The sequence below is a fragment of the Littorina saxatilis genome, linkage group LG17 (assembly GCF_037325665.1).
Source record: "Littorina saxatilis isolate snail1 linkage group LG17, US_GU_Lsax_2.0, whole genome shotgun sequence".
Taxonomy (NCBI): Eukaryota; Metazoa; Mollusca; class Gastropoda; order Littorinimorpha; family Littorinidae; genus Littorina; species Littorina saxatilis.
In genome coordinates, this window is record NC_090261.1 from 15,089,230 (window position 1) to 15,161,020 (window position 71,791).

Here is a 71,791-nt window from a genome sequence, read left to right on the forward strand (position 1 = left end):
AGTGAACTTCATACAGTTACGCGTGCGAGGTTCATGTTTCCATCTTCAACATCAACGGCACAGGAATTAAGAAACGCCATTTAACCTATATGTCAGACCTTCAGACCTTCACTAGGCAGGGCCGGACTACCGGGGGGGTTATGGGGGTTGCGCAACCCCCCCCCCCTAGCCTAAACATGTACCTTACTTATTTTTATTTTTTTTATTATTGCTTATTTTATGCCGTTTCATGCAAGGAGCGACCATTTTCCTATCTCAGAATATGACCTACCCGTCAGCTTCAGGGGGCTTCGCCCCCTGACCCCCACAACGAGGGGGGGGGGGGGGTTGGTTCTAGGGTTTCCGGACCCCCCCCCCCCCCCCAGCCAAAAAATAAAAATATTGAATGAGGTATGCATTTCTTTATTTTACATTGAGTTTCAATTTTTGGGGTATTAATCAGTGACAAAATCTGCTGCCTGAAACTGGTAATGATCATCCTCAGAATGCACCAGATTGCACCATTTTGCATCCTTTTTTTCAAAATTTTCCGGGGGGGGCATGCCCCCGGACCCCCCAAGCAAGCTAGGCGCTTCGCGTCGTCGGCTCGGCGCTTCGCGCCTTCACACCCATATCTTCACAATATACTTTTGAAAAAAACCAGTCATAAAATGAACTGATCTGCCCCTGCCGCCAGGGGGGACATCCCCCTGGGCCACCACTGGCAACCCCCCCCCCCCCTCCTCTTCGCCTAGTCCGGCCCTGCTAGGAACACAATGAAGTATCAGTGTATGAACCGACAAACGGCCAACAACTTCACTTGACGCCGGAAAACAAAAGTTTCTGGCTGTGCCATTATTTCCCCATCACCAAGGCCAAGGCCACGTCCAACAACAGGATCACTCTTTGCAATAAAAATCTGTTACAATTGACTTTAATCGTCCACCCCTCTCTGCGTGTCCCTAATTGCCCCTCTGACTCACCCCCCCCTCCTCTCGCCCTTTCTACCCAGCTATAAGATCGTTCTTTGCATAACAATTCATTAACAATTGACCCCTCTCTGTCTCCCTTCCCTCTGCCACCCCCCCCCTCTCCCTCTCTCTCTCTCTCTCTCTCTCTCTCTTTCATTAAAAACATTTACCAACAGCCTTCTCGGCGAAGTTTCGAGGAAATCGAAACTAGGCCAAATAAAAATGTCCACAAAACAAAAACAAGCCCAAAATAGGTCCAGACGTCTTTTCTTGGGGGAATCATATAACACGAGTGTGTAAAGAGCAATCGAAACAAATCTATATATGGTTACAAGTGTTTATTGACACTGATTGGTTTACTAAATCCACTCGATTAATTCGCAAGCCGGAGCGCACTCGCAGTTGGAGTTGAAAAAGGTAGGGTGAGGGGGTTGATTGGGGGGGGGGGGGGGGGGGAGGAGGTAGTGACCCGAGGGGCGGGGGGGGGGGGGGGGTCAGTGGGGGTGACACGGCAAGAAGTCATATTGTTCTCTATTTCCACATTGACAAGAAGCCTTAGGTCTACTCATTACAAATTTTTCCTGTTAAAGTGAGCTTAACTTGAGACCAAAAAATCGACAAACAAGCAAGCTTTTGTTGCCTGTTTAGTTGGTTCATTGTTGAACTGGCTATGTGGCAAGGCTTTATTGCCGCTAAGGTTGGTTGGTTGGTTGATTGGTAGTGTTGGTTTTTTTTTACTGATGATACGTATGGATGTAAACATGCTTGGATTATTTGCCTCATATGTTGATCAGATTCGACAAGTTGAGTTCAGGCCAAGTTATTTCACGTTGCCGTTTGAAACTTACAACTGGTAAACCGAGGATTTTATGACCGTTTCTATTTTTGTCTCTCTCAGACGATCACGTGACGATAAGATAAAATAGATCAACTCGATTAACTTGCCGTAAACTGCGCACCTGCATGCATGACTCAACCAGTTTTACTTCAGTGGTGTCGTAAACAAAGTGTTTCCATGAATAATATTGAAGAGATTTACTTGACATTATCAAGGTCGTCTGTAAATCGTTTTAGTAATTTGGTTGACACATTTTGGGATTTTTGTAATGAATAAAAGTGAGTCGATTTCCTTGCTACAATGTTTGCAGAGCAAGTTTCTTCCATTTTCTTTCCGTATCGTGCTATTCCCTCTCTCTCTCTCCCTCTCTGTAATTGTATGCTTATGTTATGTGTTTGTTGCATGTAAAGGTTGTGACCAACAGGGAAGAGATCACGTTACAGTCATATGGCTTCACAAAATCATGCTTGGATGGATCGATATGTAAGGTGGGTTTAAAAAAAACAATTCAGTATTTTTTTCATGGCTCTCCAAGAATGCTCTTTGTGTCCAGTTTTCTGGTATATAAGAAAAGTTAAAAATAGATCCCTGTCTATACTCTAAAACATCCACCTCCACGTAATATCAATTTATAATAGATTAACGCAGGTAAATCCATTATTCGGCCAAGCTCAATTCTCAGAAACAAATTACTTAACTAGTCAACAGGTTTCATGTGGAAAATATCCACACGCAAAAAGAACAAGTCGCGTAAGGCGAAATTACTACATTTAGTCAAGATGTGGAACTCACAGAATGAAATTGAACGTAGTCCGCCGCTAGTGCAAAAGGCAGTGAAAGTGACGAGCCTATTTGGCGCGGTAGCGATTGCGCTGTGCTTCATAGCACGCTTTACTGTACCTCTCTTCGTTTTAACTTTCTGAGCGTGTTTTTAATCCAAACATATCATATCTATATGTTTTTGGAATCAGGAACCGACAAGGAATAAGATGAAAGTGTTTTTAAATTGATTTCGAAAATTTAATTTTGATCATAATTTTTAATTTTTTTTAATTTTCAGAGCTTGTTTTTAATCCAAATATAACATATTTATATGTTTTTTGAATCAGAAAATGATGAAGAATAAGATGAACGGAAATTTGGATCGTTTTATAATTTTTAAATTTTTTTTTTACAATTTTCAGATTTTTAATGACCAAAGTCATTGATTAATTTTTAAGCCACCAAGCTGAAATGCAATACCGAAGTCCGGCCTTCGTCGAAGATTGCTTGGCCAAAATTTCAATCAATTTGATTGAAAAATGAGGGTGTGACAGTGCCGCCTCAACTTTTACAAAAAGCCGGATATGACGTCATCAAAGACATTTATCGAAAAAAAGAAAAAAATGTCCGGGGATATCATACCCAGGAACTCTCATGTCAAATTTCATAAAGATCGGTCCAGTAATTTACTCTGAATCGCTCTACACACACACACCCAGACACACAGACACAGACACAGACACACACACACACACACAGACACACATACACCACGACCCTCGTCTCGATTCCCCCTCTATGTTAAAACATTTAGTCAAAACTTGACTAAATGTAAAAAAGCTGAATGGTGTTGTGAAATTAGCATTTAGACGTCTCTTTAATGAAACAGAGATTTGATCTGGTATTTTTGTTGACACTTGCCGGGCGTCCTTCTCAGTATTTGTCTGTCAAAATACGATACCTTGTTGTGCGCATGACTTCTTCATATACTTTTGCATTCCAACTTGGCACTTTAAAGGCATATGTACTCGATGACTATACACGCTAATTGCTTTACCAACAGCTGGAGACATGCTAAATTAAGTTCCCTGCAAAATATTGTGGTCTAGGACCCCTTCAATGTTGAGATATGTTAATTTTCATTTTGATCTGGATCGTCCTATTTATAGATTTGGCAACACATGTAACGTTGATGCAAGGGAGCTAACACCGCGGCTTTGTTGACATCCTCACCTTTTCAGAGGCTAGAACAAGCTGTAATGCATGTATTATGGTCCGCGCATGGTGACATATCGTCATTATATGGTCTTATGGTGCGTTTGACATCGATTATGGGCAAACTACACTTTGTAAACACGGGAGCGCGTACATATGCCTTTAATATATCGCTTAGAGAAAAATACAAACATTCAACTGTCTCATATGGTGTTGCATTACATTTCTGTCTGGAAAAGAGGTACATAACGATGGAGTCGGGGACTTCAACGTCCCTCGGCGTCAACTGATTCCACGGTGTGTGTGACAGTGTGTGTGACAGTGTGTGTGTGTGTGTGTGTGTGAGAGAGAGAGAGCAGAGAGAGAGAGAGAGAGAGAGAGAGAGAGAGAGAGAGAGAGAGAGAGAGAGAGAGAGAGAGAGAGAGAGAGAGAGAGAGAGTACATTATTTTATTTCAGCGGGCCTAGAAGCTGGCAAGCGACGTGAGTTGTGATCATGTCAGTGGCTGCCGACCACAGAAAGTAGTGGGAAATATCTGGTTTGATATCGAACGAAGTGCTAAAACGATATGACATGAAACAGTTAAATGATCGTAAGTGAGACAACTATCTTGAGATAGTGAGTGCAGTCAAACATGCATCAAAATGGGAACCCAAAAAAGAAGCACTTAGCTTGAAATTGTAGTAAAATGATTGTGTGGAGTTCAAAGAACTCTCGTCTGCAAAGATCATAGGAGGTAATGCTCAAACCAAAACGTGAACAAAACTGACTGGGCCAAGACGTTGGACTTGTTCTTGGATTGAAAGCTTACAAACAGGTGAACGATAGGTATTATCAACGTAATTTGTATCTAGTAAAACGTTTTTCACTCAACAGTTGAACTTTTCTGGACAATATATTGCTCGTCACACTAAATGAATTTACTAGGGGAAAGGCTCCTAATATGGACCGGCTCCTAATATGGACCACCTCCTGTTCTGACAAACTAACGGCGCTAGAGCGCTCAAAACAATTTCATTCGCTTTATTCACCCTCTCTGGATAAGTTGCACATGTCAAAACAGTTGCAGAAACACAAACCTGAAAACCGTTACGCTTTTTCGCTTTTTTTTCACTTTTGGCAGCGTTCACTCTAAATTTGCCGCCTAAAACGGACTCGTTTCTGTCCACAGCCAAAGCTTTCATAACACAAAAATGGCTATATATGACAGCTAAGGCAATATTTGTTACATTTTAACAGTGAGTACCCCGAGTTTCTACTGCAAACAAAAAATAATAGCAAAACCTCAAAGTATGTGTGAGTCCCCTAATATGGACCACCTTTAACAAATCGAAGAAAATAAACATTAATTCATTAAGAAGCTTGCTGAAAATAACCTATAACTAGCCCTCGAGATCTCAAAAAAAATATAACAAATAGTCTTTTGTTTGTGGAAGTTGATAATTTCACTTATTTTCACTCTGTTTTTGATAAGCTTCTTCAGTTTCCTGGTGTGCTTCAAATAATGCTCTCATCAACCCGAAACAGATCAATCTAAAGCATATTTGAATTAGTCTGACTTGCACACTAAGTTGTATCATGTTATTTTGAAGTATAGGGGGCTTTTTACAGTGATTCGTGAAGGCCGCTTCACTGGTCCATATTGGGCGCCCAGGCTCCTAATATGGACCATTTGTGATTTTTTTCTGTATTTAATTTTTGCTGAAGGTCTATCAAAGCTATTTCACTCTAATTAGGCCTAACGGTTAAACTAAGAGAGAAGGACTACCAACCACAAAATGAAACTTCTTCGCAAGAAAACAAGCTAGTTATCAGCAATAAACAACAAGTCGCGTAAGGCGAAATTACTACATTTAGTCAAGCTGTGGAACTCACAGAATGAAACTGAACGTAGTCCGCCGCTAGTGCAAAAGGCAGTGAAAGTGACGAGCCTGTTTGGCGCGGTAGCGGTTGCGCTGTGCTTCATAGCACGCTTTACTGTACCTCTCTTCGTTTTAACTTTCTGAGCGTGTTTTTAATCCAAACATATCATATCTATATGTTTTTGGAATCAGGAACCGACAAGGAATAAGATGAAATAGTTTTTAAAACGATTTCGAAAATTTAATTTTAATCATAATTTTTATATTTTTAATTTTCAGAGCTTGTTTTTAATCCAAATATAACATATTTATATGTTTTTGGAATCAGAAAATGATGAAGAATAAGATGAACGTAAATGTGGATCGTTTTCAAAAAAATAATTTTTTTTACAATTTTCAGATTTTTAATGACCAAAGTCATTAATTAATTTTTAAGCCACCAAGCTGAAATGCAATACCGAAGTCCGGCCTTTGTCGAAGATTGCTTGGCCAAAATTTCAATCAATTTGATTGAAAAATGAGGGTGTGACAGTGCCGCCTCAACTTTTACAAAAAGCCGGATATGACGTCATCAAAGACATTTATCGAAAAAAAGAAAAAAATGTCCGGGGATATCATTCCCAGGAACTCTCATGTCAAATTTCATAAAGATCGGTCCAGTAGTTTAGTCTGAATCGCTCTACACATACACACAGACGCACACACGCACACACACACACATACACCACGACCCTCGTCTCGATTCCCCCTCTATGTTAAAACATTTAGTCAAAACTTGAGTAAATGTAAAAAGTGGTCCATATTAGGGGCCCTTCCCCTAACTTATTTTTTTCTCATTTATTTATTTATCTATCTGTTCAGTTATAAATATGGGTGCGTCTCAGAATCTCGTCCTCTGTTTGTGACATTATCACCAAAAGTAAAATCTTCCCAGAAAATGTTGATAATACTATTTACACACTTCTCAGGGTGTACCTTTTCAGTTTAAACAAGAAAAAATATAACTTTGCCTTAAGTTTGCCATATATTGAACATTATTTGGACCATGTGTGCAAAATCACCCGTGTAACATGGAAACAATAAAAGACAAAAAAAAACTGCATTTATAAGGCTGAAAACGACTTTTATTCAGTTATTATAGTTGAATCACAAGCCATTATAGAGTTCAATATGAAATGACTACATGCAAACAACAAAATAATGTTTTTTTCAAAGTTCCATGCATTCGTCAAAATTTCAATACAAAAATGAAAATTAATTAATGATATCCTGATCAGAACATGTTGATACATGGCATTCATTCAGTCTTATTGACATTTAACCTTCACAATAGCATATATACAAAGATTTGTTGCTCTAAGACAAAATGTTAGAAAGTTATCCCAAAAGAATGCAAAATGGTCACCGATGTAACATGGAAACATCACTTTTGTAACAAAGAAACGGTTATGCTTTTTCCCACAAACTTTACTAAATGAAGCTGATTTTGCAACCAGATTCTTCTTATGTAAAATGCCAAACACTAAAACAGGAACAGAAAGAAAAAAAGCTGGACAAAATCAAGCAAACTTTGCCCCAAAAAAGAGAAACATTAATGAAAAGTTCATCACCGACGTAACTCGGAAACGAACAACCAGACATGTATTATAAGGTTTGACATGAAGAATGCAAATGTTCAAAAGTGGTTCATTCAATTGTTAAGACAATAAACCAAAGGCATTGGTTACATATAGAACAGTTGCCACTTGCAGTTAATTAATTTATTTTAAAAGAAATAATGCCCCCTGGCATTGAAGGTGGGGTCACGAATCATGGTTGCATCAGATGTAGGGACTAAGGAAATATCATCGATCCCTGGAAAGCAATAGTAGTTCCCCTCCGGTTTCCTTCGAAGGAACGTTACCACCAGTTCATCAGGTCGAATCTCTTGCACCTGAAACATGCAAGTACCTGCGATTTCAATTAAAGATTGATGCAATATGTGTACTAGTTTCACTAACATGAATTTGTTTAATGTCTATCAAGATTGTGATGCATCCACATTCACTGGCTAAAAACAAAATAAAGTTCAGACTTACCATTCCATTAAACATACAACTTTTACAATTAAAGAAAACATTGACACTTACCGTTCCTTTAAATGGATTTCGGAAATTTAATTTTGATCATAATTTTTTATATTTTTAATTTTCAGAGCTTGTTTTTAATCCAAATATAACATATTTATATGTTTTTGGAATCAGGAAATGATGTAAAATAAGATGAACGTAAATGTGGATCGTTTTATATGAAAAAAAAAAATTATTACAATTTTCAGATTTTTAATGGCCAAAGTCATTAATTAATTTTTAAGCCACCAAGCTGAAATGCAATACCGAAGTCCGGCCTTCGTCGAAGATTGCTTTACACAAATTTCAATCAATTTGATTGAAAAATGAGGGTGTGACAGTGCCGCCTCAACTTTTACAAAAAGCCGGATATGACGTCATCAAAAGTATTTGTCGAAAAAAAGAAAAAAACGTCCGGGGATATCATACCCAGGAACTCTCATGTCAAATTTCATAAAGATCGGTCAAGTAGTTTAGTCTGAATCGCTCTACACACACACACGCACAGACAAACAGACACACACACACACACATACACCACGACCCTCGTTTCGATTCCCCCTCTATGTTAAAACATTTAGTCAAGTTTTGACTACGTGAAATCGAAAGAAAAACTATTATTAACAAATGTTTAGCCTAATTTTTCACTTCATAGAATATCATAGCAGCAAAAACTCACCTTTTCTTAAGAACCTTGGGTGTTGATCACTGTCGTAACAAAATTACAGACTTCGGAAACATTCTCGAAATCTTTCTTCGCTGCTGGAAGCTGAACTATTTCTCTCTGTAACTGCGCATGCGTAGTCACCCGCACCTCTAAGTCACTACGCGCAAAATAGTTCTAATCTTTCTTCAAAACTCTGAACATTATTTGCAAAACCGTTCACCATCGTAACGGAATTTTGAAGAAGCATGTCATATTGCGCAACTTTCAACTTAGTTTGCAGATGCAATTTTGAGAAAATAATACTTAAATAACATTTAGCTTAGCGATTTTCTATGCCCTTTCATGTCAAGATCGTGTTGAAGATGAATATGCAAATTCTAAAGTTCAAATTTAGGACTTGTTGCTGTTGCACGCGTGTGGAAACATATGTTACGACAGTGATGGCAAACTTTCAAGCGATTAATTTCGTTTAAAAAAACAATTCTGTGGACAAAATAACATTTCAACTGTCAAGTACACTTAAACCAAACACACATAACAAAAATAGCAGTCCTTGGACATTCTAAACGATTCTTGTAGTGAGGTACAAAACTAGTTGATGGTTCATGTCACAGATCAGACCTCCATTTTTCACGCATTTAATCATTTCTTTCGCAAAACAACCTTCATAATAATCATGCAAAATACTCAGTTTTGTTTGTACTATTTCTTTATTCATTTTACTTCTCAAACATACCAATATCATGATTTAAAATTCAGTATGTTTCAATTGTGGGCTAATTTGATTATGGCACACACAAAAGGATCAGTTTCTGAGACGCACCCATATATCAATTTATCTATGTTTTTATCTGTTTCCTTATTATTTTTATTAATTTACATTTTCATTGATTTACGTATTCATATCACTGTGTATCTTTCTATTTATGTTTCCATTTATTTCTCTGTGTATGTTTTTCTCTGTGACTTTACTTCAGTCTCTTTTTATTGACCAAAACGGGCGCAACGACCGCTGGTGGATAAGCCGCCTGCAGGTCGTGGGTTCGAATCCCGACCGCACCTGGTGGGATAAGGGTGGAGAAATAAAAGTTACACATTTTTCTCACTCTATAAAACGTCCGGGTCTTCTTTATACGGACGTCCCGCTCTCGTCTGCTCTTCCCATCCAGCTGCAAAGCTTGTTGTACTCAGTACTAGTTCGAGCCGGCGTTTTCATGGCCCAAGGGACACAACCTCTTTAAATGGTAAAGCCTCAAGAAAGAAAACTCCATGTTTCGAAAATAAAGAACCTTCTTTAAACTAAAAAGTTGTGATGCTTAACTGTGACTGTTTTTACTAGATTCAGTTTTGGGGCAGAATTGTCCATGTAAAACTTCACCTTTTGCTTGAAGGCAGATCTTACTTTTAGTTGTTACAGTTTGTTTTTTCCTTCAAAGACCTCGCGTCATGCACCTATTTAAAATCCTTTATAAAAGAAAAAGTCACACAATTTAACCGTCAAAACCTTAAGGAACCACCCCCACGATTTTATTCATTTGAATTATCGAAGTCGCAACTGTCCATTTCGGCAAATAAGATAGGATTCAGTTATCTCTTCTTTTAATTTCGATATAGTTCTTATAACAAAAGAACTGCCCAAATTGAACCTATCCATATCGGCAAATGGTTGACTTTCGTGATCTCTTTCCTTTCTTTCTGTACCTTCACTGTTCCGTTCCTGCAAAGCAGCTGCCACAAACAACAGTGAACATTCACAGGCACAAAATACAGCCACAAAACTAGTGTCATTACTGTTTCACACGGCAGAGAGTTTCTACACCTACAGTCTTCTTAACGATCTTGCTCAATAAAGGCTTGAACATAAGCGTTTGTATGTTCGTCGAGTTCTTTATTTATTCTTCAATTGGTTATTTGCTACACACACACACACACACACACACACACACGCACACACACACACGCACACACACGCACACACACGCACGCACAAACGTATACACGCGTGCTCGCACGCACGCACACACACACACACACACGCACACACGTATGCACACGTGCTCGCACGCACGCACACAAATACACACACACACAGTCAAACAGACACACGCACACCCACGCGCGCTCGCGCGCACACACACACACACACACACACACACACACGCACGCACGCACATACACACACACACACACACACACACACACACACACACACATACACACACACACACAGAATCATGCTTTCAACGAATGAAAACAAAGTATTTGGCAACCATGCTCTGCAAATAAAAGTACGTTTAAAACAACAGAAATCCGGCGACGCTGCCTTGGACAAATTCGATTTTGCAGAAACCAATGTAATGCGCCCTTATCGATTCACAGCAAGCACGTAATCCCTGTATGCTTATCATTAAAAAAAATCTATCACAGGCAAGCTATGGGGCGAAATAAATTTTTTTTATGCCACTTGAAATACAGGAACAGTTCCAGAAGAAACCACGGCACAAGGCAAGGTCTTCCTAATGGCGGACAGTTTAACCTTTATTATAGCTCTTATTCAGCAGCTACAGTGGAATGACATTATCCTTGTCTCGGAAGGTTCGTACTTCTTGTTCTTGTTCTTCTTCTTCTGCGTTCCCAGCCATTATACTAAAACTTTAATTCGGTCTGTAGTCGAAGAGTCGTACAACACGGTCGTGTTCCAACAATTATTTTTCCCCAGTAATTTCACCGTGTGTGAAATAACCAAACGCAGATTAATGAAAAATAATGAGTTACCGTTCTTCTTGTCCTTTTTTCTTTGGTTGTTTTCTTGGATGGTTAGCCATCTCATTTTCATTGATTTGCGGTTGTGTTGTCTTTTTGGTTTCTTTTTTTCTCTCCCCGATATATTGTTTGACCGTCTCATCTTGTCTGATCTGTAGAATGGCCGGTAGTAAGACTACCTCAATTCGAAATAAGTTAGTTGGATGGCTGCTCCTCATGTTGGTTGGCTGGCTGTATGGTTGTTTGGTTGCAGAGTTGGTTGACTGACAGCTTTCAACTTCGGAGCCTTCTTTTCTTGTCTTCAAGTCACATCAAGCAATATGAACATATTTAGCCAATGTGTAGGCCTTAACGTCACAACTGAACAAAAAAGTCTTCACCGAGACTGACCAACAAAAAAAAAATTACTAAAAAACCCAGATATGTTATGAAAAAAAGAAATCACAACCGCCGAACGCTGAAACTAAAGAAGAAGAAAGAGAGAAAAATTCACATGTAAAGTTTCATGAAGATCTGTCACGTAGTTTTCTGGGAATCGCTCTGTGTGCACACACACACACACACACAATCACCCTCTTCTCAATCCTCAGTCCACCGCAATAGCTTTTGTCCACAAAAAAAGTAAAAACAGCAACCTTCCTTTGTAGACGAAAGCCTCCAGCCAGTGGCAGACGCCCTCAGTGACACAGGCGTGCAGCACGTGCAGGTACAAGGCAGCCAGGTCACATCGGGAGACTGGGTGCGTGAGATGGTGACAACTGAAGGTTTGACAGTCTACCATTTCTTGATGGTCTGTTCACTTCCATGTGTCGCCGCTGCCCTCAACTCTGTAAGCAAGTTACCTACGGCTCTTGCCTGTGGTTAGGCGCACATGAGTGCCAATAGATGAATTCCGGAAGTAACTCTGTCGGGTTTTTGTTGGTTGTGAAAGAGTGAATACCCTTACTTTTTGTGAGACAAACAATCCACAGGCCAGTCACCAGCTCGGGATGTGTCTGAAACACGTGGTCAAGAAGCACGTGTGGATGGTTTGTCTCACTAAAAACACGGGCATTTAATCTTTCACAACCCATACAGACTTATTTCTGAACATCGTCTGCAGTATTTGGTTTTTGCTATTTGTTGTCGTTTTATCTATTCATCTAAATCATAATCGTAAGCATGAAAATCAACAACAAGCCTATAGGGCTTATAGAGTAACCTTCGAAATTGAGTTACAACTAGTGATAAATAAACCAGTTTTACGGCAGTGAAGACTACAGATTTGAAATTTGAAGCTTCCACATATTATTTTTTTTCTGAGTTCGTGGGCTGCCGCTCCCTTGCACACACATTTTTACGAGTGAACTTCTATAGTTATGACAAGATATTGTTTTAAATTTACAAGTAAGACAGCCATCTTCGTTTTCGAGAATGTACCATTCATTTATAGTCCCACGCATGTGCTTTTACTACATTCTAAGCTGAAGTGTTACACTTTTGAACAACCTTTTTTGTATTACCAGTTTTGAACACAGTGTGATAAAATAAACAAGTCGCGTAAGGCGAAATTACTACATTTAGTCAAGCTGTGGAACTCACAGAATGAAACTGAACGCACTGCATTTTTTCACAATGACCGTAGTCCGCCGCTTGTGCAAAACGGAGTGAAACTGACGAGCCTGTTCAGCGCGGTAGTGGTTTCGCTGTGCTGCATAGCACGCTTTTCTGTACCTCTCTTCGTTTTAACTTTCTGAGCGTGTTTTTAATCCAAACATATCATATCTATATGTTTTTGGAATCAGGAACCGACAAGGAATAAGATGAAATTGTTTTAAAATCGATTTCGAAAATTTAATTTTGATCATAATTTTTATATTTTTAATTTTCAGAGCTTGTTTTTAATCCAAATATAACATATTTATATGTTTTCGGAATCAGGAATGATGTAGAATAAGATGAACGTAAAATAATTTGGATCGTTTTATATATAAAAAAATTATTACAATTTTCAGATTTTTAATGACCAAAGTCATTCATTAATTTTTAAGCCACCAAGCTGAAATGCAATACCGAAGTCCGGCCTTCGTCGAAGATTGCTTTACAAAAATTTCAATCAATTTGATTGAAAAATGAGGGTGTGACAGTGCCGCCTCAACTTTTACAAAAAGCCGGATATGACGTCATCAAAGGTATTTATCGAAAAAATGAAAAAAACCGTCCGGGGATATCATTCCCAGGAACTCTCATGTCAAATTTCATAAAGATCGGTCCAGTAGTTTGGTCTGAATCGCTCTACACACACACACACGCACAGACAGACAGACAGACACACACACATACACCACGACCCTCGTCTCGATTCCCCCTCTATGTTAAAACATTTAGTCAAAACTTGACTAAATGTAAAAACCACAAATCTACTGCAAAAGTAGCAAATAATTACGGTAAACATATTAGTGTTCCATTGAACATTAGAGTAGACCATGTGTGTTACGTTTTTCAATAGAATTGTGTATTCAATCTTTCTTTCTTTCTTTATTTATTTGGTGTTTAACGTCGTTTTCAACCACGAAGGTTATATCGCGACGAGGGAAAGGGGGGGAGATGGGATAGGGGAAAGGGGGGGAGATGGGATAGAGCCACTTGTTAAGTGTTTCTTGTTCACAAAAGCACTAATCAAAAAATTGCTCCAGGGGCTTGCAACGTAGTACAATATATGACCTTACTGGGAGAATGCAAGTTTCCAGTACAAAGGACTAAACATTTCTTACATACTGCTTGACTAAAATCTTTACAAACATTGACTATATTCTATACAAGAACCACTTAACAAGGGTAAAAAGTGAAGAATTTTATGGGTGAGAAAAGGAAAGTAAAAGGACTTTGGGGAGGCAGAAATAGAGAAGAAACAAGAAAAAGATCCTAATTAGGTTCACGGCGGCATCGAGAGTGATGCGACCTTCTCCCAGAAGTTAGTAGAGAAGGCTCCCCCATCCACCACCCGGGGGACGCGCCTCTACGCCAATTAGGGGGCGCGAGGTGTGTATTCAATCAAACTGTGTTCAAAAACAGTAAGTTACAGAAAGGTTGCTCAAAAGTGGAACACTTCCGTTTAGAGTGTATGTGTTGTAATGCCACTGCATTATACCTGTAATGTCTTGACAAAACGCAGGCGAGCGAAGTGGAAAGAAAGCTTGGGACGCTGTCTGATGTGGGCATGACGTCACAGTGGCTGTTGCTGACAACCGGAAGTGATGACCTACTGAACCATCTTGACGTCACCAACATCACAATGGACAACGTGTCTGTGCTTCAAATGAAGGACCGTGTAAGTAAATAAAAAAGAAAAACATATAAACTCTGGTGTAACAATTGTAAGAGAATATAGATGATGCAATTACAAGAAAATCCCTGCAATGCGAGAAGCGGTTTTTAATCTTTCGACAATCTTGGAATCATTTTCGTGGAGCAAACAGACATCAAAGCAAAAATGCTTGTGCGGGTAGCTGTCCAGGTCTGAGGAAAAATTAATAGTACTAATTAGATAGGCTTAAGTGGCAAGGTGACTCGAATAAGGTCTGTACGAATACACTTCGTGTGTGTGTGTGTGTGTGTGTGTGTGTGTGTGTGTGTGTGTGTGTGTGTGTGTGTGTTACCAGATACATGGAGACACGTACTGCAGAAGACATCAATGCCAGTTAGAAGCAAACGGGCATACTCTGCTCTGGCAGCAAAACCGTCGTCGAACGTGGTCTTCGGTGGGACGAGTCTGCTTTCACCACACAAGTCTAAGACACCCTAGTCATGAAGACTTCACAAATCACTCCGCAGGTCAACATGCGGACAACGAAGTATACAGAAGCAACCTCGGGCACCGCCTGTTCCCGAACGTCAGACGAGGTTTCAACGGCAGGCGTATATCCGTTATTACAATGGAGGTATGTTGAAAAGAAACATATATAATATTCCGCGAGTATATTCTTCTATTTATATATCGGATATGGTGGGAAGGCGAGAACAATACAAGATTTTTTAAAACTAATTAAACGTTCTAATAACATACCGTTCTTGGGTTTTTTATTCTCAAGTTTAAGACATTTTAAGTGATTGAAAATTAAAGAAAAGCAAGGGTACGCGCGCATGTAACACTTGTACAGCTACTACCATTAAAACATTGTTTAGTCTAACGTCGTGGATTTATGCACAAATAGAGCAAAAACAATCGTTGTTTTGACACAATTCACTTGTCTAATTGTGAAATGACAGTGAAACTCCCCTTTAAGACTACCGTTTTAAGACCAACTCCCTTGTCTAATTGTGAAATGACAGTGAAACTCCCCTTTAAGACTACTGTTTTAAGACCAACTCCCTTGTCTAATTGTGAAATGACAGTGAAACTCCCCTTTAAGACTACCGTTTTAAGACCAACTCCCTTGTCTAATTGTGAAATGACAGTGAAACTCCCCTTCAAGACTACCGTTTTAAGACCAACTCCCTTGTCTAATTGTGAAATGACAGTGAAACTCCCCTTTAAGACTACCGTTTTAATACCAACTCCCTTGGAAGACCCTAGTTCTTATTTTATATTTTCTTTTTCTAGCATCTGTAAATTCACCACCATTTGAGGCTTCCTCTATTTTACGAGGGTCAACTGAAAAGTACCAATCCCGACTAGAAAGGAGTTGACTTACGAGACTAGAGAAGGTTTACATTTCAACATTGTCCCTCCAGACCTTCACACACTTGTTCCACATGTACCTCGGAGCCTTATGGATCGCCGTTGCTGCCGAATATTTTGGAAGACCTGATTTTCTCAGATTTGTCGATGTCTTCAAAGGGGGTTCCACTGTATTACTGTTTCCTTTAGTGGCTGTCGTATGCGATGTCCCGTACAGTGGCGGGAAACAAGGAGTGGTACGGCGTCCTACCGGACCTTCTGCACGTTCTCAGCGAACAACTCAACTTCACGTGAGTAGACCGATATAATTATGTTCGTGTAGTTAGTGAGATCCTTCAACGATACATGCACAGCCTGGCGGTGACCTTACGATTGACTTTCTTCTGCTGATGAAGTCACCGAGACAGACTTCTTTAGCCAAATTCGTTGTCAGTTCCTGGGAGATGTGACACAATGTTACGTGACGTGATGCTTTGCATTTAGACGTCTTCTCTACCTTTTCTTACTTATGACGTCAGATATGTCACTTTGGAATACAGGGTCAAGAAGAGAAGTCTTGGTTTGTTCAGTCGACGTCGTTTATCTTTAATACGCTGGTAGAGTACTGTACTACCATTTCTTCACGACCATTCCAACCCCTATCCCCAGCCTTTCACCCCCCCCCATCCCCCCTCCCCCCCCCATCCCCCCTCTCACCCCTCCCCCTCGATTGTTTTTCAATTCAATTCAGTTCAATTTAACACAACTTGTATGTCTGAATGTGGTACGTACAGACACTGTTTGCCACTGTTGCAATTCTAAAAATGTATTTAAACCCATTGTGTGGGTTCTGTTGCTAAGATACGATATAAAAGAACCAGCACACCTAGAATGGGGAGCCGGGACGCTGGAAGAAGCGGCCAATGGTTACCATGGCTACCTCGTCAGAAAGGTAGGTACTTGCTAATTATGTTCCAGGACTTTTGTACAGTTATGCATTAAAACCCATTCTTAGCTTGTATCGATCAGAAACGAGTACATTACTTAGGCCAAAAAAAAAATAGGTGTGGTTAAGGTAACATAGCCAAAACAATAGGGTAGGAAGGTAGGCAATCACTTTTTTTCTAATGTGTACAAATTAAACCTACTTGACAGGGAAATAAGTGTGCGACTCGAGCGCTGTCGCTTTCATTGCGTTTTCTGCACTCGTTTTTGTTGTTGTTGTTTTTTTTTTTGACAAATGTAAAAAAAAGTTATAGGGTCGGCCCCTAAAAATAGGGTAGGTCGGGTTACCGTAACCACACCTATTTTTTTAGGCCTTACAATGGCGGAGAAAGGTTATGTACTTTAAATGGCAACGGTACAACACGTTTCATGATATACAAGGTGGGCCATAAAAAGTGTCCACATTTAATTTGTTAATATTTTTCCTGTAAAGTGATATTTTCTTTTCTGTTTCAGATAGAATTTGAGACAAGCATCTTAGAATTCTTTTAAAGCCTGAATGGATCGCATTCCAGTACAGGAAAGGACCAAAATCGTTGAACTTTACTTTGCTACCAATTGTTTGGTTCTCGCCCAGCGCGCTTTTCGGAGAGAGTTCCCTGGCACACACTGTCCATGTGCGAGAACTGTGATGAAGCGCCTCGTGGATAAATTCAGGGTTATGTCCTTTATTGTTATCTGCGAGACTACCAGTGTTCCTGAATTTATCCACGAGGCGCTTCACAGTTCTCGCACATGGACAGTGTGTGCCAGGGAACTCTCTCCGAAAAGCGCGCTGGGCGAGAACCACAGAATTGGTAGCAAAGTAAAGTTCAACGATTTTGGTCCTTTCCTGTACTGGAATGCGATCCATTCAGGCTTTAAAAGAATTCTAAGATGCTTGTCTCAAATTCTATCTGAAACAGAAAAGAAAATATCACTTTACAGGAAAAATATTAACAAATTAAATGTGGACACTTTTTATGGCCCACCCTGTAGGTGAAGCTTTTTGAAGTCCTCAAAAATAAAACGTTTGTTTCCGATGACAAGGAATTTATTAAAATGTTTGTTTAGTTACAGTGCCACATAGGCCCTATGTGGCTTTTTATTGGCCGGAAATCGTAAGAGATGTGTCCCCTGGATGTTGGAGAAGAGTAACTTCCCTTGTAAAGTCTGCAAAATCGAGTTTTGTCTATTTCAATTAATTTCTTTTTTGAAAAGGAGGAAAAACTCGGTCGGTCGGGGAATCGGAAATATTGATTTTGTTCTTGGCCTAATAACACAGGAGAAGCCCTTCCAATGATAAATCTCATTGGCATTTCACAAAGATTCTTTGTTTGAGTGTTTACTGAAAACGGTTCTTTTCAGGGTGGGGTCTACCCCAGAGAAATAAACTGTAAAAGTGATTTTTTAAAGTGAAATATTCTGTAAGTTCAAGGAGTGTTAATTAGCCAATAAATAGAACAAATTAGGGCTTTACGCACTAATTTCTAAGATAACGACTGAAACTTGATTATGAGAACACATTTTTACTACTGAATAAATTACTGATACTTTACTGGTGATATGTAAGCAAAAGAGTAATCAAATGATCCCACCTGAAGAAGACTGATACGGGAACGAAATAGAACACGAAACACTGTTTATATATTTAGAGCGCTTATACTTCCCTTTGTTTTTCCAAAACAAACCACATGAGTACCCTCCACGTGCTAACAGTTTTAACCGACTGTGGTACCTCCACTACCAATATCCCTCCCGTTTCAACTAAAAACATGGAATAAGTCTACATCTGAAAAAGTAAGTAACAGTGATATGACATTTTTGAACGATGATTTTTATGTAAGCTCAATGATTGCTTTGGAGAAAAATAAAATTTAAAGTAAAGGGCGTTGAGCGCGTATTCATAAAATTATATTTGAACGTGAATATGGGGTATCAGAATTTTGCACATTAATCACCACTGAGTAAATTACTGATATTGAAGAAGAAAAAAAGGCTATTTTGAGCCTAAACACACGATTATGATAATGTTGTTATTAATTATGCATGTTGCATGCTGAACATTTTTCTTTGAGACACCTCAATTAGACGCCATGGCCATCCCTGAAAGCCCATTTGCTAATATTTGCTTAATTAAAATCCGCGAAATAACGCGTGGATAAACTACTTGAGGAGAATGTATTGATGCCATTACATGAGATCTTGTTTGCTCAGTGTTTTCCCTCTGTTTTGCATCTACAAATTGACAGAAGATTAATGTCTTCAAAACGCCCAAAATCTTCTACTTGTGCAAATACGCGCGCGCACACTGACACACACACACACACTAACACATTCGCCCGCACGCGAACACACACAGACGCACACACACACTCGCACGCACACACACACACACGCACACACACTCTAACGCACACGTACACACACACGCACGCACACACACACACGCACACGCACATACACACACACACACACACGCACACACACACGCACACACACACACATTTCTGCTCTGCTCAAACGCATCCCCCTGCACACTGACGCACACAGTAACTGTCGATTTCCAAACTATACCCGTGCACGAGAGAGAGACGATGTTTTACAGGCGGTCCTTTTAAAGTACAGTCAAACCTGACCTTGCGACCGCCTCTGAAAAGCGACCACCTGTCCACAAAATTACCGAGACGAAATTTTGTTCTGCCTATTTTACTTTTCTATAGCGATCACCTATCTACAACGACCACTTTTTATCGGTCCCTAGGGTGGTCGTTGTTGACAGGTTTGACTGTATCTGGAGCGCCTGGGACTCGCGCTATAGAAAAGCTGTTTATTATTAGTTATTATTACAATTATTATTATTATTATCATTATCTAATGTCATAATCTGACAATGCATACACCGAATTCTACCTCTGTTGCCAGGAAGCTGACATGGGACTAGGCCCCAGCGTGATGCTACCCGAGCGATGGCCAGCCATGGATTTCTCGACGCATTTGGTCCGTACATCATACGTGCTCATCTACCGCAAGCCCGCTTTCTCTCGCACTCCCTTCAGTTTCACTGGCGCCCTGCACACGTGGGTGTATGTGGCAATCTTAGGGGCGTTAGTGGTGGTGTCATGTGCTCTGTGGGTGCTGGAGATTGTGGACAAGCCTCCGTGCAAGGACAAGAAGAAGGAGCAGGAGGGTAGCACAGGGGGGGTCACGGTGTACACGTGCAGAGATACGCGGCGTTGGAAGCGCTGGGTTGGCACTCTGGATAACGTGTTGGAAGTGGTTGTCAGCGCTTTGCTTTGTCGTCGTAAGTACAAACAAAGAAACAAACCAACAAACAAAGAAACAAACCAACAAACAAAGAAACAAACCAACAAACAAGAGAACAATAAACAAAATAAAAACCACCATAGAGCGAACGAACAAACATGCTTATGTCTTACTAATAAACTGTACGATCCAACTTGCTTGACACCGCATAATGCAATTATTAGCACTAGTTTGCGGACCGGCACGGTTGGCCTAGTGGTAAGGCGTCCGCCCCGTGAGTCGGGAGGTCGTGGGTTCGAACCCCGGCCGGGTCATACCTAAGACTTTAAAATTGGCAATCTAGTGGCTGCCGCTACGCCTGGCGTCTGGCAGTATGGGGTTAGTGCTAGGACTGGTTGGTCCGGTGTCAGAATAATGTGACTGGGTGAGACATGAAGCCTGTGCTGCGACCTCTGTCTTGTGTGTGGCGCACGTTAAATGTCAAAGCAGCACCGCCCTGATATGGCCCTTCGTGGTCGGCTGGGCGTTAAGCAAACAAACAAACAAACAAACTAGTAGCAGAACAGCTATATTTTGGCAACTAAAGGTCTCTCTGGCTCGCCGAGGACAAAAATAGTTCCAAGTATTGTTTACAGGACATGATTTCTTCCTATTCTTGGTCATAACTTTTATGTCAATAGACAATGTTCAGCGTTGTGGAAGAATTGCGCCCCGGTTGACAAACAATAATACGTGGTCGACCAATTAAAACCACGATCGCAGCAAATAACTGACTCTGATGAGTACGTGATGCAGTCTGCGCACGATTTGATATGCCTTTTGCTTTCGAAAATCTGCACATCTCTTCCACAACGCTTGAAAATCCTGAGTTATTTCCAGACTGAAAATGTCTATTTACATGAAAGTGAGGGTGAAAATCGCTTGTTCATTGGCAATGCTTGTTATTCTCTCAGGTGCCAGGAGATTGGTTTCGTATAACTCTCACTTAACTCTATTACACATGCTGTATGCATTTAGAGCGCTTACTGCCCTTTGTTAATCTAAGCTGAGGTTCACGACAAAGTTGCCACCCAAACGGGAGCCATCCGCAGTGTTTGATTGGCTGAAACTGAGATGTGTTGTGATTTCAACGAATCAGAACCCGCTGTTTGTTCTCTCTCTGGAAACAACTTTCGGTTCGTGCACCTCAACCCAGATTTCCATCTACATCACTTTTTTTCAGCATCTGAGATCGTCCTGAGTTCACCAAGGAGCCACATGCTGCTGTTCAGCTGGATGCTGCTGTCGCTGGTGGTAGCAGCTGCCTATGGCGGCACCCTCACCGCCTCCCTCACCGTCAACAGGCAACCACAGCCTTTCGGCAGCCTGCAGGACTTGCTCAGCAGCGACCATAGCTACACGTGGGGCACTGTCGGCAATGCTGCTTTCTTGGTGTCGCTCCAGGTTGGTACAGCGGAAACCCCATTTTAAAGGTCTTCAAACATCGAATAAAATCAGGTCTTTAAAAGGAGGTAGTCGGCAATACTGCTTTTTTAGTTTTCACTCAAAGTTGGTAGCCTACAGCGGAAAAATCCCTTTTAAAGGCCTTCAAACATCTAAGAAAACCAGGTCTTTAAAAGAAGGTAGGACCGGCACGGTTGGCCTAGTGGTAATTAAGGCGTCCGCCCCGTGATCGGGAGGTCGTGGGTTCGAACCCCGGCCGGGTCATACCTAAGACTTTAAAATTGGCAATCTAGTGGCTGCTCCGCCTGGCGTCTGGCATTATGGGGTTAGTGCTAGGACTGGTTGGTCCGGTGTCAGAATAATGTGACTGGGTGAGACATGAAGCCTGTGCTGCGACTTGTGTCTTGTGTGTGGCGCACGTTATATGTCAAAGCAGCACCGCCCTGATATGGCCCTTCGTGGTCGGCTGGGCGTTAAAACAAACAAACAAACAAACAAACAAACAAAAGGAGGTAGTCGGCTATGCTGCTTTCTTAGTTTCACTCAAGGTTGGTACAGCGGAAACCACCCTTTGAAAACCTTCAAAACTCTAAGAAAATCAGGTCTTTAAAAAGAAGAAGTCGGCCGCAATGCTGCTTTCTCAGTTTCACTCAAGGTTAGCACAGCTAAACAAAAAAAATCTTCTAATAACATCCGACGGCGATTGACCCCATCAATCGACTTCGCTATTATTTCGAAATCTATTTTTGTTGTTGGTCAATCGGTATCCCAACTCTTGAAAGACCATCACAAATGTAAGAAAATCAAATGTCTCTTCCTCGCAGAACAGCAACGACTCCGTATTGCGAGATCTCTGGCGCGGAATCCAACGGTTTTCAACCGAAGATGGTGACGTCATCAGTCAAAACCTAACGGTGCTGACGCAGAAAGTGCGCTCAGAGGACTTCGTGCTGCTGGACTCAGCCATGGTGGCCAGAGAGTACTTTGGCGGGGAGTGTGATATCGCTGTGGTGGACGCAGGCTTGGGGGGCTTATTGCCCAGTCTCACGTTCCCCGAAGGGTCGGCTTTAACTGGCCCTGTCTCTGACGTGTGAGTAAAACTTTTTCTTCTTCTTCTTTGTTCATGGGCTGCAACTCCCACGTTCACTCATGTTTTTGCATGGGTGGTTTTTTTACGTGTATGAAAGTTTTTTAACGCCATTCAGGCAGCCATGCGCCGCTTTAAGGGAGCGTGTGAGGATATAACATTTATGTTGCCATGTTGATAGACATGTGGGGGGTAATTCGGGGCACTTGATTGAATAGAGCAACATCGCCCTGTTCAAGCCATGGGGTCACAGACGAATACAACTACTAATAACTACACGTGGTTCCGCTTACATCGTCGTAAAGAAAGAACACGCATATAAAACTAAATCAAAAACAATCTATATATGTCTGTCTGTCTGTCTGTTTGTTCGCGGTGCACGGCCAAAGTTCTCGGTGGATCTTTTTCAAATTTGGACACCGTATTCAGCTACACCCCGGACACAACCTCATCGATGAGATATTTCAACACGTGCTCTCAGCGCGCAGCGCTGTGCGCGCTGAACCGATTTTTTTGTTTTTTTTGTTTTGTTTTGTCGGGATCCACTACCAGTAACTCTTCCTTATCTTCTCCAGTGTTTTCAGCCGCGATTATCTCCCTTCCTCCGTGTGGTGTCAATCCATATTCCCGTTACTACGTTACTATTTTTAGAAGGTCACTGCACGTTACTATTTTTAGAAGGTCTCCAGTGTTTTGCGCGTTTATCTCCTTTCCTTCGGCTCTACTTCTTCCCGGCGAAGCCGATACCCGGAGAAGCGGGTAATCATCTAGTAATACAATATTTGCGGTACAAGAGCTGTTAACGTACACTGTTACCCAGAAAAGCCGGCACTGAAACAACAAAGGGTGGACGCAGGCTTGGGGGGCAAGCTTCGGTTTCCAGCAAGCTTTGTAAGTTTACTTCGACTCCCCCTCCCCATCATCCAAATTGCAAAAGGCTGATAACCTGTAAGTCTTGGCAGTACGTGCAGCATGCATGAATCAGTTTGGAAACGGAAGGACTGGCTGCAAGGGGTTGTTTGTCTGTGTGTCTGTTTGCGTGATTGTCTGTCAGACTGTGTCTGTTTGCGTGATTGTCTGTCAGACTGTGTCTGTTTGCGTGATTGTCTGTCAGACTGTCTTTCTCCTTGTCTGTTTAATTAGTGTGTGTGTGGCTGTAAAAGGTGCCATTTTACTGTGTATGTTGTGTGTGTGTATGTGTGCCGTGTGTGTGCGCACGTGCATGCGCGACGAAGAGAGAGAGAGAGCGTGTGTGCCGGTGTGTGTGTGTGTGCGTGTGTGTGTATGTGTGTGTGTATTAGCGAGAGGGAGAGGGAGAGAGGGAGAGAGTGCGTATAGTGTGTGCGCTATGTGTGTGTGTGTCACTGTGTGTAGTGCAACCATGCATCTCTCAGTCTCTCTCTCTTACTAACCCCTCCCCCCTCTCTCTCACTCTATCTAAGTCTTTACTTGTTTTTCCCGTTTTCAGAATATTACGCCTACACGCGGCCGGTGTCCTAAGCCATTGGATAGAGAAGTGGTTTTCCCTGGCAGTGTGTCACACGGACCCCCAGGGACCCCCTGTCATCTCCCTATTGCACCTGCAAGGCGTGCTGATCATACTGCCCCTGGGGATGGGGCTAGCACTGACAGTGTTGATGATAGAGATTGTGGGTCGAAGACTGAAGAATGTGTGATGGCCGGTGGTAGTTAGAGATCTTGTGGCAGAGAAAAGGTACTATTGTCTACTGTTTTGCCTTGCGGTTTTTAAGGTTGGCGTGCCTTTGTCTCTGTGCGTTTGTATGTGTGCGCCGGTTTGTGTGTGTGTGTGTGTGTGTGTCCTTCTCCCTATCTCTTTCTTAGTGTGTCGTGTGTGTGTGTCTATATATCTCCCTCCCTCTTTGTGTGTGTGTCTTTCTCTCTCTCCCGTCTCTTCACTGTGACCCCTCTCTCACAGTCTGTTTTGGTATCCGTGGGACAGGCAGTCTTTGGTGGGACATTTTAATGGCATATAATTTGCTTGTCAGAGTGGCCAAGTACGTGTGCAATCTCTGTACGCACTACTTCAGGTTCAAGTCAACTTGTACCAGTGCAGTATACTGTGACTAGGCTGTATGATATTGTAGTTATCCGCATCTTGCAGCATGAAAATAGTATGAACATACATGTAGTACTTTGAATGCAATAAAAAGAATTTGATTCAAAGCCCGGCGGCAGAACGTTGATATTCACTGAGAGCGAGAGAGACTGAGACTGAGAGAGAGACTGAGACTGAGAGAGAGAGAGTGTGTGTGTCACGGTCAGTGTGTGTGTGTGTCAGTATGTGTGTCAGTGTGTGTGCGTGTGGTGTGTGTGTGCGTGTGATAGTTCAACCGTATATCAGTCCTCAAGACATCCAACCTCAAAAAGTAGACCGTCCGCGAAACACTGCTACCACCGCGGCATTGTTTTATTCCCACTGTCAGAAATCCGCGCCGGCACACCTGCTCAGTTTCTCCAACACAGAACACATCCCGTGTTCTATTTTTTTCACGCCTACTGTGTTCCAAGTCTGGCTGAGCCCGGGGAATGTGTGTTGGCTTCAACCGTGTCAAAATGATGTAAGTGTCCTATATTATGTCTATGGTGTCAGGCTTTCTTTCGCATTTTTTTTTCTTTCTCTTCAGTCGCGATCCCTTGCTGATGTGTCACTATAACCGGACTGAAAATTATGCTCCGTAAAGTGAAGGAGGTGCTGAAGATGCTCACGACAGGCAACCCACCTCTGCTGATTGTTCACTTGAAGAAGTCCGCGATAATTATCATAACATTGACCCAGCAACTGAGTGCCCGACTTGAATCAGTTCAGTGACCCGAAGAGTTGTAATCAACAGGCGCTTGGAATTGTCAGCCTGACGCGTTCAGTGCACGAACACAGTGTTACAGTATTGCCTGGCAAACCAGTACTATCTGGATAGCAGTGAACAAGTAAGGACTTCTCCCTGAACGAAACTTCTTTTGCCTTTGCGAGCAGTTTTAAAGCGTCCCGTACACAGGTCTAACATTGTAGCCGTCGCGAGATGCTCAAGCAATGATGCTATAAAAAAATTTAAAAAGTAAAAAAAAAAAGTTATGAGCGAAGCCAGTCCTCTCACGGCGAAAACACACACACGCATCGCCCCTGTACTGGCTGGTAGCGTGTAGTCTTTCACCCACACTGACACAGTTGTTAATATATCGCTATCCAGCTTTTCTTTTCGGGTTGACTCACTCTCTCTCCATCCCCCCTCCATCTCTCTCTTTCTTTCTCTCTCTCTTCCTCCCTCTTTCTCTCTCTTCCTCCCTCTTTCTCTCTCTCTGTCTCTCGCTCGCTCGCTCTCTCTCTCTCTCCTCTCTCTCAGTCTCTTATGTGAGCGCGCGTGTCAACTGCAGACATCATGTTTATTTGAAGAAAATGCCGCAATTTCCTGCTGCTTCAAAGCTCAGACACTCATGACAAAAGCACTAAAAGTCTCTCACTTTTAAACTGTCTGTTTAAAATCAGTTTTTTAACAGAAACAAAAAATCCACATTGATACAAGAATGGAAAATGGTGAAAAATCTGAGTCAAGCGGATAGGAAACCGGTGATAAATTATGTAAACTATGTAATACGACTGTAATGCAGTTTGATGTCAAGTACATCTAACACAAATTAAGTAAACATTTACTGCAAGAACATCTGATACCTGGCAAATGCTTGTCACTTGTGTCTGTAATACGACAATGGCCAGTAGAAGAAAAATCAACCGGACAGAATTAACAGAACGAAACTAACGAAAAAACGACTATGTAACACGGTCTTTAGTATTAAGCAGGATGCTATAAGTCGGTCAAGGTTATGAGTCAGAGCCACAGCTAGTACCGTCCTTACTCAAATAAGGCCGGGCTCGCCAGTTATTATTACGCTTTCAAGTTTCTCTTTGTGGGAAGCTTCTCTCTCTCTCTTTATCTGTACTCTGTGTGTGTGTGTGTGTGTGTGTGTGTGTGCGCGTGTGTTGGGGGTGGGGGCTGGTGGAGGGGGGGGGGGGGGGCGGTGGCCCGAGTTGGTTGTGTGTGTCTGTGTATATATGTGTCACGGTCTAAGACTGTGTTACGGCATCTGTTAAGCCGTGATTTGTAAAAATGTAAAACAATTTTACAAATCACGTCGAACCTAAAACCGCGATTTGTAAAAATGTAATTTTTTTTCTTCATGTCTTTCTTGTCCAATCGCTGAGAAATTCGGTTCGCTTCCTCCCAGTGGAAAGCTAGCAGCAACAGAGTCGTGCTACCCCAAAGTCAAGGGATCCATTAGATTTTTTTCCTTTCTTTCCTTTATTGTCCTATCGCTGGGAAATTCGGATCGCTTCCTCCCAGTGGAAAGCTAGCAGCAACAGAGTCGCGCTACCGCAAAGTCAAGGGATCCATAAGATTTTTTTTCTTTCTTTCCTTTATTGTCCTATCGCTGGGAAATTCGGATCGCTTCCTCCCAGTGGAAAGCTAGCAGCAACAGAGTCGCGCTACCGCAAAGTCAAGGGATCCATTAGATATTTTGTTTCTTTCTTTTCTTTATTGTCCCATCGCTTGGAATTCGGATCGCTTCCTCCCAGTGGAAAGCTAGCAGCAAGAGAGTCGCGCTACCCCAAAGTCAAGGGATCTATTAGATTTTTGTTTTTCATTTCTTTCTTGTCCCATCGCAGGGAAATTCGGGTCGCTTCCTCCCAATGGAAAGCTAGCAGCAACAGAGTCGCGCTACCCCCAAATCAAAGGATCGATTAGATTTTTTTCTTCTCATTTCTTTACTAGATTGTCCCATCGCTGGGAAATTCAGATCGCTTCCTCCCAGTGGAAAGTTAGCAGCAACAGAGTCGCGCTACCCCAAAGTCAAGGGATCCATTAGCTTTTTTCTTTCTTTCTTTCTTTCTTTTCTTTATTGTCCCATCGCTTGGAATTTTCGGATTGCTTCCTCCCAGTAGAAAGCTAGCAGCAACAGAAAAGAAATTCGAATAGATCCCTTGACTTTTGGGTAGCGCGACTCTATCGCTGCTAGCTTTCCAATTGGAGGAAGTGACCCGAATTTCCCAGCGATGAGACAATCTAGTATATTAATGAAAAAAAAAATCTAATAGCTCCCTTGACTTGGGGATAGTGCGAGTCTGTTGCTGCTAGCGTTGGGACAATCTAGTAAGGAAAAAAAAATCCCAAAAAATCTAATAGATCCCTTGACTTAAGGGTAGCGCGACTCTGCTGCTACTAGATTTTCATTGGGAAGAAGCGACCCGAATCTTCCAGCGATGAGACAATCTAGAAATCTAATAGATCCCTTAACTTGGGATGTGAAGCTAATGGGATGGGCGCGAAATGGGATAACGGCGATCCGGGATTGCGCCAAAATGGGATGTGGAGCTAATGGTACATGACATGGTGGTAAAATGACACTTGGCCTGAGAAATGTCGCCAAAATGGGGTGGGGGCGAATTGGGATAACGGCGAAACGGGACTAATAGATCCCTTGACTTTGGGGTAGTGCGATTCTGTCACTGCTAGCTTTCCACTGGGAGGAAGCGACCGGAATTCCCCAACGATGAGACATCCTAGTAATGAAAAAAAAAAAATGAAAAAAAAACCCCTTAAAATTAACAGAGTCGCGCTACCCCAAAAGTCAAGGGATTTCGTTTTTGTCCCTTGACTTTGGAGATGACAAGAAAATATCGGGCGCAAAAACGCGATTTGTAAAAATGTTTACAAATCACGGGGCGCGCCCCGTGATTTGTAAACATTTTTACAAATCACGGGTTAACAGCATCTCTGTCGGCCGTTTCAGCGTGTTAGGACAGGTACAATAAATTAAACGAAAAGCGTGCAATATCTTGACAGCTCTAATCATGAACCCCCGAATCGTTTACCCGGGCAGGCTGGTACTTAACCTGGTTACAAGGTTGATGGGTTTATGTTAACACTGAGGAAGTAGTGCGATTTCTCAACTACAGATTCTTTATTGTGCTAAGTTGATAAATGGCGAAAAACAAGAAAGGTAGTTTGTTGGAACGTTGAGTTATTGACAAAACAATACGTTACAAACACGAATTTGAAATAAATTTGAAATAAAGCATGCGGTTTACCAGGAGGATGTGGATACAACGAACTATAGCTAAAGCTAAGTTCTTGTTTACTTTTATTGTTTGTCTGTGCACTTAAAAGACCTTTGGGTAAGTATATTCGTGATTGTAACGTATTGTTTTGTCAATAACAAACGTTCCAACTAACTACCTTTCTTGTTTTTTGATTCTGAATTTTGGAACGTTGGCAGTCACTTTTATTTTTTAGAATTTGATAAATGGCGAGTTGGTGACCACTGCCGAAGTCAATAGGATGAATGAAATCAAGATTTCTGTTGTGATGAACGATGCAAAAGTTAACCAACTAGTCAGTTCGAGTCTGTAACACACACACACACACACACACACACACACACACTGACACACACACACACACACACACATCCATTCACGATACAAACCACTCTTAGTGCAGCTCAACATTTAATGCAAATAAGAAATGAAAGAGTACAAGTCTGACATAGGAACCCCGATCATATAAATGTGTTTTTGAATTCAAATGAGAGAGAGAGAGAGAGAGAGAGACGGAGAGAGAGACGGAGAGAGAGAGAGAGAGAGAGAGAGAGAGAGAGAGAGAGAGAGGATCACCAAAAGAGCATAGTTAAATTTGTGAAGCGGCGCTATATAAGCTATCTTTATTATTATTATTATTAAAACAAGTTCAACATAATATCATTTTTCATTATGCACTGTCTTCGTGGCTGTCGTCTTCTTCCTCCTCGCAGTAGTGATGGTATGATAAAGGACTTGCAGCGTACTCGTCACGTGTAACCAATAGTAAGTTACCGTCTTCAGAAATGTGACCTAGCTTTCTCTACCACTCTCTCACAAAGGTTGTCATGTATACAAGTCTGTAAGACATAAACACCGTCGCAATGACATGGGCTTTGAACAAATCAAAAATTTGCATTAGCCTAGCCTGTTGTCAAGTTTTCCAAAAACATTTCCATTAATATTTACAAAACCAACGTTCTGGCCCAAACAGTGAAGGAGATGAAAAAATATCCCACCACAGGAGTGATCTACAAGCCAGGGGAATGTCACCACTGCATTCCGCATTTCTTTCTTCGTCAAAATCAGACATGATGTCTAGCCAAATATCTTTTCAGTTCAGTAATGTACTTGTTAACCTTTCTTTTTCTGACAGCAGAACACAGTTGCTCGACATTTATGTTAGCGTGAACCTCATTAGCTTCAACTGGACTAGACGGGCCGTTGTAAGGACAAGTCTGCTGATTTTGTATTATCGTGTTTGGCGGACAATCATGATTGCATATATTATCCCCATCAAGATGTCCACACAGTTCACAGAGAATGTGTCTCGGCCGTAGTGTGACGTAGTGCATTTCAGATATGTGTCCAAGATGTACATCAAAAAGCGATATGCCACTGGATGCTTCAATAATAAACGGTTCAGAATTATGCACACTCGAAACAACACAGATGCTAATTTGATACACATTTGCTGCGGCTAAAAGGGCTATGTTATCACCCCAAACGCCATCCTCGTTCAAGCTATTGAGGTATGCTTCCCAAGATACATAGTTTGATACAAAATCAGGCAAATACACTGTATCCCTGCCTTCCCCTAAAATTGGGTTTTGAGACAAAAATTTCACTATCTCTGTTCTAATTTCTCTGTGGTTTTTTTTTACCCCGTTCTTTTCCAGTTGTTGTTGTAAAGCAAGAAACATACAGTTACCATTTCCGGAGTTGTCGCTATCTAATTCTAGTCCATGCAGCTGAGCGTTGTCTAGCAACAATTCGATTCCTGTTCGTTCTGATCTGGTGACTAACTCGACTCTTTCCAGACTTCTTAAGTGATTTAGAACAAATTTGTTTTTCTCTCTTGACGTTTCAGGAGCAAATCTTTTTTCTCGCTTTTCAAGTTCTTCTTTTGCTGTCAGAGATGTGATTTTGTCCACGCTAACTTTAATTATTTCTCCTTTCCTTACCCCACTAATGAGCATGACGATGTACATGTGATGCTGCCTATCTCTAACTAACGCTTGGTGCACCCTGGGTTTTGCCAGCGAAAGGCCACCTCTTTGCACTCTTTTGTCACGCCCATCACACCGGACAAGAACAATTTCACCTATTTCGTAATTGTTTGGACAGTGTTTCTTTTGGTGTCTTTCAACCATTCTCTTTTGTTGTTTCGTGTCAGTTTCAGAGGCGAAACAGCGAATATCAGAAACGTCTCGCTTTCTTTTTGCATGTTCGCATTCATTGATTTCCAAAGATATATTTTTGTGAGTTACTTCATGCACGTTATGGTCTTCCTCAATATCTTCATAAAGACCACCCGCATACGCTCGTGCTATAAAGTTTGATTTTACACCAAAAAGGCATTCATACGGCGACATTTGTATTGACTGATGTCGCGCTATGTTGTACGCTTTTGCAATGTGTGGAAGTGCTTCTGTACAGTTTTTGCCTGAAATTGATGTTTGTGTCAGCAAGCCTTGCACTAGTGACCTAACTTTGTTTTTCCATGTTTTATGCGACCTTTCAATTTTTCCCTGTAACTCTGGGTGATGGGGTCTACTACGAATAATGTTGATGTTCCACTCCTTGCAAAGTTTCAAAACCTCTCCGCGAAATTCACTTTCTTGATCACTTTGCAGAATTGCAGGGGGGCCAAATTCAAGATAAATTTCTTCCACCTTTTTCGCAACTGTGTCTGCTCTTCTGTCTGGAATACTGCGCATCCACAGGAACCTGCTGAAACAGTCTAAAATGGACAAAACATAGCAACCCTTTCCTCTCTGTTGAAGGCCTAAGCTCTCAAAGCTCACTAGATCAATCTGGTGCCTTTCCATCACCCGAGTAGCAACAACAGGTCGCAATGGAGCCTTGTTACTAAAGACAGGGTTTATCTTAAATTGGTGCCTTTCCATCACCCGAGTAGCAACAACAGGTCGCAATGGAGCCTTGTTACTAAAGACGGGGTTTATCTTAAATTGAGTCTCTGATCTTCTAAGATGTTCCAGAATCCGTAGCTTACTTATACCAAAGTACTTCGTCCTAATCATGTCCCAGAGTTTGTCGGATCCGTCGCCCAAGGAAAGTACCCTATAAAACGAAATGCAGTCATCAATCTCTCCGGGAGGAAGAAGTATCAAACCATCCCTGGTCAGACGTTCAATGTGTTCTCCTCTGTACGGGTCTGCTACTCTCTCGCACCGAATGTTGTATCTCTTCACCTGAAAAAATACAAGTAGTCTACGTGATCAATCAGGCATATTTAGTTAAAAACGTCAGTTTGCACAGCTAGCTATGAATGCTACACTTAAAATTAAACATCCTATTAGCTGATACATTTTCTAGGTAACAAATAACTATAACAGTGAAGGTAAAATCTTTTCTATTGTTCTTTACATTCGATCAACACAATGTTCAACTGGAAGGCTGCTTGGTCGCTTCTTCGTAGTCGAACAATTTGGATTTTGTAATAACATAATTATCACTTTGCGTTCGGTCAGGCAGAACCGGTCAAAATCAGTCTGCAGTTGGGTTGTTAAACAAAATTAACATCAACATTTACACTTGTTTCTTTCAAAATAAGTATCATGCACGGAAGAAACCGCGCAAAACAGAAAGACCATTATACCTTTCGGTAGAGCAATCCATCTTGTTTTGTCCTGGCACGGTCAGACACTGGCCTCTTCAATATGGCGATGAGAGTTGTGTATGTTTCATCGGTCAGATTAGGTGACCGATTTCGTTTGGCATTCTGTAAATATATCTTCACATTGTTATTTCAAAAACGACCACCTCGTCTGTATCCGACTTAATCAGGCAATACATAAAATATAAGGTATATAATATCTCACTATTCTTAACATTTACTGAGTAATAAGCCGTGCAGCACTAGCAAACTCTTTCAGTTCCTGAACGATACATTAACAACCTAAAAAAGTTTCAAAAAGCAAACATTGTTAAATTTAACTGAGTTGAAAACAAAAGCCTACTGATGCATGGTGTTCGTGACTGTATTCATTAGAATGACTACGGTACGGCATTTTTCATCAGTCTAGGGGACAAAAAGGAAAAACGGAACTAGATCACTACAATGCAACACATTCAATGAATGATAGTTTGCCACAATTATTGCATATATGTGTATACCGGCTTACATTCTTCTCGTCCTCTTTGTCTGCTGCAAGTCCTCTTTCGCCACAAAACGCTACAAGCAGGGCACAGATGAAAAATAGCGACACGTGCATTTTGCAGCCGAGCTTCATGACGCGCGCGTAAAATGGAAATCCCCGGGAGTTCCCATTGCTTGATTATATAATAAAAAACGCTCGCGCTGGACCCGAGTACTCTTCAGACTGGCTCGCTCCCCCAGTATGAAAGTTTTTGTCTTGTGCACGTTTAAGACCAAGTGATTGCTCTGTGTGAATTACAGGCATTCCCTTTGCTATATAAGTACATTGCATGCGAGCCGAGGATGTGCGTGGTGACTGGCCTTTCTCTTTTATTTGATCACAGTGAAAAATATACTGCTGACCCTCTTCATAAGAAACATATGTAAACAAAGGAAACCATAAGAAAAAATACAAATTAATATGATAAGAATCAAAACACAAAATCGCGACCTCTAAACCACCGCAGTCGCGACCGAGGAACCAACGCTTGGTAGAAAATGGGGTACACAAAAAATCAAATTATTCAAACACACAACGCGCAAAGCCTGGCAAATCGTCTCGCATGCGAGACGCATGCTTTTTATGAGCTATATTTCTCGTCACTGTGTGACGCGTTCGGCTGTTCTATCAGCTCAATGGCTGCGTGTTCGCCCCGCCGGTGTGAACTCCTCCTACGGCCAAGTCGTTTTTGTGGTTTATTTCGCATTTAGGTCCCAGGTAACATTATGAAGTTTTAATACGATCAATCGGACCTATTATCAAGTTAGTGTATCAACTTTTGAACGAACTGCGCCCAGTAGTTTCCCAGCAATAAGCTGTTAAGTCGAGACAGACAGACAGACAGACACACAATTAAAGTCTGCTGAGCCCAAGTACTAGCGTACTCGGGGAAAATGAAAATGTAACGAAACGCGAAAATGTGGCAGTTTGTCGGTAGGCTTGATATTTATCACTCGTATCATAGGAGTATTTGAAGTGTCTTCCACAAGCAGCGAAAGTGCCGAAATGGCTATTTTGACCAGACAGTACTGGCCAGCCTGTTACAGTATTACCTGGCAAACCAGTACTATCTGGATACATAGCAGTGAACAAGTAAGGACTTCTCCCTGAACGAAACTTCTTTTGCCTTTGCGAGCAGTTTTAAAGCGTCCCGTACACAGGTCTAACATTGTAGCCGTCGCGAGATGCTCAAGCAATGATGCTATAAAGACTCTTTTAGATGCGCACACCCCAAAAAAAAAACCCGTCACGTTGATAGTCGTCGTCGGCTTCTGTGGCGCACCCGCCAACCACCAACCCAGGCGGGTTATCCAGATCCAGATAAAAAATTTAAAAAAAGTTATGAGCGAAGCTCTCACGGCGAAAACACACACACGCACCGCCCATGTACTGGCTGGTAGCGTGTAGTCTTTCACCCACACTGACACAGTTGTTAAGTCAATATCGCTATCCGGCTTTTCTTCAGTTTCGGGTTGACTCACTCTCTCTCCACCCCCCTCCATCTCTCTCTTTCTTTCTCACTCTCTCTTCCTCCCTCTTTATCTCTCTGTCTCTCGCTCGCTCTGTCTCTCTCTTCCTCCCTCTCTCTCTTTATATCTCTCTCTCTTCCTCCCTCTTTATCTCTGTCTCTCGCTCGCTCTCTCTCTTTATATCTCTCTCTTTTCCTCCTTCTTTCTCTCTCTCTCTGTCTCGCTCGCTCTGTCTCTCGCTCTCTCTCAGTCTCTCTCTCTCAGTCTCTTATGTGAGCGCGCGTGTCAACTGCAGACATCATGTTTATTTGAAGAAAATGCCGCAATTTCCTGCTGCATCAAAGCTCAGACACTCATGACAAAAGCACTAAAAGTCTCTCACTTTTAAACTGTCTGTTTAAAATCAGTTTTTTAACAGAAACAAAAAATCCACATTGATACAAGAATGGAAAATGGTGAAAAATCTAAGTCAAGCGGATAGGAAACCGGTGATAAATTATGCAAACTATGTAATACGACTGTAATGCAGTTTGATGTCAAGTACATCTAACACAAATTAAGTAAACATTTACTGCAAGAACATCTGATACCTGGCAAATGCTTGTCACTTGTGTCTGTAATACGACAATGGCCAGTAGAAGAAAAATCAACCGGACAGAATTAACAGAACGAAACTAACGAAAAAACAACTATGTAACACGGTCTTTAGTATTGAGCAGGATGCTATTAGTCGGTCAAGGTTATGAGTCAGAGCCACAGCTCGCCAGTTATTATTATGCTTTCAAGTTTCTCTTTGTGGGATGCTTCTCTCTCTCTCTCTCTCTCTCTCTCTCTCTCTCTCTCTCTCTATCTGTACTCTGTGTGTGTGTGTGTGTGTGTGTGTATGTGTGTGTTGGGGGTGGGGGCTGGTGGAGGGGGGACAAAAAGGAAAAACGGAACTAGATCACTACAATGCAACACATTCAATGAATGATAGTTTGCCACAATTGCATATATGTGTATACTGGCTTACATTCTTCTCGTCCTCTTTGTCTGCCGCAAGTCCTCTCAGTTTCGCCACAAAATGCTACAAGCAGGGCACAGATGAAAAATAGCGACACGTGCATTTTGCAGCCGAACTTCATGACGCGCGCGTAAAAGGGGAATCCCCGGGAGTTCCCATTGCTTGAGAAAATTATATAAAAATGAAAATGTAACGAAACCCGAAAATGTGGCAGTTTGTCAGTAGGCTTGATATTTATCACTCGTATCATAGGAGTATTTGAAGTGTCTTCCACAAGCAGCGAAAGTGCAGAAATGGCTATTTTGACCCATTTGACCAGATAGTACTGGCCAACCAGACAGTACTGTAACAAACGTCCGGGGATATCATTCCCAGGAACTCTCATGTCAAATTTCATAAAGATCGGTCCAGTAGTTTGGTCTGAATCGCTCTACACACACACACACACAGACACACAGACACCACGACCCTCGTCTCGATTCCCCCTCTATGTTAAAACATTTAGTAAATGTAAATGTAAACAAGAGGCGAAGCCTTCAAGGCTCACGTAAGAAATAGACAAACAGTAACACAAACTCAATCACTCCGTCACACATACACACCCACACACACAGTAAGCTTAGGTGACGACTGTGCAAGAAAGAGAGACACTAGATCTAGATCTGTCTGTGTCTGCATGTAGCCTACTTACAGGGACACGACTGCCAAATAGTCTCGGCCCGCTCAAAATAACAATGACCGAGACCACACACACCACGCGAGAGAGAAAGACTACAGGGAGGCATGCAGTCATGATGCATTAATTGACGTCAAACACTTTTGACCGTGACGTAATCTTATGCGAGCTTTATCCATAGTCTTGGATAACCACTCACACATAGACTCGGAAATGTTAAAGTTTCTACCACAGACATACACACACACGCACACACACACGCACAAACGCACAGACAGACAAAGTTACGATCGCATAGGCTACACTTCGTGAGCCAAAAAGGAGCAAAAATAAAATTGCTTTCTTTTCTTACGAACCGTGAACACATGCGCATGCACGTTATACATAATTGTATGACAGTTGAGAATTGAAATGATGAAAAAAAATTAATAGTTCACTTTAAAACTGTTTATTTGTATTGACCATTGTTTTTAACTTCAATCTGCTGAATCTCAATTGTACAGACAATTATTTTAAAATGTCACAAAGAAGAAAAATACATTGAAGTGTACAGATAATAAGTAAAATGATGAAACAAGACTCGTGACTGAATACATGTGCCTAATTTGCACAGACATTTTGATTTTGTGTCAGACAACTGACTTAAAGTTTGTACAAATGTTACAAGCAAATAAAAGAAATATTAAAACCACACTGGCGAGAGGAAAACGTGTGCACTTGCATGGGTTAGAAAGTGACAGTTTCAGTGAGAATTTCACAGATTTTAACCCACACTATTGCTGAAAACAGCTGTGTCACCCAGCTGAGTTGAAGCTAGCAAGGTATGCTGTTTCTTCTTCATTATTATTGCACCTTCTTTGTTATTTTGGATGGTGTGTGTGTTGTGGTATATGTGATGTAATGTGTGTGCCGGATGGTCGGGACTGTTTTTATAAGTTCCTAGCCAGCTTGTTTACATGCTGGTTTGAATATTAGTTCATAACAGATAAACAATTTTTTTTACAAATGAGGGCTTGGAGCAGTCAGCAATGTTATTCACACTAATACAAATGGTCTGATGGCTGTACCTGGGTTTGACGAATCAGTTTGTTTTGCATTATGCCCCCCGCGGGTTAGGGGGAGTCCCATATTGGTTGGGACCAGAAAGAATTTACCCGATGCTCCCCAGCATGTCGTAAGAGGCGACTAACGGATTCTGTTTCTCCTTTTACCCTTGTTAAGTGTTTCTTGTATAGAATATAGTCAATTTTTGTGAAGATTTTAGTCAAGCAGTATGTAAGAAATGTTAAGTCCTTTGTACTGGAAACTTGCATTCTCCCAGTAAGGTAATACATTGTACTACGTTGCAAGCCCCTGGAGCAAATTTTGATTAGTGCTTTTGTGAACAAGAAACAATTGACAAGTGGCTCTATCCCATCTCCCCCCTTTCCCCGTCGCGATATAACCTTCGTGGTTGAAAACGACGTTAAACACCAAATAAAGAAAAGAAAGAAAATGTACCTGGGTTTGACGAATCAGTTTGTTTTGCATTATTCAAGGTGTGTGTGTGTGTGTGTGTGTCAAATGGGCAAGTGCAGGAAAATCGCTGTGTTGAATATTTCAGGCCTCAGCCTTTTGCTTAGTACACTTCTGCCTACCCTCAAAAAGCCCATAAATGAGGCATCTACACAACAGCTCCTGGTTTCCTTCTTGTTTCATTCTATACCTCTCTTGTTAAAAATGTTCATGTCATTGCATTTATTCAACTTGTCATGCACACCAAGTATTCAGAGTACTTACATATTGTTTTGAAAGGAATCATGGACAGAATTAGAGCAAAACCAGCTTGGAAAAGCCATTACTACGTGTTGTCACGATCGGGTGACAGAGACCAAGAAAGTGTCACTCAGTGGAGTGCCTGTTCTTGGTCGTGTATGATAGAAAGCGCCTGTGCGTGATATTGGGTTACAGCAGAGTTTGCTGACGGTGCTCAACGAGCACGGATGTTTTGTATCGCACGAGTTTTACAGTGGAGGTTTCTGCTGTCATAGCTAGGGCTGACGGTTTTTCGCTGACAGCGCACACGGGATTTTCACGGATTGAGTTTCTCGTGTCTTTTTCTGCTTGGGAGGCAGAATTGTGTATAGCTGGACTGGTTTTGTGACAAGGTCAGTCACGTGTATTTGGCTAGGTGGTCTGTCAGAGACTCAAGGACGGCACACTTGACACCCAGCGGCAGAAGGGGAAGGATCGTATACACAGTTTCTAGAGTATGATGGTTTTTCACCGAGTATTATATTCGGCACTCTAGGGGAACTTCCACGAGTTATTTCTTCTCTCTGCCACGTATTTTGCTGAGGACAAGTCGTCAACTTTCCTTCGTCGGCGATGGCTTTCGCATAAGGATTCGACAAGGGGTTCTGGACGTTTTTGGTCACTGTTGACGAACAGAGGCTGGTCCAGGGAGGAAGCGGACTTTGCTTCCATTGAGAGTACAATCATAGGCTTTTGAGGTAATAAATCATTATTTAACGCTGTTGATGAGTCTGTGTTGTGGAATGAAATACTCTCTGTTGTTCTTTCCAGGTTAGCGCATAATTTACTCTCTGTGACGCTAAAATACTAATCTGTATATGGTTTTTGCAGATAGGGAGAGAAGGACGGAAAATGACTGTTTTGTTGTTGTAAAAAGTCCGTTTTGTGCAGGCCCACGTGCTCGATGAGATATTTAAAGATGACATGTTTTAAGGTGGTGGGTGAGGGGTAGCTGACATGTTTAGTGCACCGATGCTTTCTGTTTGCAGCCTTCGTTTCGCTTCGTTTCGTTCGCCTCGCTTCGTTACATTCCTGTAACATCTGCACGGCTGACTCTGGCGGGAACTGTTGAAGCTGCGCTAACCAGCGGACCGGCTAACCAGCGAACCGGCTAACCAGCGGACCGGCTAACCAGCGAACCGACTAACCAGCATACCGGCTAAGCAGCAGCAGCAGAGATAAAGCTAAGTGCACCATGTCGTACGCACCCCGTTGACCACCGTTGTCTTTTCGTATCTATGATTTCATTGGAGTAGTGACAACGTGGGGTGTGTGACACCTGCACGAACTAGAGCTTTTCGAACAGAACATTCTCATTTAACTATATTTACACGGGTTCAGCGTGTTCCTATAATTTTCTACATACTACTGGCATTTTGTCAGTGAACACTGGTTTTTACGTGTTGAGAACGTAAAAGGAACATATTTTGAGTGAAGGCTCGAGGGAGGTGGAGAGTTTACACATAAACAGGCGTTTGCAACTTATACTTTTGTTGACTCTATTTAATTGTATGCCTGCGAGAGTGGATCGTGGTGTGGTTAGTTAATTAGTAGTAATTAACCGGTTCATAATCACCTTTAGTGATATATTGAAACGTGACACATGGGGGCCAAGCCGGGATTTACTCAGTTAATTTCCAACTGATAAAGACCCACCAATTAAGGATAACTAAGAGCAGATAATCTCGTCAGTGCTCGACTTATTTTCTGCTTGGTGCTACCCTTTTTTGTATAGTTTTGATCATATACCACACCTTAAGCGATTCACATCTTGCAGGAAATGTAAATTGTAATTTGTGAGTTATTGTATGCGCTAACTGTGATTATCTCCCTTTCCTTCGTTTGTGAATCTTTGTTGTTGTACGTTCAGAGTTTTCCGTTGCAGAGAGCTGAGCGGGGTTAGCGGATTTGTTATTCGTTTTACTCAGTTTTCTCTACATTGTTGTTTCGCATTCTGTAACAGGTTACATTTCTATAGTCTTGTTTTACTTGGATTTTTCTCCATATTTTGACTTTGTTGGAATTTTGGGGGGGAAGGGTCCGAGGACTTCTGTCCTAACCAAGGCTGTGGGAAACGCTTTGTTTCACCGCAAAAAGCAGCCGATAAAGTAGGCCACGGCTGTGGGAAACACTTTGTTTCACCGCAAAAAGCAGCCATAAAGTAGGCTACGCGTTTTGTTCTACACCGTTTGGATTTTTCTTCTGCATTTTCCGGTTGCTGGATTTTTGTATCCACCGCTTTCATCACCGCGTGTTCTAGCTATAGCTGCGTTAGACTTACTTTGGTAATAAAGCTTTGCTAAAACTAACCATGGCTACAGGGGGATCTCCGACGAGGAGAATAACTTTCGAGACTCCTGGCAGTGAGGAACAGACAGAGCGAGACGCACGCGTTAGAGCGCGTAGTTTGCTTAAACGCAAGGAGCTGGAACGTAGGGAAGACATAGAGCGACAGACGAGAAAAGAAGAGCTTGACAGACAAGAACGACAGGCCGAACGTGACAGACAGGACAAGAAGGACGAACTTGACAGACAAGAAAGAGAACGACAGGCAGAACGAGACAGACAGGAAAAGAAAGACGAACTTGACAGACAAGAAAGAGAACGAGACAGACAGGAAAAGAAAGACGAACTTGCAAGACAGGAACGACAGGCCGAACGACAGGCCGAACTTGACAGACAGGAAAAGAAAGACGAACGTGACAGACTAGACCGGAAGGAACAGGCGGATCGCGATCTCCAGCTAGAACTAGCTAGGCTACAGGCCGAGAAGGGTACGCTTACTCAGGCTAGCGCGCCGACGTTTGTTGCCGACCGTACGAGACTGCCGACGTTCGACGATGACAAGGACGAGCTCGACGACTTTTTACGCCGGTTTGAGCGCATTGCATCTGACCAGAAGTGGGAAGAGGCCACGTGGGCTAGCCGCCTTAGCACCTGCTTGAAAGGACGCGCATTGCAGCTCTACAACGCTTTGGAGGACGACGAGGCGAGAGACTATCAGGCACTAAAGAAGGCGTTACTCCAGCGCTTCAACCTGACTGCTGAAGCCTACAGACGACGTCTGCGTAACAGCAAGAGACTGAGCGGCGAGCTGAGTCATCAGTTTGTGGCACGCCTTAATCTCTACCTGCGGCGCTGGGTGGAGATGGCCGAGAAGAACTGGACCGTCGACGACCTTGCCGACCTCATTGTCATGGAACAACTGATGTCCAGCCTGCGACCTGAGGTGGTGACCTTCGTGCAGGAGCACCAGCCAAAGACTACTCAGGAGGCAGCCGACTGGATCAGAGTACACGAGGACGCCCAGGCGATCTCCGGCAAATCTTCAGGCTCACGGCCGGGAAAATCGGGAAATTCAGGTTCTTCAGGACCCAAGGACGGGAAGGACGATCAGGGACACAAAGGATCAAGTTCCAGAACTGACATCCAGTGTTACTACTGCAACAAGCGGGGCCACGTGAAGAAGGACTGCCACAAGAGACAGGCTGACCAGAAGGGCGTACACTTTGTTGGCAGCGAGGAGTTAAGGGACGTCACGAGCTCATGCACAATTCCACAACTCTGCGTTCCGTGCTCCAGGAAACATTTCCAGCCCCACTGCAACGTCTACGTTAACGGAGTGAAGGGCGAAGGTCTGCGGGACACAGGGGCAGACATGATAGTGGTTCGGGCGAGTCTGGTTCCAGCTATGGCCTACACAGGAGACAGCATCAGGGTGAGAATGGCCGAGGCATCTCACGCTTACGACTTGAACACGGCAGTGATCAAGGTCGTAACACCGTTGTTCACGGGGACCATTGTGGCCGTCGTCATGGACGATCCTCCATGCGACTTGCTCATTGGGAACCGGGTTCAGTTTGTGGACGGCGTCACCAGGGAGGTTCCCGTTTATCGGTCTCCCGACGTCATTTCAGTGCTCACGCGGGCACAGGCGGAGCGAGAGGACAAACCTCTCAAACCCCTACCTGCTGCACGAGCTGCCCTGGGGAACGTGACCCCCGCGCTTCTCGCGAAGGCTCAGGATTCTGACCCGACCTTAGCTACTCCTCGGGAGCACGCGAAGTCGGGGAAGGTGAAGCTGAGCGGGAAGCATGGGAGGTCAAGGTTCCTCAGGGACAAGAAGTTGCTCTACCGTGAGTTCAGCAACCAAGAAGGTACATTCAAACAGGTTGTCGTGCCTCGCGAGTTTCGCGAGGGTGTCATGGCAACGGCACACGACTCGATTCTGGGAGGTCATCTTGGCACCAAGAAGACCACGGATCGTGTCTGGCGCCACTTTTACTGGCCAGGCATCTGCACGGATGTCCGACGTTTCTGTGCGTCCTGCGATAAGTGCCAGAAGGTGGTTGCCAAAGGAAGGGTGAGGAAGGTCCCCTTAGAGAAGATGCCGCTCATCGACGAACCCTTTCGTCGGGTGGCAGTGGACATCATCGGGCCCATCTTGCCTGCGTCTGAGGACGGAAACAGATACATTTTGACCATGGTGGACTACGCTACTCGATACCCAGAGGCGATCCCTCTGAAATCGATTGAAGCCACGCGAGTAGCTGAGGCTCTGGTTACTATGTGGTCCCGGCTGGGAATTCCATCAGAGGTACTCACCGACAGAGGCACGCAGTTCACGGGAGGAGTGATGGCGGAGGCAGCACGACTGCTATCACTGGAGCAGCACTTCACCACTCCTTACCATGCTCAGTGCAACGGACTGGTGGAGAGGTTCAATGGCACCTTGAAGACCATGCTGAGGAAACTAGCTCAGGAGAAACCACGCACGTGGGACAGGTACATCCCAGCATTGCTTTTTGCATACCGCGAGGTTCCTCAGGAGAGCTTGGGCTTTTCCCCATTCGAGCTGTTGTACGGCAGACAGGTACGCGGTCCCATGGCTATCCTGCGTCAGGCTTGGACAGACGAAGAAGCTGACGAGGAGGTGCAGACGACAGCGACCTACATCGTAGAACTCAGGAACAGGATTGAAGAGACCTGCAAACTGGCTCAAGAGAACCTGGGGAGAGCAGCACAGCGTTATGCGCGAGGATTCGACCGCAAGGCACGGCCGCGCAGCTTCAAGATTGGAGAACGGGTGTTGCTACTTTTACCTGTCAAACACAACAAGCTACAACTGCAGTGGCAAGGACCTTTTGAGGTGACAGCGAAAGTGGGCCAGAACGACTACAGGATCGTCATGAACGGGAAAGCACGCCTGTACCACGCCAACCTGCTGCGCGCCTACATAGAGAGGACTGCCTACGGGGAGAAGAACAAAGACCAGAAGAACAAAGACAAGAAGACAGAGAAGGTTGCAGTTATCAGGGGTGAAACGAGGGGTTGCTCGTTCTTGAGGACGACCTTTCTGTCTGGAAACAGACCATCAACCTCTGCAATATCTTCAGGTTGCAAGGTTGGCAAACGCCAGACTTATGCGCTGGGCGTTGATTCTCCAACCGTACCAATTCACGGTACGCGTCATTCCGGGCGCCAACAATGTTGGAGCTGACTTTCTCTCTCGGGCTGGAGAGGAGAACATGACTGTGAGCGAAACCGAGGTTTCGTCTTGAAGAGGGGAGGTGTGTCACGATCGGGTGACAGAGACCAAGAAAGTGTCACTCAGTGGAGTGCCTGTTCTTGGTCGTGTATGATAGAAAGCGCCTGTGCGTGATATTGGGTTACAGCAGAGTTTGCTGACGGTGCTCAACGAGCACGGATGTTTTGTATCGCACGAGTTTTACAGTGGAGGTTTCTGCTGTCATAGCTAGGGCTGACGGTTTTTCGCTGACAGCGCACACGGGATTTTCACGGATTGAGTTTCTCGTGTCTTTTTCTGCTTGGGAGGCAGAATTGTGTATAGCTGGACTGGTTTTGTGACAAGGTCAGTCACGTGTATTTGGCTAGGTGGTCTGTCAGAGACTCAAGGACGGCACACTTGACACCCAGCGGCAGAAGGGGAAGGATCGTATACACAGTTTCTAGAGTATGATGGTTTTTCACCGAGTATTATATTCGGCACTCTAGGGGAACTTCCACGAGTTATTTCTTCTCTCTGCCACGTATTTTGCTGAGGACAAGTCGTCAACTTTCCTTCGTCGGCGATGGCTTTCGCATAAGGATTCGACAAGGGGTTCTGGACGTTTTTGGTCACTGTTGACGAACAGAGGCTGGTCCAGGGAGGAAGCGGACTTTGCTTCCATTGAGAGTACAATCATAGGCTTTTGAGGTAATAAATCATTATTTAACGCTGTTGATGAGTCTGTGTTGTGGAATGAAATACTCTCTGTTGTTCTTTCCAGGTTAGCGCATAATTTACTCTCTGTGACGCTAAAATACTAATCTGTATATGGTTTTTGCAGATAGGGAGAGAAGGACGGAAAATGACTGTTTTGTTGTTGTAAAAAGTCCGTTTTGTGCAGGCCCACGTGCTCGATGAGATATTTAAAGATGACATGTTTTAAGGTGGTGGGTGAGGGGTAGCTGACATGTTTAGTGCACCGATGCTTTCTGTTTGCAGCCTTCGTTTCGCTTCGTTTCGTTCGCCTCGCTTCGTTACATTCCTGTAACATCTGCACGGCTGACTCTGGCGGGAACTGTTGAAGCTGCGCTAACCAGCGGACCGGCTAACCAGCGAACCGGCTAACCAGCGGACCGGCTAACCAGCGAACCGACTAACCAGCATACCGGCTAAGCAGCAGCAGCAGAGATAAAGCTAAGTGCACCATGTCGTACGCACCCCGTTGACCACCGTTGTCTTTTCGTATCTATGATTTCATTGGAGTAGTGACAACGTGGGGTGTGTGACACCTGCACGAACTAGAGCTTTTCGAACAGAACATTCTCATTTAACTATATTTACACGGGTTCAGCGTGTTCCTATAATTTTCTACATACTACTGGCATTTTGTCAGTGAACACTGGTTTTTACGTGTTGAGAACGTAAAAGGAACATATTTTGAGTGAAGGCTCGAGGGAGGTGGAGGGTTTATACATAAACAGGCGTTTGCAACTTATACTTTTGTTGACTCTATTTAATTGTATGCCTGCGAGAGTGGATCGTGGTGTGGTTAGTTAATTAGTAGTAATTAACCGGTTCATAATCACCTTTAGTGATATATTGAAACTTTTCAATCAAAATATTTATATTTGCTTCTCTCCTTTGCACTAAAGAACAAATCTTGCACAAAGAAAAGACCATGTAGGACATGCATACGAAATTCAAGAATAAACTCCATCTCAAAATACATGCTCTAAAAGTTATATCAATTTTACTTCTCATTCTCATTCCCACCCTTGCAATAACAAATTTCACAAACAATGTAATAAAAAAATACTGAGGTAGATGTACACTTATTTTTCTTTTATTTTTTGATACTGTAAACATTGGGCACAATGCACAAAACTAACAACCAAAGTTAAACCTGCTTTACAGAAGTGCCATCAAAACCCTAGGTCAACACCTTCCTGTTTTCTGGTGCATGCAAAAATCCTCATGTAAGAGTCGCCGTTGTGTAAAGCTGGCCAATTTGACGGCTGACTGCAATACCAAGGTTCCTGAAACAAAACAGACAAATCTGTGAACATGTTCTTTGTCTTCACTCTTCAGTTAATTCAGAATTGTTATGTTTGTCATCTTACAAAAGGGAACAAATTTGAACATAGTAGTAATGGTAGCTCTACCTTTACCCCACAAGCCGAAAACAAAGGGTGACTGATAACTGAACAAAAACACCAAATAGTAGAAAAAACAACAACTGATTACTTTGTTTTAAAGGCAAACTCTCAGTTTCCTTGTTCCACAAGGGTGACATTACAGTATTAAATAACATACAAAAAAACCACCAAGACGAAAATGAGACAAAACATATGTCATGGTCATAGCAAAGTTAAATCTCATAGCATGAAAAATCCCAAAAACAATGACACACAGACACACACAGGAGAGAAACAGGACAGATCCCTTACCTCAAATTCTTTCCGTATTTGAGATTTGATAGCAAAGAATCCTTTTCTTTTTCTGTTCTGCACTCTGAATATGCCTGCAGCAGGCTGAAAAACACAATATCCTAGATCTTGGAGACGGAAAAATAAACAGAGGGATAAAACCCATGCCACTTTGAGTCTAGTGGCAACGATGGAAACATATGGTAACAAGAAGGGCAAAGCCCACACGACTCACATGCTGAACAGACCTTGATCTTTCTTTCAGAATAATTTTACAATAAAACTGAGAAAAACAATATTTATTCAGTCCCTCACACATATGTAGTTTTGGAAGAGTTATTTTCAATAGTTCAAGGTCAAGGTCACTTCAAAATATATACATTTCAACTTTGAAGGACCCTGTGACCTTGACCTTGAAGTGAGGTCAAGTTGCCAAACATGTTTCTGAAGATCTAATGTATTTCCCTCACACATATGTAGTTTTGGAAGAGTTATTTTCAATAGTTCAAGGTCAAGGTCACTTCAAAATATATACATTTCAACTTTGAAGGACCCTGTGACCTTGACCTTGAAGTGAGGTCAAGTTGCCAAACATGTTTCTGAAGATCTTGTAACCATACACCATCAGGCCACAATTGGTGTTGATAGACTTAATAGTGTCCAAGAAATATACAATGTTAAAGGTTTCACAGACGGACGGGGGGACGGACGCCCGGACGCCCGGAAGGACAGGCGGACGATGTCGGTGAGTATATAGACTCACTTTTGTAAGTATAATGTATTTCCCTCACACATATGTAGATTTGGAAGAGTTACCTTCCATAGTTCAAGGTCAAGGTCACTTCAAACTATGTATACAATCCAACTTTAAAGGACCCTTGCGACCTTGACCTTGAAGCAAGGTCAACCAAACTGGTGTCCAAAGATAGGGCTTACATTGCCCTGTATAGCATACATAGCTAAGGTTGCCATTCTCGATAACTTCAGAAAAAAATGCGAAAATTTGTTTGTTTGTTTATTTGTTGTTTAACGTCCAGCCGACTAAAATGCGAAAATGTGAAAAATGGTCGTTTTTAAGACAACAATTACGGCCCCTTTGACCTTGAACTTGAAGTGAGGTCAAGTTGCCGCACATGTTTTTTGAGATCTTGTAACCATACACCATCAGGCCACATCAGGTGTTGAGAGACTTAATAGTGTCCAAGAAATATCCAACGTTAAAGTTTTCCGGACGGACGGACGGACGGCGGGACGGACGGACGGACGACTCGGGTGAGTACATAGACTCACTTTTGCTTCGCATGTGAGTCAAAAACTGGCGTCATTTAGGTCAAAATTATTAGCTTTTCGACGGCGTTAACTCCAGCTTAAAATATAACAAGTCGCGTAAGGCGAAAATACAACATTTAGTCAAGTAGCTGTCGAACTCACAGAATGAAACTGAACGCAATGCAACGCAGCAAGACCGTAGGCGTATACTCGTAGCATCGTCAGTCCACTGCTCACGGCAAAGGCAGTGAAATTGACAAGAAGAGCGGGGTAGTAGTTGCGCTGAGAATGATAGCACGCTTTTCTGTACCTCTCTTCGTTTTAACTTTCTGAGCGTGTTTTTAATCCAAACATATCATATCTACGTATATGTTTTTGGAATCAGGAACCGACAAAGAATAAGATGAAAGTGTTTTTAAATTGATTTCGACAATTTAATTTTGATAATAATTTTTATATATTTAATTTTCAGAGCTTGTTTTTAATCCGAATATAACATATTTATATTTCTTTGGAATCAGCAAATGATGGAGAATAAGATGAACGTAAATTTGGATAGTTTTATAAAAAAAAATTTTTTCTCACAATTTTCAGATTTTTAATGACCAAAGTCATTAATTAAATTTTAAGCCACCAAGCTGAAATCAGACCTGGGAACCCCTGTTTTGCACTTTGAGTATTCTCAAACAAACTTGGTGTATTTTCAAAAATTTTAGCGTACTCCACACAGCGTTTGCACATCCATGATTAAAACATGCCTCATGCGCGTCCGTCACACCGTTAATTAAGTTTACCTATACATTTAAAACAAATGCTTTTTTAATTTTTTACTGACAAAAACTGTACCGTATTTGACGGACTACAAGCCGTGACTTAAAAAAAAAAAATCGCATTGCGGCTTATAAAAAGATGCGGCTAAAACGTTACCTAAACTTGAATAGCATTCACCTAATGGAAGTCGCCGCGGATTTTCATTTCGCTCGATTAGCGATTACCGGTACGTTATTAGCTCTCTACTCAAGACTCGGCGCTTTTCTCTTTCATTCGCGAATCTTCGTTTGTCAACAAGTCGTCGTGACAAGCCGAAGCGTACAAAGAAACACCGGATGTATCAGGATGCGAGATTTCGTTTTTTTGTATCTCGCGATAGTTGGAGGAGCGAGAGCCGCCATGTTGTGTTTTCATCTGCTCGAAATGTGCGCAAAAGTCGTAAATCATCCCAAAAAAGCTTATTCCGGGCGGGACTACATGTGTGTGTTGGTTAGAAATTGTGTGTGTGTGTGATATTTTTCTTCAAACTTTTTCACTTTTCTTCTTTGTTACACTTGTTTATTCTCGGAGCCGATTTCGCCAAATACCGTACTTTCGTTTGCCTGGTTGTTTTGATTGATTGACACGATCCGATTATATCTTTTTCGACAGCAGCTAATATAGTGACGTAATCATGTGCCAAAATACTGGATCGGCCTTAGGATGGGCTTGTGAAGAAAAGTAGTCTAGGAATTTTTCTCGTCGTATTTTTTCCCCACTGACCGTACTGAGCATATTCTCGACAATCATGCGTACAAAATACGGCGAAATCGTATGGGTTCCCAGGTCTGTGAAATGCAATACCGAAGTCTGGGCTTCGTCGAACATTACTTGACCAAAATTTCAACCAATTTGGTTAAAAAATGAGGGCGTGACAGTGCCGCCTCAACTTTCACGAAAAGCCGGATATGACGTCATCAAAGACATTTATCAAAAAAATGAAAAAAACGTATGGGGATATCATACCCAGGAACTCTCATGTCAAATTTCATAAAGATCGTCGGTCCAGTAGTTTGGTCTGAATCGCTCTACACGCACGCACGCACGCACACACACACACACACACACACACACACACACACACACCACGACCCTCGTCTCGATTCCCCCCTCTATGTTAAAACATTTAGTCATAACTTGACTAAATGTAAAAAACACACAATATTAAACACAAATAACTGAACACGCCAACCAAATAAATGCGTTTCAATTCACCTGATTCCAATGCATATTTCATGAGGCAAAGTCTTATTAATGTATTGAGGTCTATAAATCGTAAAAAATATGAAAAATGTGTTGGGTAGCATGTCTGTTAGCACTGTCTTTGACCAGAATAAGCATACGAACTAAGAGCTTAAGATAAACTCCACGAAAATGAAGATATATATATACTAAGGACTGAGCATCATGCTATTCAAGGCGACAGACCTGGATGGTGTTGGGTATCTGTCGACGATGGCCCTTGCTTTGTCAGCCGACATGCCGTGAAGCTGTATCAGTTGCTTGGCAAACAGCTCCAGCACTGTGAGTGGCTGGAATGGGAACAGACATAACCATCAGAAAATATAACAACAAAAGAACTTGGGCCACAAGACAAGAGTATCTAAAACCAGAGTCCTGGCGCAGAGAGAGAGAGAGAGAGAGAGAGAGAGAGAGAGAGAGAGAGGGAGAGAGAGAGAAAGAGAGAAAGAGAGAGAGAGAGAGAGCGAGAGAAAGAGAAAGAGAGAGAGAAAGAGAGAGAGAGAGAGAGAGAGAGAGCGAACGAACGAACGAACGAACGAACGAACATACAAACGAACGAAAGAACAAACAAAGGAATGGTCTTAAGTAATGAAGGATGGAGATTTAAGGCTGATGCCTAGTCTTATAATCTGTCCCTGCTAAAACTGCTGAGAGAGAGAGAGAGAGAGAGAGAGAGAGAGAGAGAGAGAGAGAGAGAGAGAGAGAGAGAGAGAGAGAGAGAGAGAGAGAGAGAGAGAGAGAGAGAGAGAGAGAGAGAGAGAGAGAGAGAGAGAGAGAGAGAGAGAGACAGAGAGATTCAATCAGGGAGAGTTTATTACAGCTTGGAGGTCATTTGCCACTGTAAAAGTTAATTCTCCACGCACAAGGGTTTGGTTGAAACATTTCACAGAACTTTGTGCTTCTCGTGGTTTCATGAGCAAATAAACACAGAGAAAGAAAGAAACAAACATTGGAAAACTTGAGGTGCATTACACCCAGGATAACATTAATATAATACATTCAATAATACTAATATGTCAGAGCAGCTAGTGATTAAAAGCACTTCTCATATCCAAGTCTCACCACAGAATAATAGTGAAATTTGGTAACCTAAATGTGGGAGTTCTTAAAGTTAAACTTTAGCTGGTCAAGATACCTGACTCCTACTCTTTAAGTATAAACAAATTTGAAAAGAAAAAAACCCAAACACTGCTGTTGTTCAAAAGAAGAGGAGTGAGACATACCTTGTTTTTCAGTGACGACTGGTTGAAGTGATCAAAGGGCATCAACCGGTGCTCTGTATCACTGATGCCAAACTTAATTCCCAGTTCTTTCAGTCTGTCTTGGCTGCAGGATCGCAGAATCTTGTTCTGAAAACACAAATCGAACACGATGAAAGAAACAATAAGAAGGGCAAAGCCCATACGACTCACATGCTTGACCTTGACCTTTACATGACCTTGACCTTTAGCTAAACCTAGCAATGACATCATACACTAAGAACTGCTTTACACATTTTTCCTACCAAAATACATGTGACCTTGACCCAAGGTCAAGGTCATCCAAGGTCATGCAACACAAAGTTGTTAATTCAAGACATAGGAAGTACAATGGTGCTTATTGGCTCTTTCTACCATGAGATATGGTCACTTTTAGTGGTTCACTACCTTATTTTGGTCACATTTCATAAGGGTCAAAGTGACCTTGACCTTGATCATATGTGACCAAATGTGTCTCATGATGAAAGCATAACATGTGCCCCACATAATTTTTAAGTTTGAAACAGTTATCTTCCATAGTTCAGGGTCAAGGTCACTTCAAAATATGTATACAATCCAACTTTGAAGAGCTCCTGTGACCTTGACCTTGAAGCAAGGTAAACCAAACTGGTATCAAAAGATGGGGCTTACTTTGCCCTATATATCATATATAGGTGAGGTATTAAATCTCAAAAACTTCAGAGAAAATGTGAAAAATGTGAAAAATAGCTGTTTTTTAGACAACATTTATGGCCCCTGCGACCTTGACCTTGAAGCAAGGTCAAGATGCTATGTATGTTTTTTGGGGTCTTGTCATCATACACCATCTTGCCAAATTTGGTACTGATAGACTGAATAGTGTCCAAGAAATATCCAACGTTAAAGTTTTCCGGACGGACGGACGGACGGACGGACGGACGGACGGACGACTCGGGTGAGTACATAGACTCACTTTTGCTTCGCATGTGAGTCAATAAATGCTAGAGCAAAAAGGTAGTAACTGAAATGTACAGTGAAATGGTATGAAAGGCACACACTAATTTTACACTGTTGATCTGGTTTCAGTCAGTTTGTGCTGAATTACTTCCAGAAAACTTCCATTTATGAAGTTTGAACTGGAATCCCATCATAAAGATTTTCACAGCACAAAAAAAACACCATTAATTAAAAATAAAAATAAATCTGTTTGATGTTTTTCTAATGGAATTGTGACTAAAATATTTTCAAAGAGTGTGTTTGAGAGTGATGTTTACAATTAAAGGGATAATAATATGAATATCTCAGCAGAAAAAGAATGCAAGAGAGAGAGAGAGAGAGAGAGAGAGAGAGAGAGAGAGAGAGAGAGAGAGAGAGAGAGAGAGTATTGGTACACCAATAAGTTAATAGTAATACCAAAACGTTGTGTGAACTGGTAAACAGACTATACCTGGTAATAACTTTGCAGGTAGCGGGTCATGAGAGTCAGGTAGGCTGCTGTCTCTTTGGAGTCACGAGTATGCTTTACTGTGAACCCATCGATGATCTGAAATTAGCGGGATTTGATGAAGCCTATGATCTACAAAAATGACAAAGAGATATTTTTTTAAAGACAGGCTAACAAGCACTGTTAATATAATTTTTATCATTTAAAGAGAATTTTAACAGGTGTTTTTTTCCAGGTTTCCGAAAAGGTATCATCAGTCATCAGAAATACTTCACCTCTGTACTGAATTCTCCCTCCATGTTAACCTATCAATACTCCATGTAAGGCAATTCAAAACAGTTTTGGATGATGTTCTTTGCCCGATTCTCTTGTGTATAGCTATGTATCACATGATAACAAAAAACATTCAATGAATGTAGCAGGTACACAGTTCAAACATTCCTTACCTCACTGTTGGCAATACCCTGCTTGATTCTGTCTTCAGAAAGACTGAAATTTTGCATGGATCCATAACTCTCGATCAGGATTATCTTCTCTTGAAGACCGCTGTGCTTCAGACGAAACTGTGAACAAATAAACAAATAAGTTGTGGCTTGGTGTTTCAATTCAATTTAGTTTTATCAAGATGTCAAAATTTCAACTGAAATGAAACTTGGGTACTTGAAAACCTAACTGACCTGGCTTTTCAGATCTGACCCAAATCTTTGAATGCAAAATGTTTTCTTCAATGCTACTTTGCTAAGTAACTGCGGTTGTAATGTTAACCGATTTGAATCAGATGTGTCCAAGTGTCTTAGTTGGACTTGCGACTCACAAATTGACATGCAGAAAGTGTCTACACCAATACACACACACACACACACACATACTCTCTCTCTCTCCTTTTCTCTCAAAAAGGCATTTCCTTCTTAAAAGTTCATTTAATGCATCCTGCCATATGCACCATGAGACTGATTCGGCATTGCTCTCTTTCTGTCATCTCCATTTAGAGCTCTTGCTCCCTTTCATTGGTTGATTATCTCAGTATCTACTCTCTAAATCTAAACAACAAAGTGGCTGTGGTTGGGATGAATGCAATTGAAAAACAAAAGAATTCTGAACTCACCAATACAAGGACAGCACATACAAAACTAAATATGTGTGTGCTTGTTACTATATACGTAAACCTGTTTTATGCGTGTTGTCCTTTGAAATTGTTTGTTCAAATCGTTTACAGGCAGGCAGGGTGTGCCAAAGAAAATGTCCCACTTTTATGTAATATTTTAATGGACAATAAAGTGCTGTTATTGTTATTGTTATTATTATATACTCAGTTCCAGTTTCAAGCGTGCACTCACTTTCTGTTCTCTCAGCCTGCCGCCTATCATACTGCTGACCAAATCATCCATCCTTTTCCTCTCAACCACGTAGTTCAGCACAAGTTCTCTCCTGGCTGGCTGAGCGTTCCCCATCAATCCTAGAGGGGCTCCAGGCGCTGCTTTTTCTCGTGCGACCCATAGCAGGTCACCCACGTTCAACAAGCGAAGGTCGCAGTTGACCCCATTTTTGATGAGGTCAGGAAGGAGAGACTTGCTGCTTGACTTACTGTGGAGAAATTGAGCTGGTTATGTAGTTGGTTTACGTCTAGACTGTTGTTTTGCAATGTAATAATATTGTGAAGAAAGAAAGCTACATATTATGTTTGTAAGGGTATACACTGAATCTTGCAAAGTATTTCTTACAATGTGTACAGACAGTGGAGAGGAAACGAAAACAGTTCACGAGAAGAGAAAGTAAAATCAGTTTTATTGCTTTCGGCATAGCATCTTGCCTTTCCCTTCTCCAAACTGTCTCTCCTTTTCCCTTCTCTTTCATCTACATGTATTAATGCACGCTCGCTCACACGCATGCATGCACACACACACACACACACACACACACACACACACACACACTCTCTCTCTCTCTCTCACTCACTCACTCTCTCTCTCTCTTACTGATCTCCCCCATCCCTCTCAATAACAGATGCCCCCAAAACTGTCAAAACAGATGAATAGAAGATGCCCCACCTGCCATAGAACTCTCTGTTGTCCACACACAGCACCACGTCAAAGGTGCCGGGCTGAAGCACAAAGTCATCCACACCCTCTGACACCACAGACTTGACGCTGTCCACAGAGCTCTGTGAGTCTGACACTGAAGGGACTCGGGGCATGGCTGCTAATCTTCCACTGTCCGTTGAACTTTTCAGACTTGTTGCCGAAGAAATGCTGGGAAAAGTTGCTGTGGATGAAACCTTCAAACCCATCGTAGATCTGCCAGTTTCCTGTAAAGCATTGTAAACCGCACCAGATGAGCAGATTCCAGATGCTATACTGCCTCTTTTTGCAGAATTCTTCACTGAAGTCTGTTTTTGTTCTGCTGTTGTTTTTACCGGTGGCAGAATGTCGGTACTGGAAGAAGCAGTGATATTGACCGAGGGGATGGAGGGAAGTGATTCGGCGTCTGACTCACTGTCCGAGATTCCGTGGAAAGGCTTGCTGCTGGCAGCTGAGGATCTGTAAAAGTTAATACATTTTTTAGATTAAAACAACATAGAAAACTCTTGAAATTCTATAATTTTGAACAATAAATAATAAATTCGGTCAGTTAAGAGATGGCTCATTTTGGTTTACCTTGAAATGGCGCTAAATACAGGCATGTTACTGGTGGCACTGGGTTGTTAAAACCATCGTAAGCAAAGATTTGAAAAAGCTACATTTACTTACGATGGGGGTTTGGCCTCTTCATAGCAGTGGACATCAGCCAGGTAGACAAACACAAAGTCATCACCTAGAGGTCTGCAGCAGGGTTAAAAGAAAGAAAAAAATGTTAAACAGTTAAGTGAAGCATCTTAGTACATTCCTGATCAGAGAAACTTAAAACTCTCCTAAAATAAAACATTCCTAAAACAAAGAAAAAATGAAAATTCTTCAAAATGATTACGCTCTAACACTTGCATTATATTTAGTAGTACATGCTAACAGCTTTCATAACACTAAGATCATTATGGGACAGGAAACACTGCCTTGTGGCAACTATATATTGTTTTAACTAACCAGCCCATACCATAACACACACTGACCTAGAACTTGTCTATCCATATGAATACAGTGGAACCCACCTTTTAAGATCCCTGCATTTAAGACTCCCTCCTTTTTTATGACCTGATTTTCCTGCTTTGTGGAGGTCTTAAAAGGGGGGGTTCCACTGTACTACCTTACCTGGACATATTCAGCTTGTACTGCCTTACCTGGACATATCCAGCTTGTACTGCCTTACCTGGACATATTCAGCTTGTACTGCCTTACCTGGACATACCCAGCTTGTACTGCCTTACCTGGACATATCCAGCTTGTACTGCCTTACCTGGACATACCCAGCTTGTACTACCTTACCTGGACATATCCAGCTTGTACTGCCTTACCTGGACATACCCAGCTTGCACTGCCTTACCTGGACATATCCAGCTTGTACTGCCTTACCTGGACATATCCAGCTTGTACTGCCTTACCTGGACATATCCTGCTTGTACTGCCTTACCTAGACATATCCAGCTTGTACTGCCTTACCTGGACATATACAGCTTGTACTACCTTACCTGGACATATCCAGCTTGTACTGCCTTACCTGGACATATCCAGCTTGTACTGCCTTACCTGGACATACCCAGCTTGCACTGCCTTACCTGGACATATCCAGCTTGTACTGCCTTACCTGGACATATCCAGCTTGTACTGCCTTACCTGGACATATCCTGCTTGTACTGCCTTACCTAGACATATCCAGCTTGTACTGCCTTACCTGGACATATACAGCTTGTACTACCTTACCTGGACATATCCAGCTTGTACTGCCTTACCTGGACATATCCAGCTTGTACTGCCTTACCTGGACATACCCAGCTTGTACTGCCTTACCTGGACATACCCAGCTTGTACTGCCTTACCTGGACATATCCAGCTTGTACTGCCTTACCTGGACATACCCAGCTTGTACTACCTTACCTGGACATATCCTGCTTGTACTGCCTTACCTAGACATATCCAGCTTGTACTGCCTTACCTAGACATATCCAGCTTGTACTACCTTACCTGGACATATCCAGCTTGTACTGCCTTACCTGGACATATCCAGCTTGTACTGCCTTACCTGGACATACCCAGCTTGTACTGCCTTACCTGGACATACCCAGCTTGTACTGCCTTACCTGGACATATCCAGCTTGTACTGCCTTACCTGGACATACCCAGCTTGTACTACCTTACCTGGACATATCCAGCTTGTACTGCCATACCTGGACATATCCAGCTTGTACTGCCTTACCTGGACATACCCAGCTTGTACTGGCTTACCTGGACATATCCAGCTTGTACTGCCTTACCTGGACATACCCAGCTTGTACTGCCTTACCTGGACATATCCAGCTTGTACTGCCTTACCTGGACATACCCAGCTTGCACTGCCTTACCTGGACATATCCAGCTTGTACTGCCTTACCTGGACATACCCAGCTTGTACTGCCTTACCTGGACATACCCAGCTTGTACTGCCTTACCTGGACATATCCAGCTTGTACTGCCTTACCTGGACATACCCAGCTTGTACTGCCTTACCTGGACATACCCAGCTTGTACTGCCTTACCTGGACATATCCAGCTTGTACTGCCTTACCTGGACATATCCAGCTTGTACTGCCTTACCTGGACATACCCAGCTTGTACTGCCTTACCTGGACATATCCAGCTTGTACTGCCTTACCTGGACATACCCAGCTTGCACTGCCTTACCTGGACATATCCAGCTTGTACTGCCTTACCTGGACATACCCAGCTTGTACTGCCTTACCTGGACATACCCAGCTTGTACTGCCTTACCTGGACATATCCAGCTTGTACTGCCTTACCTGGACATACCCAGCTTGTACTGCCTTACCTGGACATATCCAGCTTGTACTGCCTTACCTGGACATACCCAGCTTGTACTACCTTACCTGGACATATCCAGCTTGTACTACCTTACCTGGACATATCCAGCTTGTACTGCCTTACCTGGACATACCCAGCTTGTACTGCCTTACCTGGACATACCCAGCTTGTACTGCCTTACCTGGACATACCCAGCTTGTACTGCCTTACCTGGACATATCCAGCTTGTACTGCCTTACCTGGACATACCCAGCTTGTACTGCCTTACCTGGACATATCCAGCTTGTACTGCCTTACCTGGACATATCCAGCTTGTACTGCCTTACCTGGACATACCCAGCTTGTACTGCCTTACCTGGACATATCCAGCTTGTACTGCCTTACCTGGACATACCCAGCTTGCACTGCCTTACCTGGACATATCCAGCTTGTACTGCCTTACCTGGACATATCCAGCTTGTACTGCCTTACCTGGACATACCCAGCTTGTACTGCCTTACCTGGACATATCCAGCTTGTACTGCCTTACCTGGACATATCCTGCTTGTACTGCCTTACCTAGACATATCCAGCTTGTACTGCCTTACCTAGACATATCCAGCTTGTACTACCTTACCTGGACATATCCAGCTTGTACTGCCTTACCTGGACATATCCAGCTTGTACTGCCTTACCTGGACATATCCAGCTTGTACTGCCTTACCTGGACAAATCCAGCTTGTACTGCCTTACCTGGACATACCCAGCTTGTACTGCCTTACCTGGACATATCCAGCTTGTACTGCCTTACCTGGACATACCCAGCTTGTACTGCCTTACCTGGACATATCCAGCTTGTACTGCCTTACCTGGACATATCCAGCTTGTACTGCCTTACCTGGACATATCCAGCTTGTACTGGCGTACCTGGACATATCCAGCTTGTACTGCCTTACCTGGACATATCCAGCTTGTACTGCCTTACCTGGACATATCCAGCTTGTACTGCCTTACCTGGACATATCCTGCTTGTACTACCTTACCTGGAGATACTCAGCTTGTACTGCCTTACCTGGACATACCCAGCTTGTACTGCCTTACCTGGACATATCCAGCTTGTACTGCCTTACCTGGACATATCCAGCTTGTACTGCCTTACCTAGACATATCCAGCTTGTACTGCCTTACCTGGACATATCCAGCTTGTACTGCCTTACCTGGACATATCCAGCTTGTACTGCCTTACCTGGACATATCCAGCTTGTACTGCCTTACCTGGACATATCCAGCTTGTACTGCCTTACCTGGACATATCCAGCTTGTACTGCCTTACCTGGACATATCCAGCTTGTACTGCCTTACCTGGACATATCCAGCTTGTACTGCCTTACCTGGACATATCCAGCTTGTACTGCCTTACCTGGACATATCCAGCTTGTACTGCCTTACCTGGACATATCCAGCTTGTACTGCCTTACCTGGACATATCCAGCTTGTACTGCCTTACCTAGACATATCCAGCTTGTACTGCCTTACCTGGACATATCCAGCGTGTACTGCCTTACCTGGACACATCCAGCTTGTACTGCCTTACCTGGACATATCCAGCTTGTACTGACTGCCTGACTGCAGCAGGTGTTGGTAGTTGATCTTCACAAGGAACCCCACACCAAACTCTTCTGCAAGAGAGAGTCACTTTGTCAAAAGTCACTATCATACTAGATGTTGGGACTTGTAAAGAGACATCTTAAGAGTATCTCACAAAAGGCTAAATGTTGATTGTGTTTGTCATAAATATGGAGAAGAATCTTGTCTTGTGTAGAAACTAAAGGCATACAAAATACAAGTGCATATATGCATGTATGAAATATAACATCAGTCATGTGAATGTCTTTACACACGCACACACACATTTTCAACTAACACCCAAACATGCAAAGTATAAAACTATACCTGTACCTTCCACTGAAACACAAGCCTGATCCTTCCTAGTGACAAGCGTGTCATTGTCAGCCACATACCAGTACTGCAGCTCCCTGCACACACCATGATAGTAAATCAGATGAGGCCCGCCACTTGACATACCTCACTTGAACAATTATTAACATACACAGTATACAAAATGTCAAATGTATGCTCACTTTACCTATGCATGTCTACTACTTGTAAAAATGCCAAGTACCTCTTGTTTTTCATACTTTTCCTAACTATGCATAAGCAAATAGTTTCCAGATTCGGGAGCAACTAAGAGTACTGCACTTTGTTTCCTTCCCAGTCACAGTATGGCACAGAGCACATGAAAGACAAGCATAACAACGGCAAATGCAGCTAAGTAAAGGCAATAGCTTAAAGTTAACATATCAGGGGTGGGATTCTCTTGTGATGAAAAAAGAGGAAATCACTATTTTCTAGGGGGGTTCGGGGGCATGCTCCCCCGAATTTTGTTAAAATGGTACATTAAAATCTGTGCAATCTGTTGCATTCTGAGACTAAAATTCAACTCGGTTGGATCAGGTAAAAAAGACATTCTCCTCACTCCTCCCCCCCCCCCCCCCCCCCCAAAAAACCAACAACAACACACTTTCACACAACAATGGTACCATTGTAATGGTGCATACTTACGTAATGAACCATGTATCCATAATCCAATACTGGCAATAGTATGATTCAATGCATTGAAGCTCAAAATGACTATTAGTTATGAGGAGTTTTCAGTCAGCACAATTTAACTCTCAAGCCTCCAGTGTTCTGTTCCATCTTCACTTCTCTCCATATCATTCAGTCAACAAGTTATAGATACTGTGATGAAATGGGTCGCGGAAAAATAGATTACTCCAGCGGAATTCGTAAGTTGTGTCCGCGGAAATCCGCGGAAAAGTCCCACCCCTGCATTATATTCAAATCCAAAGCCAGCAAATAAAAACAGGTACTAAACATTTTGTTTTTCTGTGTATACCTTTGGTAAGGGCATGTATTTTGCAAACAAACATGCACTGCGACACATGAGTTCAAAAGTGAATATTCCCCCGAAATCAGAGTATGACTCCTAAATTAAAATATGCGCGGAAAAGTTGGCCATACACGTAAAAACCCACTCGTGCCTACAAGTGTACGTGGAAGTTGCAGCCCATGAAAACAGAAGAAGTGAAGACACCTACCTGTTGTCATTAGTGACAGAAACAGCCACAGCAGCTGGTCTAACCGAGGCAGTAGAAGCTTTCAGCCTTTGTGCCAGGGACGGTAGGGCTAGCTCCGGTAAGGCTGCACCCCAATCTTCATCCATCATCTCCCAGTCTTCCTCCAACACTACATGCGCATCCTGCACCAAAGGTTCTGTCCTTGTTGGAGTCACGTCTACACTTGCTGCTGCCTGCAGTTCTCTGTCTGCTGAGGTAATGCTGGGTAGAGGAAGGTGACTGCTCCTCTTTTTGTCTGTGTCTGCAAGGCTGTAAGAGTCCTCATCTGTAACAAAGAAAATATGAACAACCCAGCAATCAGCCAGTGAGCTACACATAATTTCATATTGATATAATTGTGAATTTGCACTCTGGCCTGACAGATTTCTTTCAAAAAGACAGATGCAGGAAAGATTTTTTGCAATCTGAGTTTAACCTGTCATGTGGCGCCAAACACTACAGCTCAGCTCTATTGTTGGCATGGCAGTAAAGTAATAATAATAATAATAATCTCTTCCGAAACAAAAAACAACAACAACTCGATACAAGATTTGTTGACTGATCAATGAATATCGTTAAAGACAGAATTGTTCTTTCTTGGTACTGTATACAGATTACAGAACCTGTACAATAAGTGAATCTGATTGATTTAATGACATTGAAACAATGCAGCAGTTTAGCGGATGAAAGCTGACTAAATATTCTTCTGCTGACCTAAAACTGTCCCACTCCCAGCTGAAATACTACGGTTGCCTCCCCTCTCCCCCAGGTCACCACCAGGGGCCGCTCTGTGTCGATCACCTCCTTCATGTCGTCCAGCGCCACCGCCATCTGTAGCAACGTTTCTTCTCTCCGCTTCCTCCAGGCGATGGGCCAGTTCAAATCCTTGGTCCGTCAACCTGAATCTGCACATATGTCACAAGGATTAAGACAATGTTTTTCATTCAGACTCAGAGTCAAAGACTCACTAGGGTTTTGAAAAGTATTTATAAAGCACAATCAGACAAGATTACATAAACTGTGTTAATTTTTAGGATCCTAGCTGATTGGCATACAATAATAGAAATGTTCTATAAATTCATTTGATCATGTAGATGAAAAGCACAGTTTTTACCTCACAAGATGTTTTATGCAGAAAAAAAAATTCACTTATGACTTTTAACGATACAGCATGCAGTTCCTGCAATGTAAGGCCCCCGGCGTGAGCGGCCACCTGACATGTACGGCCACATTTGCTCGGCACAGAGTGTTTTCCTTCTATATTTGCCACCCCCCTTAAACAGTCACCTGAAAAACGTGCACACTAATTTTCGGTCCCAACAGCAGGTCATACCTGCAATGTACGGACAGACCATCATCAAATTTTCACCACAACAAAATCAATAACAGAGCAGTCCCGCTCTTGGTACAAAGGTCACAGCTGCAAAGGTGTGATGACAGTCTCTGTTAACTTGAGTGCACGTGTACCCATCAGGAGGGGGGTAGTTTTGGTCAGGAGTGGAGTACATGCACTTTCTTGCTTTTATAAGCAATGATGCCAACATGAAACTGCACTGAGCTATTTTTTCTGGTCTTTTCGTCGTAATCAACAGAAGCTACATTCGCCGAAGGCCCTCAGAGAAAGAGAGTGAAAATTCGGCCTCAGTTCTCAGCATCAGTCGCGTGTCTGTGTATAACCTCTTTCATTGACAAGATTAACAAAGCCATTCTTTTTTCCCCTCAGCCTTGACCACTGAGTCATTGCCTAATCTGTGAGCATTTCAGTTTTCTTGCTTTGTTGACCACCGGCCACTTCATCCCCATCCTATTATCAGTGTCAAAAGTTAGACACGGTCAACTGGTTTTGCTCTGAGTGAGTCCAGGTGGCCTCAGTTAACTGACAGTGACACCTCTTTGGTGGGTCACTCCTCCCGTGACCGGCCACCTACAATGTACGGACAGGTTTGCATGGCCCAGGGGTGTCTGTTCATGAGAGGGACTGCTGTATCTGTCATTCCCTTGTTTTATCCACTACATGAATAAAAGCAGTGCAGCATGAAATGACAACGCTACTTCTTTTGGAACTACCTCTGTTCTCCGTTTTTTTGCGCCTAGTCCTAGTTCATACTTCCGTTCCTTTAAACATTTTACCAATCGCTGCCACTTACTTTGCTGGACTGCTCTCCTTGGTGAGGAAGCCCTTCTTGATGAGAACAGATACCGATGACCATGCTGTGTAGCGGCTGCCGGGGTCAGGCTGATTGTTACAATGTAGAACAGAAAATATTAGCCAACATCATCCGTATTGTTTGATAAAAGGACCGAGGAATATAACAACTAAGGCATAAAACAGTAAGAACTTCATGACAGATGTCAGGAGATAAGAGGAGAGTGAACGTTCTTCACATTTTTTTCACTGCAATTGACTTTCATTGCAGTATTCTCTCCTAACAATACACATTTTCACCACAAACAAACAGAAAACAAAGAAACCAAAATTATGAGAACTGCAAGACATGAGTGTTGCAAAAGTTTGGAAAAATGTTTAACATCAGTATTGTGTAATTAATAATCAGTTTCAACTAGATACAGGACAGGTATACAAAAACTGGCTTCAGTTCTTGACTTCAGTTGGCCATATATCTCTTCCATGCTATCTTTGACCCCACTCACAGTGTGAGAAAACATGCAGTAACTTACTGCAGTGAAAGACTTGTCTGCCAGTGGCTGTGCTTGTCTAGCCAGCTCTGCCTTGGTCATGAACCCACGGAAATTAGGATCCTGCCAAACACAAGGTAGTGGACATGTGTAGAATACAACAACCTGTTGCCATCGCCAGCTCCAGTATAGCCCAAACTCTAAAACATCTGAACTGACAGTGTAATTAGAAAACGGTAAAAAAAACAAAAAAAAACAAAGAAGACGCAGCATTCAGCACTGTCTATATTAGTATATACAGGCATGGGAATTGGATAAAGTAAAAAAAGGCTGAAATATCAAAGTTGACGGCGCGAAGGGGTCCGGGGGCATGCCCCCCTGAACATATTTTTCCAAAGAACCCAAATTGTGCAATTTGGTGTCATCTGAGCTCCAAGTTTGCCATTCAATTCAGTTTGCATAACCACTTTTGCCTCCCCCATTTATTTTTTCGGCGGACACTTTTGCTTTTTCGGCAGAACACAACAAAAATATCGGCGGAAATTTGCCTTTCGGCGGACAATTCCCATGCCTGTATATAACATGAAATAAATGATACTTATGTCTGTAAATTTACTCTCCTTTTCAAGACCTAATTTTCTCAGAATTTTTGAAGTCTTAAAAGAAGGTTCCAGTGACCAATCAATCCATACCTGAGCGAGCCTGAAGAGGGTCAACAATATGGCGTATGGTCCTGACCGGTAAGCAGGAACATACTCTCTAGGTTGCCTGTCTCCCCCTCCACCTCTTGCCTGCAATTGCAAGTGATGGAAAACTTGTGACAATTGTCAAATGACATCATAATTATACTTCACTTGTTCCTGATACAATTACACATTTCTAGATGATTGATAGAGTGATAGAGCAGGGAGGGGTGGGGTGTTGCATGTGTTTGTATTGTTACTAACTAGGGAAAGGAAGGAAGCAACGCAAAAAATGTGTCACAGTCACTTGGTGAGAATGTTTGCAGATAAGGGGTTTTTATGCAATCAGTCAACAGTTAGACAGAGTACCGTGGGCGAGTCACTGAGCTGAGCACTCATACACTTCATCCACACTGATTTTGTTGCATACAAATTACAATGTGCAAACAAGTAAATTTCTTACCCTCTGAGGGGGAGGTGCTTGCCCTGCCTCATCTCCATCAGAATCGCTGACACTGTGCGTTTCTCTCACAGTAGCTGCCGACACTGCTTGACCAACGTCTCTCTTATCCTCCAACTTTAATTTCTTTGACTGTGAATGCCTCCGACTTTTACTACTGTTCCCAACAGCTTGTAATTCTGGCAGTCTCGGAATATCACCTACACTTAAATCAGGCAATCTGGGTAGTGTTGGCAAATTATCGTCATCATCAGAGAGATTGAAAGTGTCCACATCAAAAGGAGATGTACGCCCAGTGATAGAAACCTCCTCCTCCTCACCACCCTGGAGCCTATCAGTACTGAGAATGTTTGTGAATGCAGTCTTGCTTAGAGCACCTGAGACAGAATTTGCAGTCTTCACATTCTTGGTTGCACTGATGTTGTTAAATGCAGACCTGCCATGTCCTTCTGTGCCATTGATTCCAACTTTGACCACACATTTCTCAGGTTTGGCATTGCTTCTGCCAGTAACAGGACCAAGACCTGCACCTCTGTAGAGAGTGGTACCACACCTACTGTCCGCTTCATCGCCAGAACTATCACTGATCTCATGCACTGTGCCAACAGGCTTGCCACGAAATACCATTGTTGTGGCAGAAGAAGATGACGTTGCTGGAAAAAGACCACTGGTGGGAAAGTCTGGAAAAGCCTGATTTTCTGCAACAGAACGTATAACTTAAGAACATGATGACTTTAATTAAATGAAACATACGCTGACAAAGCATGATTTTTTAAAAACAAAACAAGATATAACCCCACCGTTCAAAATAATTACCTCAATGAAGGAAAATGCTATGAACAAGTATGACTTCACTTGGTAACGCAAGGTGCAACCTTACAAAATGATGATGCTAATTGTTATACACACACACTAACACATACTATTACTTAATCTGTCAGGTAGTTTTCTTTCTGTTGCTAAGCTTGGACCCAGATAACCCTTTTTTAAGTTTTAGAAAATAAAATCCAAAAAATCACACATTTCAATACCAATACCAACTAACACAATCATAGAGCTATATAAACTTACCCTGTTCCTGTTTATGCTTCAGCAACCGATCATCAAGCATTTTACACACCTTATCACCTGTGGAACATGAAGAAAAGTACTTTCATTGTTGTCCGTGTATTTTAGTCCGTACACTTAGTTACTACAGCAAATGGATACTATGTCTGTCCAGTACAACTACAACAAGTACAAGCCAAATCTTTAAACAAAGCAAACTGATGCTACATGCATTTAAACTAAACTATGATTATGAGGCAGAGTGTATGACATGCTACTGCACCAAGCTGTGCTGTTGAATACCTTCTTTACACATTACTTTAGCTTTAATGCTAATAACACCAAGTCGATCTCATTCTTCCACCCACTGCCAGTGTCCATCTCTGTCTACATCTTTTCGCTGTTTGCGTAATAAACATTAAACTTGACAAAATTACATCCTGAATATACATCACATGTATTCGCAATGACAGATCCTTATGACAGAAAGAAAACCAAATGATAGAATACAAAAGAAAGTATGGATACGGAAAGAAATCCCCAGAAAAAAGTCATATGAATGATGTTTTGCCATACCAAAGTTTTGGAGGATCTTGCATTCTTTTCCAGTAGACAGTGGAAGTGGAAATCTCTTGAGTGATTTTAAAGCCTGTTTTATGAAATCAAACACGGGTAGAATAAAAACAAAACAAGAAAGGTAAGTAAGTGGAACGTCAAAACACAACGCATACACACAAAAACAAAGGTAAATTAAATTAAAAAGCAAAAATAAAACAAAATATTCTATCTAAAATTAAAAAAGAAGCACAAAGATCATTATTCTGCATGAAGTAACTACATGTATGTTCATTATTTTCAATTATGTATACACCAAAGGAAGTTGAGATCTTATTCTTAAAATCTATAAGCAAAGAAAACATTTTGTTATGCAACAATTCTTTTTTAAGTAATTTAACTGATAACTCCAAACACATATGACGAAGGCTGTAGTTATCTCAAAGAAAAACTGCAAAGATTTGTTGGTGAATGAGATTTGCTTAAGAACTTTAAGGCAGAAGCTGATCTCGGTGCAAAGGCTTCATTGTATTATGACACTTTTTTTTGTCTTTTATAAAAAAAGTCTATGAACACAGTATCAGTAGTTATTAGTTAATAAGTACCGAACTGTCTATTCCTTGAATAAATCTATATAGACGATCCATTTCAACAAGCTGACTCATAAATTATTCTTTGGATGAGTATAGTTCTTCCAATGTCAAGGTGTCTGAGTTGTGAGTGTGTATGTATCATGAATGTGTGTGTCGATTTGTGTTTGTGTGTGTGTGTGTGTGTGTGTGTGTTTGTGTGTGTGTGTGTGTGTGTGCGCGCATGTCCCACCTTAGAGTAGATAAACTCGCTCTTCCAGCCTTTTTCTTTTGCTTCATCTCTCCATTCAGCAATCCATTCGGCAAACAGAGGATTTGGGTTTGTCTCTTTCTTCCGCTTGCGCTTCCCAAAAAGAGAATCAGCTGATTTGTGGAGTGACATTCTTTTTTCTCACTCTCAGTGTCATGCCTTCTCAAGTTCAGGTTGTAAACATAAAAACCTCTGCAAACAAATTGAAACATAAATCATTACAACGAAGAAAAAAATTAAGCAGAGCAAGATGTATGACTATGAAATTAATAAGATATATTATATATAATTATATTGAAGACAATTAAAATCCTACATTCATAATAATTTTAATATTATTGTTCCCTTCACTGTGCTCCAGCTGCACAATTTTTATCAATTTAATAATATAAATCAATGTCAGTCATGTTTGGGGGCTCCACGCACTTGCTAGGAAAGTAAAATCTACAGATCAAGATTTGAATCGTGAAACGTCTTATTATCATTAAATGCATTTTTACCTTTGGAAGTAAATTCAAGTTGGAGTTAAATCCCTACACTAATTTCACATCAAAATGGGCAATCCAAATAATGAAACATATGTACAATAAATGAATGATCCAGTCCTCCTTCTGACTTTCGGTGTTACTGGTCCACTGGTTCAGTCTTCCAGTTGCCCTGCAGGGTGATTGATTTGGAACTGGGGGGATTTAAAGGCCAGCTGGCTCCGGGAAACCTGATGAATCTGATTCTGATTCAGCAGGGAAAAGTCTCCATGCAATCTATATCAGTCTCTGGCTGCACAAATAAAATTAAAAAATTGACACAGATTACTTCCCTTTGCACACACAAAAGCTAGCTAGTCATAAACATTATAAACTACACACAGGTCTTCAACTGACAGTAATTCTTAACAATAACAATAACTTAGAATAACACTAATTAACAGCTGTTTGGCAGTGGCAGACAACGTACACTATGCTCCATACATACATGTCAGTAATGAGTACCGGTATGTACAGACTACAATTGTAAGTGAGAATGGCGAGTACATTGCATAAAGTTACAAGTTGTGTGTATAAAAGTAAACGAAAACAAAAACTAAAAGAGACAATCAAATCTCGGAGCAATTAAGATGTTAAACTTAAAGAACTTAAAGTGATCAATCTCAAACGTAACCTGTGGCTTCAGGGGCAGACCAGCAAGCTTGCTGCATATATCAAAGGCATTTTTCAAGCTGCATGGTTCGTGGGGTGCTTATGTTTGGCGAAAAAAGAAAAAAGATCTGCCCTCGGCACATGTTTTTTTTCAATGTTATTTTCTTGCCAGCAATGACACTTGACAGGCGGACTCATTCACCGATTCAGTGATTCACAAACAGTTCCACTTCCAATACATTCTCTAGGACAGGAAGGTATATTTGACTAAAATGAGCCAAGGCAATATAATTAAAACATCAATTACGCAGGCAATGAGCTACTGAACCGCACTGTGTCTGACGAAAATTGACTAACAAGTTTGAGAGCGAGAGAGAGAGAGAGAATGAGACTGAGAGAGACAGACAGACAGAGAGACTGATCAGGCTTATAATATGATCTTATTCAGAGTTATATGTGAGCGAGTGTGCATGGTTTAGTTAATCGATTTGCCACCTTAGCATTTTATCATCAAGTATGCAATTCCCAGTCAAGTATCTGCACTTTACCAGAGTTAAGACGAGATTGCTTGAGTTGAGTTACCCGCCATACTTTATTGAAAAGTTAGATTGCCAAAAGAAGTACAAAGTATGGAAATAGATTTGTTACATTAAATAATCGTTTTATTTTTGGAATATTTCAATGTCTATGAAATGATGTGCTAAATTATTATTAGCTTAGAAAGTTTGATATGGCAGAGAACATGTTACCGGAAGTTAAGCATTTGTACATTCAAAATGGCGAACGAATGTTTTCGTCGGCAACCGAATTGACACAGTCGGTTTTATATTTTTCTAGGTTATCTTGAACGCCGCATCGTTTGTTTTTTTTAAACAAATCAACAGTGTAAATAATTACCAAGGCTTTACTGAAGATGCCGGCAATGGACGAACAACCGCTGTGAGTATTGTTGTTCAGTTTTCAGGGAAAGCAAACATTTTGCAGAGTACGCATTGGGGGCCGCGCATTGGCCGTGCGCATTCCACTGTACATTTCAGATACCTGTATTTGCAAGGGGAATAGTTTCTTATAATCGGTATTGTTATATTAACGTTTATCTAAAATACCATGTTATCAATAACGATCATAGTGTACGTTTTTTTACAGTTTTAAAAATGTTTTTATTTGGGACTACAAGTACAAATTCCCAGGTACACTGTGACATGTATTTTAACTTTATTGAGCTGATTTTCATCATAAAGAAAAGGAATTGAAGGTCCGGTGGAACAGAAATATTTTACATCATTCCGTCCATTGTTGCAGTGAAGCAAATGACAAATGGCTTGACGCCTACAACGACCGAGTGGCCTCATTGTACACTTTCACTCAGTGTATGACACTGTCAGACATCCAGGCAGATGGAGATTACAAACTCATCATCGCAGACCTGGGGACTGGCAGCTATGACATGAAGCTCAAAGTCTACAAAAGTGTGTGATTCAGATTTGTAACCTCTACATAATTTTATTCATCATTTTCATAGATTGTGTGCATGGTTTGGGTAAATTATGCGTAATTTCAGTGTACTTGCACTTATTCTCTTATTATTATGCAACAAGGTGAAAGCATGTTTATATTAATTGTTGAGTTCTCCGCCACTACTTGCTTTTACATACCAGCTCTAAAAGTGTGCATAAATTAGAGATGTGAAAAAGTAAAGCGTTTGTCATCATGTGAGATACATCTGTGTATAACTCATGTTTTCCTTTGTGTGTTGTTTTTTTGGTTTTATTAGTTTAATTGTTTTATTGGTTCATTTATTTATTTTATTTTACTTTCTGAGATTGTAAAGACTTTTTAAAAAAATGTTTTTGCTTGTATGTGGGATGATACATTATTTCTCTATTTGATTGATGAACTGATGATGATTATAATATTCTTCTGTCACACAGATACAAACTTGATGAGTGAACACACCATCATAGACCTGCCAACAGGTGTTGTCACATTCTACATGGACACACTGGAACCAAGGACTCCAGGTGAGCAATACAGACACACAAAAACACACACACACATGTACGCACAAACAGACACACACACATGCACAATACAGACACACGAAAACACACACACGCACAAACATACACACACATACACACACACACACACACACACACACATGTAACTTTATAAATAGAGTTTACATCTGTTTAGATGCCCAACAGACTAAACACATACAGTGGAGTCCGGGTACAACGAATCTCAAGGGAGATACATTTTAGTTCGTTATATCAGTAATTCGCTGTAGAGTTTTCAACCCTAAATGGCCTCAAGACAAGTTTTCCCACTCACCTTCAAATGATCGTCCCATCGATCTTTCCTTGGAGAGTACAATCTCTGCATGTTTTCAACAGCTTCATAATATAATCCATAGAGAGGCATAGTTCAAATGTTCACTTTACTGTAATTTTAGAAGTAAAATTTAAAAAGTCGTGTCTCTCTCTTTCTTCTCGTTGATGACACAACCATTTGTCGAGGGTAGCGTAGGCACCCGGTCTGCTCCCCGCCTAAAAAAAGGCCAGTGCCGTTCCGTCTTCGAGGGACTGCGTGGGTTTCATTTCGGAGTTTTCCTTCTCCTAGACGAGTTTCCTTCCATGGATGATGAGCCTCCTCTACCCTCGTTTTGAATTCAGAGTGGTCTTCTCTTAGGATAGCTGCCTGCCAGGGTTGACGAGCCTATCCTGCCCGGCTATTTGACCCATAGCTGGAGGTTGGTTCGTGGGCACCTGGGCGTTTCCACACACCGGTGGGCCCGCATGCCGCACGTCTAGGGGCCAACCTCCTCCGAGTCCTTGTAGTCTAGCCTGGGGCCTTGCGGTACCCAGTTTACGCCTGTCGCCGCGATGGAGACACTACTTAGGGCTTGTTGTGGAGAGCAGGAGAGACTGACGCATTCTGCTCTCTTTTCGCATTGTCCTAAAAAGGACAGACGGTGCTAGCCAGCGGTGAGGGCTGAAAGCGAGAAGTGACAAGCACAAGACACTTCGCCAACACACTAGACACGTCACACAACCGTTTGGCAGGCAAAAAGTCGTGTAAAAGCATGTACCGTATTTTCCGGGTCATAAAGCGCGACTTTTTTCCTCGAGTGTATCAAAATAGGAAACAAATCAAAGAGACCGCCTGAGTACCAGTCAAACAACTTGTGATAATGCATGTTTCAGCTACTAGGTACTACCCTGGCCATGTTTCCTCTCAAGACATCAAAGAGACCGCCCCATAGGTTAAACTCGGTCACTGACCCGGGTGCAGGAAGTGTTTCCTCTCTCAGATATGACAGGGGAACCACCTCTCATAGCTAAAACTGGGTCATTGACCCCTGGGAAGAAGGTCAGTGTCTATAAACAAGGCATCACAATGGACCTGCCGCACACACAGAGCACACATATTTCCACTCTGTATTCTTCCTTTGATGTGCGGCTTATTTTCATTCTTCGACCGTTTGTTACCGGTATACTTTTACTTGTGTTTGTGTATTTTTGTGTATTTTTGTCAGTGGAGCCAATTATTGACATCAGTTCGTTGTAGCCCTGTGACTTTTAGAGACAAAACGGCTCTGGGTCATGAAAACGTGTTTGTTATAAGAGGGGTTCGTTATGCAAATGAGTTCAAAAGGTTCGTTGTAGCCGGAAAGTAACAAGTAAGAAATAGAAGGCTGTCTGCCGGGAAATCAATGGCAGTTCGTTAAAAGCGGGATTTCGTTATACCCAGGTTCGTTATAGCTGGACTCCACTGTACACTCCTTAACTTTCAAATATGCTCATTCATGTACCTTTTTTTAAGAGTCAAGAGTGTTTTAAGTTTCTGTACTCATACCAGTATTAGTTGATGTTTCACATTTTTCCTGCTTGACAGATCAACTGTAAAATCACATGTTCTTTCAGCAATTGCTGTGGCCTCTGGTCCATACATCTATGTGTACAAGAACCTGCGGCCTTACTTCAAGTTCACCCTGCCACCCCTGGACATCCATCCTGTAGAACAAGACCTGTGGGACCAGGCAAAAATGGTAAATCATTTCCACTGAAGGAAGGACAAAATATTGGACGGTAGAACCTATCTTATAATATCAACCACCCAAGGGATTGACCAAGAGTAGTTGTTTTGGGCAGGTGGTCACTATGAAATGGTGAGTTATATAAAGAACTTGTCGGGATCCTTTGGGGTGGTGGTTGTGGGAAGGGGGTCGTAATAAAACAGATATGTCCGCCAGTTCTTTCATTTTCAGGTCATCAATGTTTGAAGAAAAAACTGGGGGCTAGTTGCTGGGTTATATATATTCATCTTAGTTTTCCTTCCTTGCAATCCTGACTGCTGTTACAAATACATTTGAAGCAATTTGCTAATTAAACCCATGCAGTTGATGGTTGAATGAAAAATAACTGTTCTCTTTACTTATGAACGCAATGCATTTTTATTTCTATATCATTTCAGGACCAAGTAAACCCCCTTGTAATGAGAGAGACACTGGAAAATTTAAGGTATGTGTATTATTTTATTTTCTACAAAGATATTCCACTATAAAAAATCTTCGCTCATCAGAATTCTACAAAAGTATTTGTTGCAGAGGCTTGTTGTAAGCTTTTGCTGCTTTGG

General features: G+C 42.1%; 4 protein-coding genes across 4 annotated transcripts in view; 2 read left to right on the plus strand and 2 right to left on the minus strand.

The window, feature by feature from the left end:
- The first annotated feature begins 2,151 nt into the window (after positions 1-2,151).
- On the plus strand, positions 2,152-24,768 carry LOC138952658 (probable glutamate receptor). Its single transcript, XM_070324359.1, has 10 exons — positions 2,152-2,276; positions 11,812-11,993; positions 14,319-14,474; positions 14,806-15,084; positions 16,014-16,114; positions 16,665-16,755; positions 19,713-20,091; positions 21,277-21,497; positions 22,322-22,587; positions 24,053-24,768. Exons 2-10 carry the CDS (start codon positions 11,913-11,915, stop codon positions 24,258-24,260), a joined length of 1,782 nt encoding a protein of 593 aa, XP_070180460.1. The 5' UTR covers positions 2,152-2,276; positions 11,812-11,912; the 3' UTR covers positions 24,261-24,768.
- Positions 24,769-29,089: 4,321 nt separating this feature from the next.
- Positions 29,090-33,238, minus strand: LOC138953213 (uncharacterized). The gene is made up of 3 exons (XM_070325004.1): positions 32,821-33,238; positions 32,295-32,417; positions 29,090-31,887 (listed from the first exon to the last, which is right to left on the minus strand). The coding sequence occupies exons 1-3, from the start codon at positions 32,926-32,928 to the stop codon at positions 29,758-29,760; spliced, it is 2,361 nt and encodes a 786-aa protein (XP_070181105.1). The 5' UTR covers positions 32,929-33,238; the 3' UTR covers positions 29,090-29,757.
- An 11,657-nt stretch (positions 33,239-44,895) lies between these two features.
- LOC138952657 (crossover junction endonuclease MUS81-like) lies at positions 44,896-66,203 on the minus strand. The gene is made up of 20 exons (XM_070324357.1): positions 66,000-66,203; positions 65,199-65,271; positions 64,647-64,703; positions 63,579-64,273; positions 63,125-63,223; positions 62,475-62,555; positions 61,943-62,031; positions 60,510-60,700; positions 59,778-60,081; positions 58,579-58,655; positions 58,214-58,298; positions 54,442-54,513; positions 53,743-54,231; positions 53,032-53,278; positions 52,141-52,257; positions 51,698-51,793; positions 50,257-50,382; positions 49,220-49,323; positions 45,734-45,817; positions 44,896-45,322 (listed from the first exon to the last, which is right to left on the minus strand). Exons 1-20 carry the CDS (start codon positions 66,147-66,149, stop codon positions 45,259-45,261), a joined length of 3,300 nt encoding a protein of 1,099 aa, XP_070180458.1. The 5' UTR covers positions 66,150-66,203; the 3' UTR covers positions 44,896-45,258.
- A 1,729-nt stretch (positions 66,204-67,932) lies between these two features.
- The window catches only part of LOC138953607 (BBSome complex member BBS1-like), an 11,351-nt gene continuing 7,492 nt past the window's right edge, over positions 67,933-71,791 (plus strand). Inside the window, exons 1-5 of the mRNA XM_070325478.1 lie at positions 67,933-68,092; positions 68,456-68,622; positions 69,085-69,174; positions 71,080-71,204; positions 71,630-71,676. Of these exons, the coding sequence (XP_070181579.1) occupies positions 68,067-68,092; positions 68,456-68,622; positions 69,085-69,174; positions 71,080-71,204; positions 71,630-71,676 (455 nt within the window). The 5' untranslated portion in view covers positions 67,933-68,066. The remainder of the gene's footprint in view (positions 68,093-68,455; positions 68,623-69,084; positions 69,175-71,079; positions 71,205-71,629; positions 71,677-71,791) is intronic.

What these genes read in the sequence shown, in the direction of transcription:
- LOC138953213 (XM_070325004.1), bottom strand. Translation starts at nt 32,928, where the DNA reads ATGAAGCTCGGCTGCAAAATGCACGTGTCGCTATTTTTCATCTGTGCC. An exon ending in ACAAAGAGGACGAGAAGAAT is followed by an intron (nt 32,418 to 32,820) that starts GTAAGCCGGTAT and finishes ATATATTTACAG; the next exon opens with AATGCCAAACGAAATCGGTC. An exon ending in ATGGATTGCTCTACCGAAAG is followed by an intron (nt 31,888 to 32,294) that starts GTATAATGGTCT and finishes GTATTTTTTCAG; the next exon opens with GTGAAGAGATACAACATTCG.
- LOC138952657 (XM_070324357.1), bottom strand. Translation starts at nt 66,149, where the DNA reads ATGTCACTCCACAAATCAGCTGATTCTCTTTTTGGGAAGCGCAAGCGG. An exon ending in ACCTGCAAAGTTATTACCAG is followed by an intron (nt 50,383 to 51,697) that starts GTATAGTCTGTT and finishes TTGTGTTTTCAG; the next exon opens with AACAAGATTCTGCGATCCTG. An exon ending in AAATACGGAAAGAATTTGAG is followed by an intron (nt 45,323 to 45,733) that starts GTAAGGGATCTG and finishes GTTTTGTTTCAG; the next exon opens with GAACCTTGGTATTGCAGTCA.
- LOC138952658 (XM_070324359.1), top strand. Translation starts at nt 11,913, where the DNA reads ATGGTGACAACTGAAGGTTTGACAGTCTACCATTTCTTGATGGTCTGT. An exon ending in TCGCCGCTGCCCTCAACTCT is followed by an intron (nt 11,994 to 14,318) that starts GTAAGCAAGTTA and finishes GACAAAACGCAG; the next exon opens with GCGAGCGAAGTGGAAAGAAA. An exon ending in ATGGCTACCTCGTCAGAAAG is followed by an intron (nt 16,756 to 19,712) that starts GTAGGTACTTGC and finishes CTCTGTTGCCAG; the next exon opens with GAAGCTGACATGGGACTAGG.